The sequence below is a fragment of the Syngnathus typhle genome, linkage group LG3 (assembly GCF_033458585.1).
Source record: "Syngnathus typhle isolate RoL2023-S1 ecotype Sweden linkage group LG3, RoL_Styp_1.0, whole genome shotgun sequence".
Taxonomy (NCBI): Eukaryota; Metazoa; Chordata; class Actinopteri; order Syngnathiformes; family Syngnathidae; genus Syngnathus; species Syngnathus typhle.
Window position 1 is genome coordinate 24704905 of NC_083740.1, and position 71854 is coordinate 24776758.

Genomic DNA, 71854 nt, shown 5'->3' on the forward strand with positions numbered 1-71854 from the left:
TTTGGTTTATGTTTTATAAGCATTTTTAATTTTATTGCTTAAATCGCATTTTCTCGGCGAGCTGAGCACTTTTTCTAAATTGTGCCGCTCCCGTCACTCTGGTTAGGTTGGCATCGAAAAAAACGCTCTCGGGTGCTTTAGAGTGCCGAGTTATTCACTGCGCACGAAGAAATGACCACCTCCAACGTTTGGTTTATGTTTTATAAGCATTTTTAATTTTATTGCTTAAATCGCATTTTCTCGGCGAGCTGAGCGCTTTTTCTGAATTGTGCCGCTCCCGTCACTCTGGTTAGGTTGGCATCGAAAAAAACGCTCTCGGGTGCTTTAGAGTGCCGAGTTTATTACTGCGCATTAAGAAATGACCACCTCCAACGTTTGGTTTATGTTTTATAAGCATTTTTAATTTTATTGCTTAAATCGCATTTTCTCGGCGAGCTGAGCACTTTTTCTGAATTGTGCCGCTCCCGTCACTCTGGTTAGGTTGGCATCGAAAAAAACGCTCTCGGGTGCTTTAGAGTGCCGAGTTTATTACTGCGCATTAAGAAATGACCACCTCCAACGTTTGGTTAATGTTTTATAAGCATTTTTAATTTTATTGCTTAAATCGCATTTTCTCGGCGAGCTGAGCACTTTTTCTGAATTGTGCCGCTCCCGTCACTCTGGTTAGGTTGGCATCGAAAAAAACGCTATCGGGTGCTTTAGAGTGCCGAGTTATTCACTGCGCATGAAGAAATGACCACCTCCAACGTTTGGTTTATGTTTAATAAGCATTTTTAATTTTATTGCTTAAATCGCATTTTCTCGGCGAGCTGAGCACTTTTTCTGAATTGTGCCGCTCCCGTCACTCTGGTTAGGTTGGCATCGAAAAAAACGCTCTCGGGTGCTTTAGAGTGCCGAGTTTATTACTGCGCATTAAGAAATGACCACCTCCAACGTTTGGTTTATGTTTTATAAGCATTTTTAATTTTATTGCTTAAATCGCATTTTCTCGGCGAGCTGAGCACTTTTTCTGAATTGTGCCGCTCCCGTCACTCTGGTTAGGTTGGCATCGAAAAAAACGCTCTCGGGTGCTTTAGAGTGCCGAGTTTATTACTGCGCATTAAGAAATGACCACCTCCAACGTTTGGTTTATGTTTTATAAGCATTTTTAATTTTATTGCTTAAATCGCATTTTCTCGGCGAGCTGAGCGCTTTTTCTGAATTGTGCCGCTCCCGTCACTCTGGTTAGGTTGGCATCGAAAAAAACGCTCTCGGGTGCTTTAGAGTGCCGAGTTATTCATTGCGCATGAAGAAATGACCACCTCCAACGTTTGGTTTATGTTTAATAAGCATTTTTAATTTTATTGCTTAAATCGCATTTTCTCGGCGAGCTGAGCACTTTTTCTGAATTGTGCCGCTCCCGTCACTCTGGTTAGGTTGGCATCGAAAAAAACGCTCTCGGGTGCTTTAGAGTGCCGAGTTTATTACTGCGCATTAAGAAATGACCACCTCCAACGTTTGGTTTATGTTTTATAAGCATTTTTAATTTTATTGCTTAAATCGCATTTTCTCGGCGAGCTGAGCGCTTTTTCTGAATTGTGCCGCTCCCGTCACTCTGGTTAGGTTGGCATCGAAAAAAACGCTCTCGGGTGCTTTAGAGTGCCGAGTTATTCACTGCGCATGAAGAAATGACCACCTCCAACGTTTGGTTTATGTTTAATAAGCATTTTTAATTTTATTGCTTAAATCGCATTTTCTCGGCGAGCTGAGCACTTTTTCTGAATTGTGCCGCTCCCGTAACTCTGGTTAGGTTGGCATCGAAAAAAACGCTCTCGGGTGCTTTAGAGTGCCGAGTTTATTACTGCGCATTAAGAAATGACCACCTCCAACGTTTGGTTTATGTTTTATAAGCATTTTTAATTTTATTGCTTAAATCGCATTTTCTCGGCGAGCTGAGCACTTTTTCTGAATTGTGCCGCTCCCGTCACTCTGGTTAGGTTGGCATCGAAAAAAACGCTCTCGGGTGCTTTAGAGTGCCGAGTTTATCACTGCGCATGAAGAAATGACCACCTCCAACGTTTGGTTTATGTTTAATAAGCATTTTTAATTTTATTGCTTAAATCGCATTTTCTCGGCGAGCTGAGCACTTTTTCTGAATTGTGCCGTTCCCGTCACTGGTTAGGTTAACATCGAAAAAAACGCTCTCGGGTGCTTTAGAGTGCCGACTTTATCACTGCGCATGAAGAAATGACCACCTCCAACGTTTGGTTTATGTTTTATAAGCATTTTTAATTTTATTGCTTAAATCGCATTTTCTCGGCGAGCTGAGCACTTTTTCTGAATTGTGCCGCTCCCGTCACTCTGGTTAGGTTGGCATCGAAAAAAACGCTCACGGGTGCTTTAGAGTGCCGAGTTTATTACTGCGCATTAAGAAATGACCACCTCCAACGTTTGGTTTATGTTTTATAAGCATTTTTAATTTTATTGCTTAAATCGCATTTTCTCGGCGAGCTGAGCACTTTTTCTGAATTGTGCCGCTCCCGTCACTCTGGTTAGGTTGGCATCGAAAAAAACGCTCTCGGGTGCTTTAGAGTGCCGAGTTATTCACTGCGCATGAAGAAATGACCACCTCCAACGTTTGGTTTATGTTTTATAAGCATTTTTAATTTTATTGCTTAAATCGCATTTTCTCGGCGAGCTGAGCGCTTTTTCTGAATTGTGCCGCTCCCGTAACTCTGGTTAGGTTGGCATCGAAAAAAACGCTCTCGGGTGCTTTAGAGTGCCGAGTTTATTACTGCGCATTAAGAAATGACCACCTCCAACGTTTGGTTTATGTTTTATAAGCATTTTTAATTTTATTGCTTAAATCGCATTTTCTCGGCGAGCTGAGCACTTTTTCTGAATTGTGCCGCTCCCGTCACTCTGGTTAGGTTGGCATCGAAAAAAACGCTCTCGGGTGCTTTAGAGTGCCGACTTTATCACTGCGCATGAAAAAATGACCACCTCCAACGTTTGGTTTATGTTTTATAAGCATTTTTAATTTTATTGCTTAAATCGCATTTTCTCGGTGAGCTGAGCACTTTTTCTGAATTGTGCCGCTCCCGTCACTCTGGTTAGGTTGGCATCGAAAAAAACGCTCTCGGGTGCTTTAGAGTGCCGAGTTTATTACTGCGCATTAAGAAATGACCACCTCCAACGTTTGGTTTATGTTTTATAAGTATTTTTAATTTTATTGCTTAAATCGCATTTTCTCGGCGAGCTGAGCACTTTTTCTGAATTGTGCCGCTCCCGTCACTCTGGTTAGGTTGGCATCGAAAAAAACGCTCTCGGGTGCTTTAGAGTGCCGAGTTATTCACTGCGCATGAAGAAATGACCACCTCCAACGTTTGGTTTATGTTTTATAAGCATTTTTAATTTTATTGCTTAAATCGCATTTTCTCGGCGAGCTGAGCACTTTTTCTGAATTGTGCCGCTCCCGTCACTCTGGTTAGGTTGGCATCGAAAAAAACGCTCTCGGGTGCTTTAGAGTGCCGAGTTATTCACTGCGCATGAAGAAATGACCACCTCCAACGTTTGGTTTATGTTTTATAAGCATTTTTAATTTTATTGCTTAAATCGCATTTTCTCGGCGAGCTGAGCGCTTTTTCTGAATTGTGCCGCTCCCGTAACTCTGGTTAGGTTGGCATCGAAAAAAAACGCTCTCGGGTGCTTTAGAGTGCCGAGTTTATTACTGCGCATTAAGAAATGACCACCTCCAACGTTTGGTTTATGTTTTATAAGCATTTTTAATTTTATTGCTTAAATCGCATTTTCTCGGCGAGCTGAGCACTTTTTCTGAATTGTGCAGCTCCCGTCACTCTGGTTAGGTTGGCATCGAAAAAAACGCTCTCGGGTGCTTTAGAGTGCCGAGTTTATTACTGCGCATTAAGAAATGACCACCTCCAACGTTTGGTTTATGTTTTATAAGCATTTTTAATTTTATTGCTTAAATCGCATTTTCTCGGCGAGCTGAGCACTTTTTCTGAATTGTGCCGCTCCCGTCACTCTGGTTAGGTTGGCATCGAAAAAAACGCTATCGGGTGCTTTAGAGTGCCGAGTTATTCACTGCGCATGAAGAAATGACCACCTCCAACGTTTGGTTTATGTTTAATAAGCATTTTTAATTTTATTGCTTAAATCGCATTTTCTCGGCGAGCTGAGCACTTTTTCTGAATTGTGCCGCTCCCGTCACTCTGGTTAGGTTGGCATCGAAAAAAACGCTCTCGGGTGCTTTAGAGTGCCGAGTTTATTACTGCGCATTAAGAAAAGACCACCTCCAACGTTTGGTTTATGTTTTATAAGCATTTTTAATTTTATTGCTTAAATCGCATTTTCTCGGCGAGCTGAGCACTTTTTCTGAATTGTGCCGCTCCCGTCACTCTGGTTAGGTTGGCATCGAAAAAAACGCTCTCGGGTGCTTTAGAGTGCCGAGTTTATTACTGTGCATTAAGAAATGACCACCTCCAACGTTTGGTTTATGTTTTATAAGCATTTTTAATTTTATTGCTTAAATCGCATTTTCTCGGCGAGCTGAGCACTTTTTCTGAATTGTGCCGCTCCCGTCACTTGGCATCGAAAAAAACGCTCTCGGGTGCTTTAGAGTGCCGAGTTATTCACTGCGCATGAAGAAATGACCACCTCCAACGTTTGGTTTATGTTTTATAAGCATTTTTAATTTTATTGCTTAAATCGCATTTTCTCGGCGAGCTGAGCGCTTTTTCTGAATTGTGCCGCTCCCGTCACTCTGGTTAGGTTGGCATCGAAAAAAACGCTCTCGGGTGCTTTAGAGTGCCGAGTTTATTACTGCGCATTAAGAAATGACCACCTCCAACGTTTGGTTTATGTTTTATAAGCATTTTTAATTTTATTGCCTAAATCGCATTTTCTCGGCGAGCTGAGCACTTTTTCTGAATTGTGCCGCTCCCGTCACTCTGGTTAGGTTGGCATCGAAAAAAACGCTCTCGGGTGCTTTAGAGTGCCGAGTTTATTACTGCGCATTAAGAAATGACCACCTCCAACGTTTGGTTTATGTTTTATAAGCATTTTTAATTTTATTGCTTAAATCGCATTTTCTCGGCGAGCTGAGCACTTTTTCTAAATTGTGCCGCTCCCGTCACTCTGGTTAGGTTGGCATCGAAAAAAACGCTCTCGGGTGCTTTAGAGTGCCGAGTTATTCACTGCGCACGAAGAAATGACCACCTCCAACGTTTGGTTTATGTTTTATAAGCATTTTTAATTTTATTGCTTAAATCGCATTTTCTCGGCGAGCTGAGCGCTTTTTCTGAATTGTGCCGCTCCCGTCACTCTGGTTAGGTTGGCATCGAAAAAAACGCTCTCGGGTGCTTTAGAGTGCCGAGTTTATTACTGCGCATTAAGAAATGACCACCTCCAACGTTTGGTTTATGTTTTATAAGCATTTTTAATTTTATTGCTTAAATCGCATTTTCTCGGCGAGCTGAGCACTTTTTCTGAATTGTGCCGCTCCCGTCACTCTGGTTAGGTTGGCATCGAAAAAAACGCTCTCGGGTGCTTTAGAGTGCCGAGTTTATTACTGCGCATTAAGAAATGACCACCTCCAACGTTTGGTTAATGTTTTATAAGCATTTTTAATTTTATTGCTTAAATCGCATTTTCTCGGCGAGCTGAGCACTTTTTCTGAATTGTGCCGCTCCCGTCACTCTGGTTAGGTTGGCATCGAAAAAAACGCTATCGGGTGCTTTAGAGTGCCGAGTTATTCACTGCGCATGAAGAAATGACCACCTCCAACGTTTGGTTTATGTTTAATAAGCATTTTTAATTTTATTGCTTAAATCGCATTTTCTCGGCGAGCTGAGCACTTTTTCTGAATTGTGCCGCTCCCGTCACTCTGGTTAGGTTGGCATCGAAAAAAACGCTCTCGGGTGCTTTAGAGTGCCGAGTTTATTACTGCGCATTAAGAAATGACCACCTCCAACGTTTGGTTTATGTTTTATAAGCATTTTTAATTTTATTGCTTAAATCGCATTTTCTCGGCGAGCTGAGCACTTTTTCTGAATTGTGCCGCTCCCGTCACTCTGGTTAGGTTGGCATCGAAAAAAACGCTCTCGGGTGCTTTAGAGTGCCGAGTTTATTACTGCGCATTAAGAAATGACCACCTCCAACGTTTGGTTTATGTTTTATAAGCATTTTTAATTTTATTGCTTAAATCGCATTTTCTCGGCGAGCTGAGCGCTTTTTCTGAATTGTGCCGCTCCCGTCACTCTGGTTAGGTTGGCATCGAAAAAAACGCTCTCGGGTGCTTTAGAGTGCCGAGTTATTCATTGCGCATGAAGAAATGACCACCTCCAACGTTTGGTTTATGTTTAATAAGCATTTTTAATTTTATTGCTTAAATCGCATTTTCTCGGCGAGCTGAGCACTTTTTCTGAATTGTGCCGCTCCCGTCACTCTGGTTAGGTTGGCATCGAAAAAAACGCTCTCGGGTGCTTTAGAGTGCCGAGTTTATTACTGCGCATTAAGAAATGACCACCTCCAACGTTTGGTTTATGTTTTATAAGCATTTTTAATTTTATTGCTTAAATCGCATTTTCTCGGCGAGCTGAGCGCTTTTTCTGAATTGTGCCGCTCCCGTCACTCTGGTTAGGTTGGCATCGAAAAAAACGCTCTCGGGTGCTTTAGAGTGCCGAGTTATTCACTGCGCATGAAGAAATGACCACCTCCAACGTTTGGTTTATGTTTAATAAGCATTTTTAATTTTATTGCTTAAATCGCATTTTCTCGGCGAGCTGAGCACTTTTTCTGAATTGTGCCGCTCCCGTAACTCTGGTTAGGTTGGCATCGAAAAAAACGCTCTCGGGTGCTTTAGAGTGCCGAGTTTATTACTGCGCATTAAGAAATGACCACCTCCAACGTTTGGTTTATGTTTTATAAGCATTTTTAATTTTATTGCTTAAATCGCATTTTCTCGGCGAGCTGAGCACTTTTTCTGAATTGTGCCGCTCCCGTCACTCTGGTTAGGTTGGCATCGAAAAAAACGCTCTCGGGTGCTTTAGAGTGCCGAGTTTATCACTGCGCATGAAGAAATGACCACCTCCAACGTTTGGTTTATGTTTAATAAGCATTTTTAATTTTATTGCTTAAATCGCATTTTCTCGGCGAGCTGAGCACTTTTTCTGAATTGTGCCGTTCCCGTCACTGGTTAGGTTAACATCGAAAAAAACGCTCTCGGGTGCTTTAGAGTGCCGACTTTATCACTGCGCATGAAGAAATGACCACCTCCAACGTTTGGTTTATGTTTTATAAGCATTTTTAATTTTATTGCTTAAATCGCATTTTCTCGGCGAGCTGAGCACTTTTTCTGAATTGTGCCGCTCCCGTCACTCTGGTTAGGTTGGCATCGAAAAAAACGCTCACGGGTGCTTTAGAGTGCCGAGTTTATTACTGCGCATTAAGAAATGACCACCTCCAACGTTTGGTTTATGTTTTATAAGCATTTTTAATTTTATTGCTTAAATCGCATTTTCTCGGCGAGCTGAGCACTTTTTCTGAATTGTGCCGCTCCCGTCACTCTGGTTAGGTTGGCATCGAAAAAAACGCTCTCGGGTGCTTTAGAGTGCCGAGTTATTCACTGCGCATGAAGAAATGACCACCTCCAACGTTTGGTTTATGTTTTATAAGCATTTTTAATTTTATTGCTTAAATCGCATTTTCTCGGCGAGCTGAGCGCTTTTTCTGAATTGTGCCGCTCCCGTAACTCTGGTTAGGTTGGCATCGAAAAAAACGCTCTCGGGTGCTTTAGAGTGCCGAGTTTATTACTGCGCATTAAGAAATGACCACCTCCAACGTTTGGTTTATGTTTTATAAGCATTTTTAATTTTATTGCTTAAATCGCATTTTCTCGGCGAGCTGAGCACTTTTTCTGAATTGTGCCGCTCCCGTCACTCTGGTTAGGTTGGCATCGAAAAAAACGCTCTCGGGTGCTTTAGAGTGCCGACTTTATCACTGCGCATGAAAAAATGACCACCTCCAACGTTTGGTTTATGTTTTATAAGCATTTTTAATTTTATTGCTTAAATCGCATTTTCTCGGTGAGCTGAGCACTTTTTCTGAATTGTGCCGCTCCCGTCACTCTGGTTAGGTTGGCATCGAAAAAAACGCTCTCGGGTGCTTTAGAGTGCCGAGTTTATTACTGCGCATTAAGAAATGACCACCTCCAACGTTTGGTTTATGTTTTATAAGTATTTTTAATTTTATTGCTTAAATCGCATTTTCTCGGCGAGCTGAGCACTTTTTCTGAATTGTGCCGCTCCCGTCACTCTGGTTAGGTTGGCATCGAAAAAAACGCTATCGGGTGCTTTAGAGTGCCGAGTTATTCACTGCGCATGAAGAAATGACCACCTCCAACGTTTGGTTTATGTTTAATAAGCATTTTTAATTTTATTGCTTAAATCGCATTTTCTCGGCGAGCTGAGCACTTTTTCTGAATTGTGCCACTCCCGTCACTCTGGTTAGGTTGGCATCGAAAAAAACGCTCTCGGGTGCTTTAGAGTGCCGAGTTTATTACTGCGCATTAAGAAATGACCACCTCCAACGTTTGGTTTATGTTTTATAAGCATTTTTAATTTTATTGCTTAAATCGCATTTTCTCGGCGAGCTGAGCACTTTTTCTGAATTGTGCCGCTCCCGTCACTCTGGTTAGGTTGGCATCGAAAAAAACGCTCTCGGGTGCTTTAGAGTGCCGAGTTATTCACTGCGCACGAAGAAGTGACCACCTCCAACGTTTGGTTTATGTTTTATAAGCATTTTTAATTTTATTGCTTAAATCGCATTTTCTCGGCGAGCTGAGCGCTTTTTCTGAATTGTGCCGCTCCCGTCACTCTGGTTAGGTTGGCATCGAAAAAAACGCTCTCGGGTGCTTTAGAGTGCCGAGTTTATTACTGCGCATTAAGAAATGACCACCTCCAACGTTTGGTTTATGTTTTATAAGCATTTTTAATTTTATTGCTTAAATCGCATTTTCTCGGCGAGCTGAGCACTTTTTCTGAATTGTGCCGCTCCCGTCACTCTGGTTAGGTTGGCATCGAAAAAAACGCTCTCGGGTGCTTTAGAGTGCCGAGTTTATTACTGCGCATTAAGAAATGACCACCTCCAACGTTTGGTTTATGTTTTATAAGAATTTTTAATTTTATTGCTTAAATCGCATTTTCTCGGCGAGCTGAGCGCTTTTTCTGAATTGTGCCGCTCCCGTCACTCTGGTTAGGTTGGCATCGAAAAAAACGCTCTCGGGTGCTTTAGAGTGCCGAGTTATTCACTGCGCATGAAGAAATGACCACCTCCAACGTTTGGTTTATGTTTAATAACCATTTTTAATTTTATTGCTTAAATCGCATTTTCTCGGCGAGCTGAGCACTTTTTCTGAATTGTGCCGCTCCCGTCACTCTGGTTAGGTTGGCATCGAAAAAAACGCTCTCGGGTGCTTTAGAGTGCCGAGTTTATTACTGCGCATTAAGAAATGACCACCTCCAACGTTTGGTTTATGTTTTATAAGCATTTTTAATTTTATTGCTTAAATCGCATTTTCTCGGCGAGCTGAGCACTTTTTCTGAATTGTGCCGCTCCCGTCACTCTGGTTAGGTTGGCATCGAAAAAAACGCTCTCGGGTGCTTTAGAGTGCCGAGTTTATCACTGCGCATGAAGAAATGACCACCTCCAACGTTTGGTTTATGTTTAATAAGCATTTTTAATTTTATTGCTTAAATCGCATTTTCTCGGCGAGCTGAGCACTTTTTCTGAATTGTGCCGCTCCCGTCACTGGTTAGGTTGGCATCGAAAAAAACGCTCTCGGGTGCTTTAGAGTGCCGACTTTATCACTGCGCATGAAGAAATGACCACCTCCAACGTTTGGTTTATGTTTTATAAGCATTTTTAATTTTATTGCTTAAATCGCATTTTCTCGGCGAGCTGAGCACTTTTTCTGAATTGTGCCGCTCCCGTCACTCTGGTTAGGTTGGCATCGAAAAAAACGTCTCGGGTGCTTTAGAGTGCCGAGTTATTCACTGCGCATGAAGAAATGACCACCTCCAACGTTTGGTTTATGTTTTATAAGCATTTTTAATTTTATTGCTTAAATCGCATTTTCTCGGCGAGCTGAGCGCTTTTTCTGAATTGTGCCGCTCCCGTAACTCTGGTTAGGTTGGCATCGAAAAAAACGCTCTCGGGTGCTTTAGAGTGCCGAGTTTATTACTGCGCATTAAGAAATGACCACCTCCAACGTTTGGTTTATGTTTTATAAGCATTTTTAATTTTATTGCTTAAATCGCATTTTCTCGGCGAGCTGAGCACTTTTTCTGAATTGTGCCGCTCCCGTCACTCTGGTTAGGTTGGCATCGAAAAAAACGCTATCGGGTGCTTTAGAGTGCCGAGTTATTCACTGCGCATGAAGAAATGACCACCTCCAACGTTTGGTTTATGTTTAATAAGCATTTTTAATTTTATTGCTTAAATCGCATTTTCTCGGCGAGCTGAGCACTTTTTCTGAATTGTGCCACTCCCGTCACTCTGGTTAGGTTGGCATCGAAAAAAACGCTCTCGGGTGCTTTAGAGTGCCGAGTTTATTACTGCGCATTAAGAAATGACCACCTCCAACGTTTGGTTTATGTTTTATAAGCATTTTTAATTTTATTGCTTAAATCGCATTTTCTCGGCGAGCTGAGCACTTTTTCTGAATTGTGCCGCTCCCGTCACTCTGGTTAGGTTGGCATCGAAAAAAACGCTCTCGGGTGCTTTAGAGTGCCGAGTTTATTACTGCGCATTAAGAAATGACCACCTCCAACGTTTGGTTTATGTTTTATAAGCATTTTTAATTTTATTGCTTAAATCGCATTTTCTCGGCGAGCTGAGCACCTTTTCTGAATTGTGCCGCTCCCGTCACTTGGCATCGACAAAAACGCTCTCGGGTGCTTTAGAGTGCCGAGTTATTCACTGCGCATGAAGAAATGACCACCTCCAACGTTTGGTTTATGTTTTATAAGCATTTTTAATTTTATTGCTTAAATCGCATTTTCTCGGCGAGCTGAGCGCTTTTTCTGAATTGTGCCGCTCCCTTCACTCTGGTTAGGTTGGCATCGAAAAAAACGCTCTCGGGTGCTTTAGAGTGCCGAGTTTATTACTGCGCATTAAGAAATGACCACCTCCAACGTTTGGTTTATGTTTTATAAGCATTTTTAATTTTATTGCTTAAATCGCATTTTCTCGGCGAGCTGAGCACTTTTTCTGAATTGTGCCGCTCCCGTCACTCTGGTTAGGTTGGCATCGAAAAAAACGCTCTCGGGTGCTTTAGAGTGCCGAGTTTATCACTGCGCATGAAGAAATGACCACCTCCAACGTTTGGTTTATGTTTAATAAGCATTTTTAATTTTATTGCTTAAATCGCATTTTCTCGGCGAGCTGAGCACTTTTTCTGAATTGTGCCGCTCCCGTCACTCTGGTTAGGTTGGCATCGAAAAAAACGCTCTCGGGTGCTTTAGAGTGCCGACTTTATCACTGCGCATGAAGAAATGACCACCTCCAACGTTTGGTTTATGTTTTATAAGCATTTTTAATTTTATTGCTTAAATCGCATTTTCTCGGCGAGCTGAGCACTTTTTCTGAATTGTGCCGCTCCCGTCACTCTGGTTAGGTTGGCATCGAAAAAAACGCTCACGGGTGCTTTAGAGTGCCGAGTTTATTACTGCGCATTAAGAAATGACCACCTCCAACGTTTGGTTTATGTTTTATAAGCATTTTTAATTTTATTGCTTAAATCGCATTTTTTCGGCGAGCTGAGCACTTTTTCTGAATTGTGCCGCTCCCGTCACTCTGGTTAGGTTGGCATCGAAAAAAACGCTCTCGGGTGCTTTAGAGTGCCGAGTTATTCACTGCGCATGAAGAAATGACCACCTCCAACGTTTGGTTTATGTTTTATAAGCATTTTTAATTTTATTGCTTAAATCGCATTTTCTCGGCGAGCTGAGCACTTTTTCTGAATTGTGCCGCTCCCGTCACTCTGGTTAGGTTGGCATCGAAAAAAACGCTCTCGGGTGCTTTAGAGTGCCGAGTTTATTACTGCGCATTAAGAAATGACCACCTCCAACGTTTGGTTTATGTTTTATAAGCATTTTTAATTTTATTGCTTAAATCGCATTTTCTCGGCGAGCTGAGCACTTTTTCTGAATTGTGCCGTCCCGTCACTCTGGTTAGGTTGGCATCGAAAAAAACGCTCACGGGTGCTTTAGAGTGCCGAGTTTATTACTGCGCATTAAGAAATGACCACCTCCAACGTTTGGTTTATGTTTTATAAGCATTTTTAATTTTATTGCTTAAATCGCATTTTCTCTGCGAGCTGAGCACTTTTTCTGAATTGTGCCGCTCCCGTCACTCTGGTTAGGTTGGCATCGAAAAAAACGCTCTCGGGTGCTTTAGAGTGCCGAGTTATTCACTGCGCATGGAGAAATGACCACCTCCAACGTTTGGTTTATGTTTTATAAGCATTTTTAATTTTATTGCTTAAATCGCATTTTCTCGGCGAGCTGAGCACTTTTTTCTGAATTGTGCCGCTCCCGTCACTCTGGTTAGGTTGGCATCGAAAAAAACGCTCTCGGGTGCTTTAGAGTGCCGAGTTTATCACTGCGCATGAAGAAATGACCACCTCCAACGTTTGGTTTATGTTTTATAAGCATTTTTAATTTTATTGCTTAAATCGCATTTTCTCGGCGAGCTGAGCGCTTTTTCTGAATTGTGCCGCTCCCGTCACTCTGGTTAGGTTGGCATCGAAAAAAACGCTCTCGGGTGCTTTAGAGTGCCGAGTTTATCACTGAGCATGAAGAAATGACCACCTCCAACGTTTGGTTTATGTTTTATAAGCATTTTTAATTTTATTGCTTAAATCGCATTTTCTCGGCGAGCTGAGCGCTTTTTCTGAATTGTGCCGCTCCCGTAACTCTGGTTAGGTTGGCATCGAAAAAAACGCTCTCGGGTGCTTTAGAGTGCCGAGTTTATTACTGCGCATTAAGAAATGACCACCTCCAACGTTTGGTTTATGTTTTATAAGCATTTTTAATTTTATTGCTTAAATCGCATTTTCTCGGCGAGCTGAGCACTTTTTCTGAATTGTGCCGCTCCCGTCACTCTGGTTAGGTTGGCATCGAAAAAAACGCTCTCGGGTGCTTTAGAGTGCCGAGTTTATCACTGCGCATGAAGAAATGACCACCTCCAACGTTTGGTTTATGTTTTATAAGCATTTTTAATTTTATTGCTTAAATCGCATTTTCTCGGCGAGCTGAGCACTTTTTCTGAATTGTGCCGCTCCCGTCACTCTGGTTAGGTTGGCATCGAAAAAAACGCTCTCGGGTGCTTTAGAGTGCCGAGTTTATCACTGCGCATGAAGAAATGACCACCTCCAACGTTTGGTTTATGTTTTATAAGCATTTTTAATTTTAATGCTTAAATCGCATTTTCTCGGCGAGCTGAGCGCTTTTTCTGAATTGTGCCGCTCCCGTCACTCTGGTTAGGTTGGCATCGAAAAAAACGCTCTCGGGTGCTTTAGAGTGCCGAGTTATTCACTGCGCATGAAGAAATGACCACCTCCAACGTTTGGTTTATGTTTAATAAGCATTTTTAATTTTATTGCTTAAATCGCATTTTCTCGGCGAGCTGAGCGCTTTTTCTGAATTGTGCCGCTCCCGTCACTCTGGTTAGGTTGGCATCGAAAAAAACGCTCTCGGGTGCTTTAGAGTGCCGAGTTATTCACTGCGCATGAAGAAATGACCACCTCCAACGTTTGGTTTATGTTTAATAAGCATTTTTAATTTTATTGCTTAAATCGCATTTTCTCGGCGAGCTGAGCACTTTTTCTGAATTGTGCCGCTCCCGTCACTCTGGTTAGGTTGGCATCGAAAAAAACGCTCTCGGGTGCTTTAGAGTGCCGAGTTTATTACTGCACATTAAGAAATGACCACCTCCAACGTTTGGTTTATGTTTTATAAGCATTTTTAATTTTATTGCTTAAATCGCATTTTCTCGGCGAGCTGAGCGCTTTTTCTGAATTGTGCCGCTCCCGTCACTCTGGTTAGGTTGGCATCGAAAAAAACGCTCTCGGGTGCTTTAGAGTGCCGAGTTATTCACTGCGCATGAAGAAATGACCACCTCCAACGTTTGGTTTATGTTTAATAAGCATTTTTAATTTTATTGCTTAAATCGCATTTTCTCGGCGAGCTGAGCACTTTTTCTGAATTGTGCCGCTCCCGTCACTCTGGTTAGGTTGGCATCGAAAAAAATGCTCTCGGGTGCTTTAGAGTGCCGAGTTTATTACTGCGCATTAAGAAATGACCACCTCCAACGTTTGGTTTATGTTTTATAAGCATTTTTAATTTTATTGCTTAAATCGCATTTTCTCGGCGAGCTGAGCACTTTTTCTGAATTGTGCCGCTCCCGTCACTCTGGTTAGGTTGGCATCGAAAAAAACGCTCTCGGGTGCTTTAGAGTGCCGAGTTTATCACTGCGCATGAAGAAATGACCACCTCCAACGTTTGGTTTATGTTTAATAAGCATTTTTAATTTTATTGCTTAAATCGCATTTTCTCGGCGAGCTGAGCACTTTTTCTGATTTGTGCCGCTCCCGTCACTCTGGTTAGGTTGGCATCGAAAAAAACGCTCTTGGGTGCTTTAGAGTGCCGACTTTATCACTGCGCATGAAGAAATGACCACCTCCAACGTTTGGTTTATGTTTTATAAGCATTTTTAATTTTATTGCTTAAATCGCATTTTCTCGGCGAGCTGAGCACTTTTTCTGAATTGTGCCGCTCCCGTCACTCTGGTTAGGTTGGCATCGAAAAAAACGCTCACGGGTGCTTTAGAGTGCCGAGTTTATTACTGCGCATTAAGAAATGACCACCTCCAACGTTTGGTTTATGTTTTATAAGCATTTTTAATTTTATTGCTTAAATCGCATTTTCTCGGCGAGCTGAGCACTTTTTCTGAATTGTGCCGCTCCCGTCACTCTGGTTAGGTTGGCATCGAAAAAAACGCTCTCGGGTGCTTTAGAGTGCCGAGTTATTCACTGCGCATGAAGAAATGACCACCTCCAACGTTTGGTTTATGTTTTATAAGCATTTTTAATTTTATTGCTTAAATCGCATTTTCTCGGCGAGCTGAGCACTTTTTCTGAATTGTGCCGCTCCCGTCACTCTGGTTAGGTTGGCATCGAAAAAAACGCTCTCGGGTGCTTTAGAGTGCCGAGTTATTCACTGCGCATGAAGAAATGACCACCTCCAACGTTTGGTTTATGTTTTATAAGCATTTTTAATTTTATTGCTTAAATCGCATTTTCTCGGCGAGCTGAGCACTTTTTCTGAATTGTGCCGCTCCCGTCACTCTGGTTAGGTTGGCATCGAAAAAAACGCTCTCGGGTGCTTTAGAGTGCCGAGTTTATTACTGCGCATTAAGAAATGACCACCTCCAACGTTTGGTTTATGTTTTATAAGCATTTTTAATTTTATTGCTTAAATCGCATTTTCTCGGCGAGCTGAGCACTTTTTCTGAATTGTGCCGCTCCCGTCACTCTGGTTAGGTTGGCATCGAAAAAAACGCTATCGGGTGCTTTAGAGTGCCGAGTTATTCACTGCGCATGAAGAAATGACCACCTCCAACGTTTGGTTTATGTTTAATAAGCATTTTTAATTTTATTGCTTAAATCGCATTTTCTCGGCGAGCTGAGCACTTTTTCTGAATTGTGCCGCTCCCGTCACTCTGGTTAGGTTGGCATCGAAAAAAACGCTCTCGGGTGCTTTAGAGTGCCGAGTTTATTACTGCGCATTAAGAAATGACCACCTCCAACGTTTGGTTTATGTTTTATAAGCATTTTTAATTTTATTGCTTAAATCGCATTTTCTCGGCGAGCTGAGCGCTTTTTCTGAATTGTGCCGCTCCCGTCACTCTGGTTAGGTTGGCATCGAAAAAAACGCTCTCGGGTGCTTTAGAGTGCCGAGTTATTCACTGCGCATGAAGAAATGACCACCTCCAACGTTTGGTTTATGTTTAATAAGCATTTTTAATTTTATTGCTTAAATCGAATTTTCTCCGCGAGCTGAGCACTTTTTCTGACTTGTGCCGCTCCCGTCACTCTGGTTAGGTTGGCATCGAAAAAAACGCTCTCGGGTGCTTTAGAGTGCCGAGTTTATTACTGCGCATTAAGAAATGACCACCTCCAACGTTTGGTTTAAGTTTTATAAGCATTTTTAATTTTATTGCTTAAATCGCATTTTCTCGGCGAGCTGAGCACTTTTTCTGAATTGTGCCGCTCCCGTCACTCTGGTTAGGTTGGCATCGAAAAAAACGCTCTCGGGTGCTTTAGAGTGCCGAGTTATTCACTGCGCACGAAGAAATGACCACCTCCAACGTTTGGTTTATGTTTTATAAGCATTTTTAATTTTATTGCTTAAATCGCATTTTCTCGGCGAGCTGAGCACTTTTTCTGAATTGTGCCGCTCCCGTCACTCTGGTTAGGTTGGCATCGAAAAAAACGCTCTCGGGTGCTTTAGAGTGCCGAGTTTATTACTGCGCATTAAGAAATGACCACCTCCAACGTTTGGTTTATGTTTTATAAGCATTTTTAATTTTATTGCTAAATCGCATTTTCTCGGCGAGCTGAGCGCTTTTTCTGAATTGTGCCGCTCCCGTCACTCTGGTTAGGTTGGCATCGAAAAAAACGCTCTCGGGTGCTTTAGAGTGCCGAGTTTATCACTGCGCATGAAGAAATGACCACCTCCAACGTTTGGTTTATGTTTTATAAGCATTTTTAATTTTATTGCTTAAATCGCATTTTCTCGGCGAGCTGAGCACTTTTTCTGAATTGTGCCGCTCCCGTCACTCTGGTTAGGTTGGCATCGAAAAAAAACGCTCTCGGGTGCTTTAGAGTGCCGAGTTTATTACTGCGCATTAAGAAATGACCACCTCCAACGTTTGGTTTATGTTTTATAAGCATTTTTAATTTTCTTGCTTAAATCGCATTTTCTCGGCGAGCTGAGCACTTTTTCTGAATTGTGCCGCTCCCGTCACTCTGGTTAGGTTGGCATCGAAAAAAACGCTCTCGGGTGCTTTAGAGTGCCGAGTTTATCACTGCGCATGAAGAAATGACCACCTCCAACGTTTGGTTTATGTTTAATAAGCATTTTTAATTTTATTGCTTAAATCGCATTTTCTCGGCGAGCTGAGCACTTTTTCTGAATTGTGCCGCTCCCGTCACTCTGGTTAGGTTGGCATCGAAAAAAACGCTCTCGGGTGCTTTAGAGTGCCGACTTTATCACTGCGCATGAAGAAATGACCACCTCCAACGTTTGGTTTATGTTTTATAAGCATTTTTAATTGTATTGCTTAAATCGCATTTTCTCGGCGAGCTGAGCACTTTTTCTGAATTGTGCCGCTGCCGTCACTCTGGTTAGGTTGGCATCGAAAAAAACGCTCACGGGTGCTTTAGAGTGCCGAGTTTATAACTGCGCATTAAGAAATGACCACCTCCAACGTTTGGTTTATGTTTTATAAGCATTTTTAATTTTATTGCTTAAATCGCATTTTCTCGGCGAGCTGAGCACTTTTTCTGAATTGTGCCGCTCCCGTCACTCTGGTTAGGTTGGCATCGAAAAAAACGCTCTCGGGTGCTTTAGAGTGCCGAGTTATTCACTGCGCATGAAGAAATGACCACCTCCAACGTTTGGTTTATGTTTTATAAGCATTTTTAATTTTATTGCTTAAATCGCATTTTCTCGGCGAGCTGAGCACTTTTTCTGAATTGTGCCGCTCCCGTCACTCTGGTTAGGTTGGCATCGAAAAAAACGCTCTCGGGTGCTTTAGAGTGCCGAGTTTATCACTGCGCATGAAGAAATGACCACCTCCAACGTTTGGTTTATGTTTTATAAGCATTTTTAATTTTATTGCTTAAATCGCATTTTCTCGGCGAGCTGAGAGCTTTTTCTGAATTGTGCCGCTCCCGTCACTCTGGTTAGGTTGGCATCGAAAAAAACGCTCTCGGGTGCTTTAGAGTGCCGAGTTTATCACTGCGCATGAAGAAATGACCACCTCCAACGTTTGGTTTATGTTTTATAAGCATTTTTAATTTTATTGCTTAAATCGCATTTTCTCGGCGAGCTGAGCGCTTTTTCTGAATTGTGCCGCTCCCGTAACTCTGGTTAGGTTGGCATCGAAAAAAACGCTCTCGGGTGCTTTAGAGTGCCGAGTTTATCACTGCGCATGAAGAAATGACCACTTCCAACGTTTGGTTTATGTTTTATAAGCATTTTTAATTTTATTGCTTAAATCGCATTTTCTCGGCGAGCTGAGCACTTTTTCTGAATTGTGCCGCTCCCGTCACTCTGGTTAGGTTGGCATCGAAAAAAACGCTCTCGGGTGCTTTAGAGTGCCGAGTTTATTACTGCGCATTAAGAAATGACCACCTCCAACGTTTGATTTATGTTTTATAAGCATTTTTAATTTTATTGCTTAAATCGCATTTTCTCGGCGAGCTGAGCACTTTTTCTGAATTGTGCCGCTCCCGTCACTCTGGTTAGGTTGGCATCGAAAAAAACGCTATCGGGTGCTTTAGAGTGCCGAGTTATTCACTGCGCATGAAGAAATGACCACCTCCAACGTTTGGTTTATGTTTAATAAGCATTTTTAATTTTATTGCTTAAATCGCATTTTCTCGGCGAGCTGAGCGCTTTTTTTGAATTGTGCCGCTCCCGTCACTCTGGTTAGGTTGGCATCGAAAAAAACGCTCTCGGGTGCTTTAGAGTGCCGAGTTTATTACTGCGCATTAAGAAATGACCACCTCCAACGTTTGGTTTATGTTTTATAAGCATTTTTAATTTTATTGCTTAAATCGCATTTTCTCGGCGAGCTGAGCACTTTTTCTGAATTGTGCCGCTCCCGTCACTCTGGTTAGGTTGGCATCGAAAAAAACGCTATCGGGTGCTTTAGAGTGCAGAGTTATTCACTGCGCATGAAGAAATGACCACCTCCAACGTTTGGTTTATGTTTAATAAGCATTTTTAATTTTATTGCTTAAATCGCATTTTCTCGGCGAGCTGAGCACTTTTTCTGAATTGTGCCGCTCCCGTCACTCTGGTTAGGTTGGCATCGAAAAAAACGCTCTCGGGTGCTTTAGAGTGCCGAGTTTATTACTGCGCATTAAGAAATGACCACCTCCAACGTTTGGTTTATGTTTTATAAGCATTTTTAATTTTATTGCTTAAATCGCATTTTCTCGGCGAGCTGAGCACTTTTTCTGAATTGTGCCGCTCCCGTCACTCTGGTTAGGTTGGCATCGAAAAAAACGCTCTCGGGTGCTTTAGAGTGCCGAGTTTATTACTGCGCATTAAGAAATGACCACCTCCAACGTTTGGTTTATGTTTTATAAGCATTTTTAATTTTATTGCTTAAATCGCATTTTCTCGGCGAGCTGAGCACTTTTTCTGAATTGTGCCGCTCCCGTCACTCTGGTTAGGTTGGCATCGAAAAAAACGCTCTCGGGTGCTTTAGAGTGCCGAGTTATTCACTGCGCATGAAGAAATGACCACCTCCAACGTTTGGTTTATGTTTAATAAGCATTTTTAATTTTATTGCTTGAATCGCATTTTCTCGGCGAGCTGAGCACTTTTTCTGAATTGTGCCGCTCCCGTCACTCTGGTTAGGTTGGCATCGAAAAAAACGCTCTCGGGTGCTTTAGAGTGCCGAGTTTATCACTGCGCATGAAGAAATGACCACCTCCAACGTTTGGTTTATGTTTTATAAGCATTTTTAATTTTATTGCTTAAATCGCATTTTCTCGGCGAGCTGAGCGCTTTTTCTGAATTGTGCCGCTCCCGTCACTCTGGTTAGGTTGGCATCGAAAAAAACGCTCTCGGGTGCTTTAGAGTGCCGAGTTATTCACTGCGCATGAAGAAATGACCACCTCCAACGTTTGGTTTATGTTTAATAAGCATTTTTAATTTTATTGCTTAAATCGCATTTTCTCGGCGAGCTGAGCGCTTTTTCTGAATTGTGCCGCTCCCGTCACTCTGGTTAGGTTGGCATCGAAAAAAACGCTCTCGGGTGCTTTAGAGTGCCGAGTTATTCACTGCGCATGAAGAAATGACCACCTCCAACGTTTGGTTTATGTTTAATAAGCATTTTTAATTTTATTGCTTAAATCGCATTTTCTCGGCGAGCTGAGCACTTTTTCTGAATTGTGCCGCTCCCGTCACTCTGGTTAGGTTAGCATCGAAAAAAACGCTCTCGGGTGCTTTAGAGTGCCGAGTTTATTATTGCGCATTAAGAAATGACCACCTCCAACGTTTGGTTTATGTTTTATAAGCATTTTTAATTTTATTGCTTAAATCGCATTTTCTCGGCGAGCTGAGCACTTTTTCTGAATTGTGCCGCTCCCGTCACTCTGGTTAGGTTGGCATCGAAAAAAACGCTCTCGGGTGCTTTAGAGTGCCGAGTTATTCACTGCGCACGAAGAAATGACCACCTCCAACGTTTGGTTTATGTTTTATAAGGATTTTTAATTTTATTGCTTAAATCGCATTTTCTCGGCGAGCTGACCGCTTTTTCTGAATTGTGCCGCTCCCGTCACTCTGGTTAGGTTGGCATCGAAAAAAACGCTCTCGGGTGTTTTAGAGTGCCGAGTTTATTACTGCGCATTAAGAAATGACCACCTCCAACGTTTGGTTTATGTTCTATAAGCATTTTTAATTTTATTGCTTAAATCGCATTTTCTCGGCGAGCTGAGCGCTTTTTCTGAATTGTGCCGCTCCCGTCACTCTGGTTAGGTTGGCATCGAAAAAAACGCTCTCGGGTGCTTTAGAGTGCCGCGTTTATCACTGCGCATGAAGAAATGACCACCTCCAACGTTTGGTTTATGTTTTATAAGCATTTTTAATTTTATTGCTTAAATCGCATTTTCTCGGCGAGCTGAGCGCTTTTTCTGAATTGTGCCGCTCCCGTAACTCTGGTTAGGTTGGCATCGAAAAAAACGCTCTCGGGTGCTTTAGAGTGCCGAGTTTATCACTGCGCATGAAGAAATGACCACTTCCAACGTTTGGTTTATGTTTTATAAGCATTTTTAATTTTATTGCTTAAATCGCATTTTCTCGGCGAGCTGAGCGCTTTTTCTGAATTGTGCCGCTCCCGTCACTCTGGTTAGGTTGGCATCGAAAAAAACGCTCTCGGGTGCTTTAGAGTGCCGAGTTATTCACTGCGCATGAAGAAATGACCACCTCCAACGTTTGGTTTATGTTTAATAAGCATTTTTAATTTTATTGCTTAAATCGCATTTTCTCGGCGAGCTGAGCGCTTTTTCTGAATTGTGCCGCTCCCGTCACTCTGGTTAGGTTGGCATCGAAAAAAACGCTCTCGGGTGCTTTAGAGTGCCGAGTTATTCACTGCGCATGAAGAAATGACCACCTCCAACGTTTGGTTTATGTTTAATAAGCATTTTTAATTTTATTGCTTAAATCGCATTTTCTCGGCGAGCTGAGCACTTTTTCTGAATTGTGCCGCTCCCGTCACTCTGGTTAGGTTGGCATCGAAAAAAACGCTCTCGGGTGCTTTAGAGTGCCGAGTTTATTACTGCGCATTAAGAAATGACCACCTCCAACGTTTGGTTTATGTTTTATAAGCATTTTTAATTTTATTGCTTAAATTGCATTTTCTCGGCGAGCAGAGCACTTTTTCTGAATTGTGCCGCTCCCGTCACTCTGGTTAGGTTGGCATCGAAAAAAACGCTCTCGGGTGCTTTAGAGTGCCGAGTTATTCACTGCGCACGAAGAAATGACCACCTCCAACGTTTGGTTTATGTTTTATAAGCATTTTTAATTTTATTGCTTAAATCGCATTTTCTCGGCGAGCTGAGCGCTTTTTCTGAATTGTGCCGCTCCCGTCACTCTGGTTAGGTTGGCATCGAAAAAAACGCTCTCGGGTGCTTTAGAGTGCCGAGTTTATTACTGCGCATTAAGAAATGACCACCTCCAACGTTTGGTTTATGTTTTATAAGCATTTTTAATTTTATTGCTTAAATCGCATTTTCTCGGCGAGCTGAGCACTTTTTCTGAATTGTGCCGCTCCCGTCACTCTGGGTTAGGTTGGCATCGAAAAAAACGCTCTCGGGTGCTTTAGAGTGCCGAGTTTATTACTGCGCATTAAGAAATGACCACCTCCAACGTTTGGTTTATGTTTTATAAGCATTTTTAATTTTATTGCTTAAATCGCATTTTCTCGGCGAGCTGAGCACTTTTTCTGAATTGTGCCGCTCCCGTCACTCTGGTTAGGTTGGCATCGAAAAAAACGCTATCGGGTGCTTTAGAGTGCCGAGTTATTCACTGCGCATGAAGAAATGACCACCTCCAACGTTTGGTTTATGTTTAATAAGCATTTTTAATTTTATTGCTTAAATCGCATTTTCTCGGCGAGCTGAGCACTTTTTCTGAATTGTGCCGCTCCCGTCACTCTGGTTAGGTTGGCATCGAAAAAAACGCTCTCGGGTGCTTTAGAGTGCCGAGTTTATTACTGCGCATTAAGAAATGACCACCTCCAACGTTTGGTTTATGTTTTATAAGCATTTTTAATTTTATTGCTTAAATCGCATTTTCTCGGCGAGCTGAGCACTTTTTCTGAATTGTGCCGCTCCCGTCACTCTGGTTGGCATCGAAAAAAACGCTCTCGGGTGCTTTAGAGTGCCGAGTTTATTACTGCGCATTAAGAAATGACCACCTCCAACGTTTGGTTTATGTTTTATAAGCATTTTTAATTTTATTGCTTAAATCGCATTTTCTCGGCGAGCTGAGCACTTTTTCTGAATTGTGCCGCTCCCGTCACTCTGGTTAGGTTGGCATCGAAAAAAACGCTCTCGGGTGCTTTAGAGTGCCGAGTTATTCACTGCGCATGAAGAAATGACCACCTCCAACGTTTGGTTTATGTTTAATAAGCATTTTTAATTTTATTGCTTGAATCGCATTTTCTCGGCGAGCTGAGCACTTTTTCTGAATTGTGCCGCTCCCGTCACTCTGGTTAGGTTGGCATCGAAAAAAACGCTCTCGGGTGCTTTAGAGTGCCGAGTTTATCACTGCGCATGAAGAAATGACCACCTCCAACGTTTGGTTTATGTTTTATAAGCATTTTTAATTTTATTGCTTAAATCGCATTTTCTCGGCGAGCTGAGCGCTTTTTCTGAATTGTGCCGCTCCCGTCACTCTGGTTATATGTTGGCATCGAAAAAAACGCTCTCGGGTGCTTTAGAGTGCCGAGTTTATCACTGCGCATGAAGAAATGACCACCTCCAACGTTTGGTTTATGTTTTGTAAGCATTTTTAATTTTATTGCTTAAATCGCATTTTCTCGGCGAGCTGAGCACTTTTTCTGAATTGTGCCGCTCCCGTCACTCTGGTTAGGTTGGCATCGAAAAAAACGCTCTCGGGTGCTTTAGAGTGCCGAGTTATTCACTGCGCATGAAGAAATGACCACCTCCAACGTTTGGTTTATGTTTAATAAGCATTTTTAATTTTATTGCTTAAATCGCATTTTCTCGGCGAGCTGAGCGCTTTTTCTGAATTGTGCCGCTCCCGTCACTCTGGTTAGGTTGGCATCGAAAAAAACGCTCTCGGGTGCTTTAGAGTGCCGAGTTTATTACTGCGCATTAAGAAATGACCACCTCCAACGTTTGGTTTATGTTTTATAAGCATTTTTAATTTTATTGCTTAAATCGCATTTTCTCGGCGAGCTGAGCACTTTTTCTGAATTGTGCCGCTCCCGTCACTCTGGTTAGGTTGGCATCGAAAAAAACGCTCTCGGGTGCTTTAGAGTGCCGAGTTTATTACTGCGCATTAAGAAATGACCACCTCCAACGTTTGGTTTATGTTTTATAAGCATTTTTAATTTTATTGCTTAAATCGCATTTTCTCGGCGAGCTGAGCACTTTTTCTGAATTGTGCCGCTCCCGTCACTCTGGTTAGGTTGGCATCGAAAAAAACGCTCTCGGGTGCTTTAGAGTGCCGAGTTATTCACTGCGCATGAAGAAATTACCACCTCCAACGTTTGGTTTATGTTTAATAAGCATTTTTAATTTTATTGCTTGAATCGCATTTTCTCGGCGAGCTGAGCAGTTTTTCTGAATTGTGCCGCTCCCGTCACTCTGGTTAGGTTGGCATCGAAAAAAACGCTCTCGGGTGCTTTAGAGTGCCGAGTTTATCACTGCGCATGAAGAAATGACCACCTCCAACGTTTGGTTTATGTTTTATAAGCATTTTTAATTTTATTGCTTAAATCGCATTTTCTCGGCGAGCTGAGCGCTTTTTCTGAATTGTGCCGCTCCCGTCACTCTGGTTAAGTTGGCATCGAAAAAAACGCTCTCGGGTGCTTTAGAGTGCCGAGTTTATCACTGCGCATGAAGAAATGACCACCTCCAACGTTTGGTTTATGTTTTATAAGCATTTTTAAATTTATTGCTTAAATCGCATTTTCTCGGCGAGCTGAGCGCTTTTTCTGAATTGTGCCGCTCCCGTCACTCTGGTTAGGTTGGCATCGAAAAAAACGCTCTCGGGTGCTTTAGAGTGCCGAGTTATTCACTGCGCATGAAGAAATGACCACCTCCAACGTTTGGTTTATGTTTTATAAGCATTTTTAATTTTATTGCTTAAATCGCATTTTCTCGGCGAGCTGAGCGCTTTTTCTGAATTGTGCCGCTCCCGTAACTCTGGTTAGGTTGGCATCGAAAAAAACGCTTTCGGGTGCTTTAGAGTGCCGAGTTTATTACTGCGCATTAAGAAATGACCACCTCCAACGTTTGGTTTATGTTTTATAAGCATTTTTAATTTTATTGCTTAAATCGCATTTTCTCGGCGAGCTGAGCACTTTTTCTGAATTGTGCCGCTCCCGTCACTCTGGTTAGGTTGGCATCGAAAAAAACGCTCTCGGGTGCTTTAGAGTGCCGAGTTTATTACTGCGCATTAAGAAATGTCCACCTCCAACGTTTGGTTTATGTTTTATAAGCATTTTTAATTTTATTGCTTAAATCGCATTTTCTCGGCGAGCTGAGCACTTTTTCTGAATTGTGCCGCTCCCGTCACTCTGGTTAGGTTGGCATCGAAAAAAACGCTATCGGGTGCTTTAGAGTGCCGAGTTATTCACTGCGCATGAAGAAATGACCACCTCCAACGTTTGGTTTATGTTTAATAAGCATTTTTAATTTTATTGCTTAAATCGCATTTTCTCGGCGAGCTGAGCACTTTTTCTGAATTGTGCCGCTCCCGTCACTCTGGTTAGGTTGGCATCGAAAAAAACGCTCTCGGGTGCTTTAGAGTGCCGAGTTTATTACTGCGCATTAAGAAATGACCACCTCCAACGTTTGGTTTATGTTTTATAAGCATTTTTAATTTTATTGCTTAAATCGCATTTTCTCGGCGAGCTGAGCACTTTTTCTGAATTGTGCTGCTCCCGTCACTCTGGTTAGGTTGGCATCGAAAAAAACGCTCTCGGGTGCTTTAGAGTGCCGAGTTTATTACTGCGCATTAAGAAATGACCACCTCCAACGTTTGGTTTATGTTTTATAAGCATTTTTAATTTTATTGCTTAAATCGCATTTTCTCGGCGAGCTGAGCACTTTTTCTGAATTGTGCCGCTCCCGTCACTCTGGTTAGGTTGGCATCGAAAAAAACGCTCTCGGGTGCTTTAGAGTGCCGAGTTTATCACTGCGCATGAAGAAATGACCACCTCCAACGTTTGGTTTATGTTTAATAAGCATTTTTAATTTTATTGCTTAAATCGCATTTTCTCGGCGAGCTGAGCACTTTTTCTGAATTGTGCCGCTCCCGTCACTCTGGTTAGGTTGGCATCGAAAAAAACGCTCTCGGGTGCTTTAGAGTGCCGACTTTATCACTGCGCATTAAGAAATGACCACCTCCAACGTTTGGTTTATGTTTTATAAGCATTTTTAGTTTTATTGCTTAAATCGCATTTTCTCGGCGAGCTGAGCACTTTTTCTGAATTGTGCCGCTCCCGTCACTCTGGTTAGGTTGGCATCGAAAAAAACGCTCACGGGTGCTTTAGAGTGCCGAGTTTATTACTGCGCATTAAGAAATGACCACCTCCAACGTTTGGTTTATGTTTTATAAGCATTTTTAATTTTATTGCTTAAATCGCATTTTCTCGGCGAGCTGAGCACTTTTTCTGAATTGTGCCGCTCCCGTCACTCTGGTTAGGTTGGCATCGAAAAAAACGCTCTCGGGTGCTTTAGAGTGCCGAGTTATTCACTGCGCATGAAGAAATGACCACCTCCAACGTTTGGTTTATGTTTTATAAGCATTTTTAATTTTATTGCTTAAATCGCATTTTCTCGGCGAGCTGAGCGCTTTTTCTGAATTGTGCCGCTCCCGTAACTCTGGTTAGGTTGGCATCGAAAAAAACGCTCTCGGGTGCTTTAGAGTGCCGAGTTTATTACTGCGCATTAAGAAATGACCACCTCCAACGTTTGGTTTATGGTTAATAAGCATTTTTAATTTTATTGCTTAAATCGCATTTTCTCGGCGAGCTGAGCGCTTTTTCTGAATTGTGCCGCTCCCGTAACTCTGGTTAGGTTGGCATCGAAAAAAACGCTCTCGGGTGCTTTAGAGTGCCGAGTTTATTACTGCGCATTAAGAAATGACCACCTCCAACGTTTGGTTTATGTTTAATAAGCATTTTTAATTTTATTGCTTAAATCGCATTTTCTCGGCGAGCTGAGCACTTTTTCTGAATTGTGCCGCTCCCGTCACTCTGGTTAGGTTGGCATCGAAAAAAACGCTCTCGGGTGCTTTAGAGTGCCGAGTTTATCACTGCGCATGAAGAAATGACCACCTCCAACGTTTGGTTTATGTTTTATAAGCATTTTTAATTTTATTGCTTAAATCGCATTTTCTCGGCGAGCTGAGCGCTTTTTCTGAATTGTGCCGCTCCCGTCACTCTGGTTAGGTTGGCATCGAAAAAAACGCTCTCGGGTGCTTTAGAGTGCCGAGTTATTCACTGCGCATGAAGAAATGACCACCTCCAACGTTTGGTTTATGTTTAATAAGCATTTTTAATTTTATTGCTTAAATCGCATTTTCTCGGCGAGCTGAGCGCTTTTTCTGAATTGTGCCGCTCCCGTCACTCTGGTTAGGTTGGCATCGAAAAAAACGCTCTCGGGTGCTTTAGAGTGCCGAGTTATTCACTGCGCATGAAGAAATGACCACCTCCACCGTTTGGTTTATGTTTAATAAGCATTTTTAATTTTATTGCTTAAATCGCATTTTCTCGGCGAGCTGAGCACTTTTTCTGAATTGTGCCGCTCCCGTCACTCTGGTTAGGTTGGCATCGAAAAAAACGCTCTCGGGTGCTTTAGAGTGCCGAGTTTATCACTGCGCATGAAGAAATGACCACCTCCAACGTTTGGTTTATGTTTAATAAGCATTTTTAATTTTATTGCTTAAATCGCATTTTCTCGGCGAGCTGAGCACTTTTTCTGAATTGTGCCGCTCCCGTCACTCTGGTTAGGTTGGCATCGAAAAAAACGCTCTCGGGTGCTTTAGAGTGCCGACTTTATCACTGCGCATGAAGAAATGACCACCTCCAACGTTTGGTTTATGTTTTATAAGCATTTTTAATTTTATTGCTTAAATCGCATTTTCTCGGCGAGCTGAGCACTTTTTCTGAATTGTTCCGCTCCCGTCACTCTGGTTAGGTTGGCATCGAAAAAAACGCTCACGGGTGCTTTAGAGTGCCGAGTTTATTACTGCGCATTAAGAAATGACCACCTCCAACGTTTGGTTTATGTTTTATAAGCATTTTTAATTTTATTGCTTAAATCGCATTTTCTCGGCGAGCTGAGCACTTTTTCTGAATTGTGCCGCTCCCGTCACTCTGGTTAGGTTGGCATCGAAAAAAACGCTCTCGGGTTGTGGTGAATTCTCTTCGATGGTCAGCTGGTCTTCCAAACAAGATGGTGAAAAAGTGGCTGGCTTGGGGAAGGAAAACTTCAGTCACACATGGCTGATTGGGGAAAGATTTTATTCAACCGATGTCAGAGAGAAGTGTCTCGCGCCCTAGCCAAGATGTCGAGTCCCTTTGTCTACTCTCGTCCTAAACCTTATACTCTTGCGCTTCCCTCCACGCGGGAGCGCGCAGATGGGGCTGTTGGCTGACCTATGACCCCGCCGTTGCCCCCCCTCTCTACATCCTGTGTATCTTATCAGTTTGTTAATGGAAGCCAGATGTGTCCGGCGCCAATGAGTCTACCTTCCTGGCCCAAGCCTCAAACAATCCCACAGACCCTGACCCGAACATGCCCCTGGTCATACTTAGGCTTACTAGTGAGATGAACATTGCATGATATCATAATAATAATACACTACATAATCCCCCCTGCCGGGGTACCACAAGTGCCCCGGCAACAACTCAACACGAAAAGACATCGGTACATCCAAAAACCTTCCCCCAACCATTTTATGGTTTTCGTCTACAATTTGGACCTATTTGTCTCATCCTAAACCATGCTCAAGGCATGCTACTTAAGGTTACATTAACTAGGAAAGCTCAACCTAATTTAATAGCAAATTCCTCCCTGACAGCAATCTGAGGCCTCTCAGGAACCACATTTGACCAAGATCGAATCCCCCAACCCCATTAACTGATTGACGCCGTCCGCACACCCCCCTTAGGTAATATATCACCAGCGCCACCAATTTGGAGAGGAAAAGTTTGCTGTGGCCCGTTAGAAGCCCCAAAAAGTTGCCGGACCGCCGTCGAAAAAACCCCGCCAATCTAATGACGAGGAAAAAGAGGGAGGCCCATTCTACGCCCCCGGAGGCGCCTCTCACCTGGCGAGAGTCAGGTGAAGGGAGCTCCGGCACACACCACATTTCACAAAGCGTAGCATGAGCCCTAAACACAGCAACAAGCAGAACCATGACCCTCAAATACAGATCGCTCAACATGCAACGTCGTATCGTAAACATGCCACGGGGCAAGCAAATGAGGTCACATAATAAAGTAAACCACATGGCAAAAACAACGAGGTAACACAGTGAGGTATATAAAAACGAATCGTCAAAGCATGCAAGAACATTAAACCCGTTGTTGCGCTGCCCCCCTCGCATGCACAAGTGCGTGCAGATATGAAATCCAGTCCCCTGATCCGTCAGTGGAAAATAGCACTAGTAGTAGACGGCACCGTCCCGGGCCGGCTGTCCGTTCAGTGTCCTCCTGTTGCTTATGATGGCCGTTGAATCCCGTGCAAGGCCCCGGTCAGCAGCCAGGCGACCTATGACAAGCTAAAGCTACTGTCTGTATCGAGTGACTTTAACAGTGCGAACATGTGGAGTCATAATGTCAAAGGTAGCAGCCCAGGCCGGACGTCCTTCCGGCCCCGACGGCCACCGCTGGCAGGGCAACACAACCCGATAGCTCCAGTGTTTCCAGCCCCCTCAAATAATTATTTGGCGGTGATGGGGCAACGAGGAAAAAGCTGTGTCAATCGTCTCATCAAAATCTCATCAGAACGCCCGAGGGCTCCCGACACCTACCCCTCGTTTCCAGAGGCCCACGCGGTCCCTGAAACAAACAAACAAACAAACAAACAAACAAACAAACAAGCAAACAAACAAGCAAACACTCCAGGACTCATTCCCCTCATTTCTCGTCGTGCCGACAGCGTTGCTAGATCCCCCCAGTCACAATGTAAATTCTACCTGTTCCTGGTAGCCTTTCCTGTCGCAGGTGTCACTGTCTCAATCACACTGTCATCTTTCTGAAGTCCCGTCAGTCATGTCACTTCAGCCGCTCTTTTTCCCGTCCAAATACTATTTGTCACCCCCAAATTCCTTCTTCAGTCTAAAGATGTGTAGCATTCTCAAACCGGTACCCCTCACAATACTGTAGTTTCCTACCTTTATGTATCCGTGCCTTATGTTTGAGCCACCTCACTGTTCAGACCAGTCATCATTCTGAAACAACGCTCACGTAATCTTTCCAAAACGGTACAGCCACTCAAATCCTCTCCGTATTCGTTATGCAAACTACTCGTCCTAAAATGTATAATTAAACATTTGCCCTGTAATAGCAGCTTTAATGCAGTCACGCGTTCAGAAATTTCCCCCTTCCTTGTCTCTGGCCCCGTCTTCCTCACATTCAATAACCTTCCAAACTTTCGTTGTGTATTGTGCCACTGTCCATTCCCAAATCACTGTATGATTTGTCCTTCGCACTTTGTCATTGAAAAACCTTAAACCTTATTGTCACTAAATTGTTACCACGCTTCGCATCCATTCCAGGCTGTTGTCTCCCGTTAACTCCCTTTCTTTCAAGATGCTTCTTCTGCTCCTTCCATCACTGCTAGTTGAATTCTGGCGTGTCCTGTTAAAGCTTAAAAACAAGTGAATTTGGAAAAAAACTTTGTATATCACAATTACACATTGAAACCTACTCACCCCTTTCTGTTCTACCACTCCCCCCTTTTGACACATTCACTTAATGTGTCATTACGTATCAAAAGGAACCAGCAAAGCGTCCCCTCTCATCACCACACTCATTGTAGCCAGGCCCACGGAACCTCTAGCTTCCATCTGGGCCCCGGGACCGTCACCCCAAGTCTCTGAAACTTGACTGTCCACCACACACTCGGCAACACACACAAAAATCAGCGCACTCTTGTCAGTGAGCTTATAGCCCTGCTGACAGCGGACATTTGTACACACAAAAACAGACATCAAGTATCAAAACAAAAACAGTCATAAAATGAATCCTGGCGCTCGGGGATCCTGTCCTGAAAACCATGTAATCAACAAGTTCATTATAAAAACCAAAAGGGCAAGGGTTAACATACTCTCGTAAATTCAACACAAACGTTCCACGAACGCAATTGACAACCTGCAAGAACGAAAACAAGTTACGCAAGCAGCGCGCAATCCGCTCCTTGGCTGGCGGCCGTTGCTGCTGCTGCAAAAAATCAAGTCACACAGAAAAACAAAGCAGAGCTCGCTCATGTCGCAAGCAAGCCCAAGCGTCAAACATTTGGTCACTGTCCACCTAGTCCGTCACCCCGTCGGGTGAGCACAAGGTCGTCACACGTCAAATCGTCCAAAGTCTTGATGTTCAATACTAGTTCCGTCTTGTCTGACCATATCACAGAAACGGGCCTTCTCCATCGAACCGTTTGGTTGTCGATGGTGCCCCTGATTGATCATTGAACCATGGTTGCGATCGGAACTCATCACTTACCAGTTCCAGTCCCTCCGATCTGCACCACCCCTTCAGGTGAGAGGAATTTTATCCTCAATGGCAAACACATCATCCAACTTCAGACCTCTCTGGCCAATCATACTGCGCACACACAGCCGTAGATGATCACATGCGCACTCACCCATCCACACACTCACAGACACACTCATCCGTCTCTATCACTCAGCTCTCCCCCCAAACCAAGCAAAGTTAGTATGTTAGTGTGTAGGCAAATATTGACTCCTAATAGTGACTCTTCACATTCGGACATACTCGTCAACATGACCTATTGTAAAATCTCCAATTCAATTTTCCATAAACTCGCCCATCAGATTCATCGCAAATTGTCATATATGTCTATCTGAGGGACTAACTGTGGGACCCGCGTTTTGAGGGAGCCTCCATGCCCTCGTATTGGTCCTACAAACTCGATCTCTATTACTTATGTTAATTAAATTCAATAAAGATGGGTCAGACTATTCTCTCTGGCTTTTTACGTCATCATTTGGCTCTCCCCCTTTTTCCCCGTTGTCTTGCTCAAAACTGTTTCTCAGTCTGCTTCTCTTTATTGCCCCTCTTGGCGAGTCTCATTCCCCCCTTTTTCTTTTCTTCCTCTTCCTAAAACTCCTGCCTGTCACACCATCCAACACCTCTCCCTACTTCCTTGTGGTCGCCTATCACCACTCCTCACTCGCGCGGTCTGCCCCCCTTCTGCAAAGCTGCAGCTCCACACAGGGAGCGCCGAGCCTTCTCCCTCGAATGAGCAGTTTTTAATGTAACCTACGTCATTGCTGTCCAGATCTTCTATCCTCAATCTCTCCTGCTGTCAATCCCTGTTAAAATGGCAAATTCCTACTTGCTCCAATCCGACCTTTGACAACGGAGTTTTCCCTTATCAGACCTTCGAATATCTACGTCCTCCTATTATCTTCGCCTCCACCTCTTAGTAGTTCTTTTGACAGAATCTCCTATTGGTAACCCTACAGCGGACTGTTTATCATATAATCCCTTACTCCGCTCTCCTGCTTCTACATTGCCGTGTGGGTGCAGTTGAATTTGAGCCCTATCTCAGTCATTATCTTGTTACCTGTGGCCTTGTGCGACTCCTATGCATGAATGTGTGAAAGTCAAAAATTTAACGGATCCAACTTTCTGACTACCCAACCTCCACTATGGTGCAACAAACTTCTATCGTATTGAGTAGGTACATCGAGCGTCCTAGCTTCTTCTTGGCTGAATCCACTTTAGTCTAGATCAGGGGTCACCAAACTACGGCCCGCGGGCCGGATACGGCCCGCGGGACCGTTTAATCCGGCCCGCCAACCCTGAATAAATTGTATTATTAAACTTTTTTTTTTTTTTTTTGCTCATTTTGCCTGCAATGACTGCGTTTCCCCAGTAGATGGGGAAGCGCTCGCCTGCGCATTTACTACCGGAAGCCGTGTCAGAAAGCTCGGTGCACACTCACAAGTGCGTGTACGGACATGGCGCACTCGCGCTCTATTTGTATCAGTCCCGAATTTAGAGCGTGGGCTGTGACGACAGCATTCTTGTAATTTGCGCGCTGAGCTTTCAGATGCAGTTTTGCGCTAAAGCCACCCACAAACCTTCCCCTGGAATCCTTCCGTTAAAATGTCGCCCAAGTAAAGCAGGGTGAACAGTGCCGAGCGTTTAAAAGAGTTGCCAATTTGGCTCGACGTACGCGACGTGACGTTCAGCCACATGAACGTCAACATCTACCCGTCACAGATCGAGGTAAACGGACCAACACCTCGGATCTCGCCTAAGAATTGCCACAACAAATTTTACTCCAGACTATGACGCACTATCAAACTTTAACAAAAAAGACAGCAGTATCTACAAGCCTACTGGAACCTACAAAAGGATTATAAGGAAGGAACACAAGAACTTTAAGAGACTGCTCATATGTGTCAGAGAGGTTCTGCTCTGACAACTGAGCTGAACTTTTATCTGTTAAGATTGTGCATGGCACAACAGAAAGTTAATGTTCCATGGTTTTTTTTCTATGAAGAACCCAGAGAGAGTTATTTAGTTATTTATTTCCTGTTTTTTCTGTGAAGAACTCAGAGAGGGTTTAGTTATTATTTATTTCATTAATAGTGTTATTATTTGTTTCCTGACTTTTTTTCTGTAAAGAACCTGGAAAGGGTTATTAAATAACCGTTATTTGGTTATGTGTGGCTTTCTGGAAAACAATAATTTTTTTAAGCTCCCCTACGATCGTCACACTTTTTCTGTTACAAACTGCCACCGGCCCGCCATCAGAGAAGGGAAAGGTTATGTGGCCCTCACAGGAAAAAGTTTGGGGACCCCTGGTCTAGATGTCCCATTCTAAAATTTATCTAACTCGATTTCTACTTCTCATGTCTGGTGAGCCAAAACATCAGATCTCGCTCTTGTTTCTCACCGTTTTAGCCCATTTGTTTTATTCAAATCTGTTCAATCTCTGACCATGATGCTTCTCTCTGTAGCTCAACGCATTATTCAATCCTTTATCAAATCTCCTCAGTTCTGTCAAACCCAGTGCACAATGAAGCTCCTGTCCACTCTAACCCAAGCCCCACGAGGTCTTAGCACCGCCAGGAGTGCGATTTGGCCGTCGGACATTTCAAGTCCATATCTTCTGCCGCACCTCACCCTCTCAAGATGGTGTCCTTTTGTTGTTGCTTCAGAGCCAACACATCCATCACTCTCGAATGAGTCCATTGTTCAAATGTCCATTTTTCCTTCAACATTGTGAGTTCCTCCACTTCTCACTGTCTTTTCTCGTCTCCGAGGATGTTGTCTATCCTCCGGAGTGTACATGCCCCCTCCAAGCACAACAACAGTCTTACTTTGTCCTTGCCAAAGGTCAAAGGTGCCTCAAAGCCAGGCACCGTCTTGTAGTCGTCCGCGGCTGCAGGCGGAGTCTCGGGGTCGAGTTTTCAGGGATCCTGGCACTGAGAGAGACAGACTGGGACACCAAACTTGTAAGGCTATCTCCAAATGTAGCTGCTGCCCTCCATTCACTAGTAACGTTTGTTTACCAAAAGTCGAATTCTCCTAGTAACAGCAATGTCGTCTTTATATTGTAAGTCCTGCAACTCATCCTATTGTCGAGCTACGTTTTGTCTATAGTTCCAATTTAATGGGACAGTACATTGTGTCTTCAGTATCATTATTCAAAATTAACTCCGAGGTCTGCGTCCCACAACTAGCCCTGATCTATGTCTTGATCTCTCACGCGTTATTACCTGTGTCATGCTTGCTCAAAAATGCGACTTAGAATATGTGCTGTGAATTTCCAATCTCCTCGATCAAAGTGGATCCCGCTTCTCAGCTCTCCTCTCTCATGCTCCTGTTAGCCTGCAATTGTTCAAATCAAAAATGTTATTGTCTTTTAACTGTCTTTCTGTTGAACCTCTAAATCCCTCGTGTTGCTAACCTATCTACTCCAGGAAATGATTTAAAGGGTGTTAAAGAAAGGACCAATAGATTACTCCCAATATCTCCTCATTATTTACGAGTTAGCCCCCCCTTTCTTCTCTCACTCCCTCTTTCTATCTGTCTCTGGCCGCATTTGTGGCGTCCTGACGTAAATTAGTGAAGAATTTGGGGGCAGCGCTCCACGAAGCTTTTCCTCAGACGACCTGGGAGTTCTGTCCGTGTCTCTTTGTCCTCTGGGAGGAGACGTGCGCGTGCACCGTCTCGTATTTGTTATGCAAACAGGAGAAATAGCAATCTCGTTCAAGTTAACGTAATCACTCACTTTCTCATTAGTTGTCAGATGGACTAGGGGCGCTGGCCGCCCTCAACAGGCTCCCTCTTAATTTACGAGCGAACCCCCCTTTCTTCACTTTCTCCCCCCACCTATCGGTCTTGGGCCGAATGTGTAGCGTCCTGCCATAGATCACTGCTGCCACGGCCCAACTCTTTTCTTAAGACACACAGGTACACAAACATTAGTATTTTAGTGAGTATTGCAAGCATGTCTCTCTCTTGCCTATTTGCAAACTGTTCAACATTAGTGCCAGTGAAGTTTCAGTTTCAATCATGCACGTTCATTGTTAATCATGCACCCTTTGCTCATCCACATTTGATCTCCCCTCGTCATGTCTCAGTTCTCATCGACATTGACCTCTACCGGGGGGACCCAGCCTCGCCTTTGCGGGCTCCTCGGCACAGCGCCCTCGGACAAGGGGGGGTCAGCGTACCAATGTTGACTCCACGGGCTGGCCAGGCCCGCGCGTCTCGCCGGCCCCCACCTTTGCCGTCAGAGCACCATTCCGCGCCTTGGAGTACCCAGGGCCCCCTCCTCTCTTCTCTCACTGCCGTCTCCCATGCGTGTGCACATAAACGCACACACACCGAGCGCGCACACAACCGCACATGCACACACCCATCCGCGCGCACGCACACCCCATACACCAAGCGCGCACACCGCTTAGACGAACGACGACAACTGACAGAAACTTTACAGACATTACGCACAACATAGAACACAGGCAAAGGGATTCGAATCCATCTCTCATGTAGCTTCTCACTAACCGCTTCCATGCGGTTTGGTCATTTTGTGTCTTCTTACCGTGCGCAGGTGCACGTACAAACATGCCCTTTGTACTTCTTGTCTTTGTTTCCCCTAAGAGCGCTTTGCATTTCCCCTTATACTGCAGATTTTTAACTTCAGTGTGCACACAAATTACTTTTTTTTTTTTTTTTTTTTTTTTTTTACATGGTATACCAAGATTAACCCCCCTGAGGCCTCTTTTTCCACGTTTTCCAATTTCTATCGGCTGCGCACTCCTCCGCTCTGCCAATTGCGGTCTGCTGCAAGCCGTAAATTTTATCAGACTTTGACAGGAGTGTGCGCTATTACAGTGCGCCTCGCCAATCGGAATCGGACCGTGGCGACTTGGGTACAACCGCAGCGCACCAGTTCGCCCCGGTAAGTTGCCCGAAGAGTATCTCTCTAAGCGGCTAACGCACCAGCTGTCAGCCGGGGGAACCTTGCAACCCGCACAAACTCCTAATCTGATCAGTGCTCAAATAACGTGGTCTGCGCGCATCATCCTTCTCGGCACCCTGGTCCCAGACCCAGCCGGTAAATTTCCCACATTCGTTCACACAGTTACGGATGCCAAGGCTGCGCACTCCTCCGCTTTGCCAATTGCGGTCTGCAGCAAGCCTCCCTTTTTCGTGCGACCTATATATAGAGACAAATGCCCCCACCGGACATCTCGACCACATTGAGTGTGATCTCAACTACATTGAGTGTGATCTCAACGTCCCAGCACGACCCCGGAAATTATGCCTCCGGTGGCTTGGTGGTGCCCGTCTCTTGTCGCACACAGTGTTCAATCGTACCTGTGTTTCCGCCTCAATCACACAGCTAAAATTTCCATCCTCCATCGGATCTGTAGCCAAAACAAAGTCCACGTTTTATGGGACTTTCTATTATTCTTCTCTCGTGACAGCCGATCAGCGATGTCCCAGACATCCTGTCCTGTTTCACGTGCCCTCTCTCGGAGCATTTTCTTTCTCATTCATCATTCACACCAGACATGTCACTCACACTGTTGTGCACATTCCCCATTAAGTTTTATGCTATTTTCCCATTTTTATTTGCCTTTTTTCTTTTTTTCTATTTTTTTTTTTTTTTTGTACATTTTCATTTTTCTATTGGGGCTATACTCCCCCCTTTCAAAATCCACATCTCGTCGACATCCAGCTAGGGGAGACAAATCCCCCCCCCCTTTTTGCCAGCCACTGGCACACCAGGCCCGTTAACTGTCCCGCTTAGGAGCCACTCCATCCCCCCCCACACCAGGCACGAGCACATTGCGATACTGTGAGTGAAAGCTTCTCACCTCAAACTCAGCCTGCCGGCCGGACGCTCAATGCTCGCACCCAGGCGGGCGAGGGCTCCCCGAAGGACAAGAGAACTGTTCGTGACGCCAAAATTGTGGTGAATTCTCTTCGATGGTCAGCTGGTCTTCCAAACAAGATGGTGAAAAAGTGGCTGGCTTGGGGAAGGAAAACTTCAGTCACACATGGCTGATTGGGGAAAGATTTTATTCAACCGATGTCAGAGAGAAGTGTCTCGCGCCCTAGCCAAGATGTCGAGTCCCTTTGTCTACTCTCGTCCTAAACCTTATACTCTTGCGCTTCCCTCCACGCGGGAGCGCGCAGATGGGGCTGTTGGCTGACCTATGACCCCGCCGTTGCCCCCCCTCTCTACATCCTGTGTATCTTATCAGTTTGTTAATGGAAGCCAGATGTGTCCGGCGCCAATGAGTCTACCTTCCTGGCCCAAGCCTCAAACAATCCCACAGACCCTGACCCGAACATGCCCCTGGTCATACTTAGGCTTACTAGTGAGATGAACATTGCATGATATCATAATAATAATACACTACAGGGTGCTTTAGAGTGCCGAGTTATTCACTGCGCATGAAGAAATGACCACCTCCAACGTTTGGTTTATGTTTTATAAGCATTTTTAATTTTATTGCTTAAATCGCATTTTCTCGGCGAGCTGAGCGCTTTTTCTGAATTGTGCCGCTCCCGTAACTCTGGTTAGGTTGGCATCGAAAAAAAACGCTCTCGGGTGCTTTAGAGTGCCGAGTTTATTACTGCGCATTAAGAAATGACCACCTCGAACGTTTGGTTTATGTTTTATAAGCATTTTTAATTTTATTGCTTAAATCGCATTTTCTCGGCGAGCTGAGCACTTTTTCTGAATTGTGCAGCTCCCGTCACTCTGGTTAGGTTGGCATCAAAAAAAACGCTCTCGGGTGCTTTAGAGTGCCGAGTTTATTACTGCGCATTAAGAAATGACCACCTCCAACGTTTGGTTTATGTTTTATAAGCATTTTTAATTTTATTGCTTAAATCGCATTTTCTCGGCGAGCTGAACACTTTCTGAATTGTGCCGCTCCCGTCACTCTGGTTAGGTTGGCATCGAAAAAAACGCTATCGGGTGCTTTAGAGTGCCGAGTTATTCGCTGCGCATGAAGAAATGACCACCTCCAACGTTTGGTTTATGTTTTATAAGCATTTTTAATTTTATTGCTTAAATCGCATTTTCTCGGCGAGCTGAGCACTTTTTCTGAATTGTGCCGCTCCCGTCACTCTGGTTAGGTTGGCATCGAAAAAAACGCTCTCGGGTGCTTTAGAGTGCCGAGTTATTCACTGCGCATGAAGAAATGACCACCTCCAACGTTTGGTTTATGTTTTATAAGCATTTTTAATTTTATTGCTTAAATCGCATTTTCTCGGCGAGCTGAGCGCTTTTTCTGAATTGTGCCGCTCCCGTAACTCTGGTTAGGTTGGCATCGAAAAAAAACGCTCTCGGGTGCTTTAGAGTGCCGAGTTTATTACTGCGCATTAAGAAATGACCACCTCCAACGTTTGGTTTATGTTTTATAAGCATTTTTAATTTTATTGCTTAAATCGCATTTTCTCGGCGAGCTGAGCACTTTTTCTGAATTGTGCAGCTCCCGTCACTCTGGTTAGGTTGGCATCGAAAAAAACGCTCTCGGGTGCTTTAGAGTGCCGAGTTTATTACTGCGCATTAAGAAATGACCACCTCCAACGTTTGGTTTATGTTTTATAAGCATTTTTAATTTTATTGCTTAAATCGCATTTTCTCGGCGAGCTGAGCACTTTTTCTGAATTGTGCCGCTCCCGTCACTCTGGTTAGGTTGGCATCGAAAAAAACGCTATCGGGTGCTTTAGAGTGCCGAGTTATTCACTGCGCATGAAGAAATGACCACCTCCAACGTTTGGTTTATGTTTAATAAGCATTTTTAATTTTATTGCTTAAATCGCATTTTCTCGGCGAGCTGAGCACTTTTTCTGAATTGTGCCGCTCCCGTCACTCTGGTTAGGTTGGCATCGAAAAAAACGCTCTCGGGTGCTTTAGAGTGCCGAGTTTATTACTGCGCATTAAGAAATGACCACCTCCAACGTTTGGTTTATGTTTTATAAGCATTTTTAATTTTATTGCTTAAATCGCATTTTCTCGGCGAGCTGAGCACTTTTTCTGAATTGTGCCGCTCCCGTCACTCTGGTTAGGTTGGCATCGAAAAAAACGCTCTCGGGTGCTTTAGAGTGCCGAGTTTATTACTGCGCATTAAGAAATGACCACCTCCAACGTTTGGTTTATGTTTTATAAGCATTTTTAATTTTATTGCTTAAATCGCATTTTCTCGGCGAGCTGAGCACTTTTTCTGAATTGTGCCGCTCCCGTCACTTGGCATCGAAAAAAAAGCTCTCGGGTGCTTTAGAGTGCCGAGTTATTCACTGCGCATGAAGAAATGACCACCTCCAACGTTTGGTTTATGTTTTATAAGCATTTTTAATTTTATTGCTTAAATCGCATTTTCTCGGCGAGCTGAGCGCTTTTTCTGAATTGTGCCGCTCCCGTCACTCTGGTTAGGTTGGCATCGAAAAAAACGCTCTCGGGTGCTTTAGAGTGCCGAGTTTATTACTGCGCATTAAGAAATGACCACCTCCAACGTTTGGTTTATGTTTTATAAGCATTTTTAATTTTATTGCCTAAATCGCATTTTCTCGGCGAGCTGAGCACTTTTTCTGAATTGTGCCGCTCCCGTCACTCTGGTTAGGTTGGCATCGAAAAAAACGCTCTCGGGTGCTTTAGAGTGCCGAGTTTATTACTGCGCATTAAGAAATGACCACCTCCAACGTTTGGTTTATGTTTTATAAGCATTTTTAATTTTATTGCTTAAATCGCATTTTCTCGGCGAGCTGAGCACTTTTTCTAAATTGTGCCGCTCCCGTCACTCTGGTTAGGTTGGCATCGAAAAAAACGCTCTCGGGTGCTTTAGAGTGCCGAGTTATTCACTGCGCACGAAGAAATGACCACCTCCAACGTTTGGTTTATGTTTTATAAGCATTTTTAATTTTATTGCTTAAATCGCATTTTCTCGGCGAGCTGAGCGCTTTTTCTGAATTGTGCCGCTCCCGTCACTCTGGTTAGGTTGGCATCGAAAAAAACGCTCTCGGGTGCTTTAGAGTGCCGAGTTTATTACTGCGCATTAAGAAATGACCACCTCCAACGTTTGGTTTATGTTTTATAAGCATTTTTAATTTTATTGCTTAAATCGCATTTTCTCGGCGAGCTGAGCACTTTTTCTGAATTGTGCCGCTCCCGTCACTCTGGTTAGGTTGGCATCGAAAAAAACGCTCTCGGGTGCTTTAGAGTGCCGAGTTTATTACTGCGCATTAAGAAATGACCACCTCCAACGTTTGGTTAATGTTTTATAAGCATTTTTAATTTTATTGCTTAAATCGCATTTTCTCGGCGAGCTGAGCACTTTTTCTGAATTGTGCCGCTCCCGTCACTCTGGTTAGGTTGGCATCGAAAAAAACGCTATCGGGTGCTTTAGAGTGCCGAGTTATTCACTGCGCATGAAGAAATGACCACCTCCAACGTTTGGTTTATGTTTAATAAGCATTTTTAATTTTATTGCTTAAATCGCATTTTCTCGGCGAGCTGAGCACTTTTTCTGAATTGTGCCGCTCCCGTCACTCTGGTTAGGTTGGCATCGAAAAAAACGCTCTCGGGTGCTTTAGAGTGCCGAGTTTATTACTGCGCATTAAGAAATGACCACCTCCAACGTTTGGTTTATGTTTTATAAGCATTTTTAATTTTATTGCTTAAATCGCATTTTCTCGGCGAGCTGAGCACTTTTTCTGAATTGTGCCGCTCCCGTCACTCTGGTTAGGTTGGCATCGAAAAAAACGCTCTCGGGTGCTTTAGAGTGCCGAGTTTATTACTGCGCATTAAGAAATGACCACCTCCAACGTTTGGTTTATGTTTTATAAGCATTTTTAATTTTATTGCTTAAATCGCATTTTCTCGGCGAGCTGAGCGCTTTTTCTGAATTGTGCCGCTCCCGTCACTCTGGTTAGGTTGGCATCGAAAAAAACGCTCTCGGGTGCTTTAGAGTGCCGAGTTATTCATTGCGCATGAAGAAATGACCACCTCCAACGTTTGGTTTATGTTTAATAAGCATTTTTAATTTTATTGCTTAAATCGCATTTTCTCGGCGAGCTGAGCACTTTTTCTGAATTGTGCCGCTCCCGTCACTCTGGTTAGGTTGGCATCGAAAAAAACGCTCTCGGGTGCTTTAGAGTGCCGAGTTTATTACTGCGCATTAAGAAATGACCACCTCCAACGTTTGGTTTATGTTTTATAAGCATTTTTAATTTTATTGCTTAAATCGCATTTTCTCGGCGAGCTGAGCGCTTTTTCTGAATTGTGCCGCTCCCGTCACTCTGGTTAGGTTGGCATCGAAAAAAACGCTCTCGGGTGCTTTAGAGTGCCGAGTTATTCACTGCGCATGAAGAAATGACCACCTCCAACGTTTGGTTTATGTTTAATAAGCATTTTTAATTTTATTGCTTAAATCGCATTTTCTCGGCGAGCTGAGCACTTTTTCTGAATTGTGCCGCTCCCGTAACTCTGGTTAGGTTGGCATCGAAAAAAACGCTCTCGGGTGCTTTAGAGTGCCGAGTTTATTACTGCGCATTAAGAAATGACCACCTCCAACGTTTGGTTTATGTTTTATAAGCATTTTTAATTTTATTGCTTAAATCGCATTTTCTCGGCGAGCTGAGCACTTTTTCTGAATTGTGCCGCTCCCGTCACTCTGGTTAGGTTGGCATCGAAAAAAACGCTCTCGGGTGCTTTAGAGTGCCGAGTTTATCACTGCGCATGAAGAAATGACCACCTCCAACGTTTGGTTTATGTTTAATAAGCATTTTTAATTTTATTGCTTAAATCGCATTTTCTCGGCGAGCTGAGCACTTTTTCTGAATTGTGCCGCTCCCGTCACTGGTTAGGTTAACATCGAAAAAAACGCTCTCGGGTGCTTTAGAGTGCCGACTTTATCACTGCGCATGAAGAAATGACCACCTCCAACGTTTGGTTTATGTTTTATAAGCATTTTTAATTTTATTGCTTAAATCGCATTTTCTCGGCGAGCTGAGCACTTTTTCTGAATTGTGCCGCTCCCGTCACTCTGGTTAGGTTGGCATCGAAAAAAACGCTCACGGGTGCTTTAGAGTGCCGAGTTTATTACTGCGCATTAAGAAATGACCACCTCCAACGTTTGGTTTATGTTTTATAAGCATTTTTAATTTTATTGCTTAAATCGCATTTTCTCGGCGAGCTGAGCACTTTTTCTGAATTGTGCCGCTCCCGTCACTCTGGTTAGGTTGGCATCGAAAAAAACGCTCTCGGGTGCTTTAGAGTGCCGAGTTATTCACTGCGCATGAAGAAATGACCACCTCCAACGTTTGGTTTATGTTTTATAAGCATTTTTAATTTTATTGCTTAAATCGCATTTTCTCGGCGAGCTGAGCGCTTTTTCTGAATTGTGCCGCTCCCGTAACTCTGGTTAGGTTGGCATCGAAAAAAACGCTCTCGGGTGCTTTAGAGTGCCGAGTTTATTACTGCGCATTAAGAAATGACCACCTCCAACGTTTGGTTTATGTTTTATAAGCATTTTTAATTTTATTGCTTAAATCGCATTTTCTCGGCGAGCTGAGCACTTTTTCTGAATTGTGCCGCTCCCGTCACTCTGGTTAGGTTGGCATCGAAAAAAACGCTCTCGGGTGCTTTAGAGTGCCGACTTTATCACTGCGCATGAAGAAATGACCACCTCCAACGTTTGGTTTATGTTTTATAAGCATTTTTAATTTTATTGCTTAAATCGCATTTTCTCGGCGAGCTGAGCACTTTTTCTGAATTGTGCCGCTCCCGTCACTCTGGTTAGGTTGGCATCGAAAAAAACGCTCTCGGGTGCTTTAGAGTGCCGAGTTTATTACTGCGCATTAAGAAATGACCACCTCCAACGTTTGGTTTATGTTTTATAAGTATTTTTAATTTTATTGCTTAAATCGCATTTTCTCGGCGAGCTGAGCACTTTTTCTGAATTGTGCCGCTCCCGTCACTCTGGTTAGGTTGGCATCGAAAAAAACGCTATCGGGTGCTTTAGAGTGCCGAGTTATTCACTGCGCATGAAGAAATGACCACCTCCAACGTTTGGTTTATGTTTAATAAGCATTTTTAATTTTATTGCTTAAATCGCATTTTCTCGGCGAGCTGAGCACTTTTTCTGAATTGTGCCACTCCCGTCACTCTGGTTAGGTTGGCATCGAAAAAAACGCTCTCGGGTGCTTTAGAGTGCCGAGTTTATTACTGCGCATTAAGAAATGACCACCTCCAACGTTTGGTTTATGTTTTATAAGCATTTTTAATTTTATTGCTTAAATCGCATTTTCTCGGCGAGCTGAGCACTTTTTCTGAATTGTGCCGCTCCCGTCACTCTGGTTAGGTTGGCATCGAAAAAAACGCTCTCGGGTGCTTTAGAGTGCCGAGTTATTCACTGCGCACGAAGAAGTGACCACCTCCAACGTTTGGTTTATGTTTTATAAGCATTTTTAATTTTATTGCTTAAATCGCATTTTCTCGGCGAGCTGAGCGCTTTTTCTGAATTGTGCCGCTCCCGTCACTCTGGTTAGGTTGGCATCGAAAAAAACGCTCTCGGGTGCTTTAGAGTGCCGAGTTTATTACTGCGCATTAAGAAATGACCACCTCCAACGTTTGGTTTATGTTTTATAAGCATTTTTAATTTTATTGCTTAAATCGCATTTTCTCGGCGAGCTGAGCACTTTTTCTGAATTGTGCCGCTCCCGTCACTCTGGTTAGGTTGGCATCGAAAAAAACGCTCTCGGGTGCTTTAGAGTGCCGAGTTTATTACTGCGCATTAAGAAATGACCACCTCCAACGTTTGGTTTATGTTTTATAAGAATTTTTAATTTTATTGCTTAAATCGCATTTTCTCGGCGAGCTGAGCGCTTTTTCTGAATTGTGCCGCTCCCGTCACTCTGGTTAGGTTGGCATCGAAAAAAACGCTCTCGGGTGCTTTAGAGTGCCGAGTTATTCACTGCGCATGAAGAAATGACCACCTCCAACGTTTGGTTTATGTTTAATAACCATTTTTAATTTTATTGCTTAAATCGCATTTTCTCGGCGAGCTGAGCACTTTTTCTGAATTGTGCCGCTCCCGTCACTCTGGTTAGGTTGGCATCGAAAAAAACGCTCTCGGGTGCTTTAGAGTGCCGAGTTTATTACTGCGCATTAAGAAATGACCACCTCCAACGTTTGGTTTATGTTTTATAAGCATTTTTAATTTTATTGCTTAAATCGCATTTTCTCGGCGAGCTGAGCACTTTTTCTGAATTGTGCCGCTCCCGTCACTCTGGTTAGGTTGGCATCGAAAAAAACGCTCTCGGGTGCTTTAGAGTGCCGAGTTTATCACTGCGCATGAAGAAATGACCACCTCCAACGTTTGGTTTATGTTTAATAAGCATTTTTAATTTTATTGCTTAAATCGCATTTTCTCGGCGAGCTGAGCACTTTTTCTGAATTGTGCCGCTCCCGTCACTGGTTAGGTTGGCATCGAAAAAAACGCTCTCGGGTGCTTTAGAGTGCCGACTTTATCACTGCGCATGAAGAAATGACCACCTCCAACGTTTGGTTTATGTTTTATAAGCATTTTTAATTTTATTGCTTAAATCGCATTTTCTCGGCGAGCTGAGCACTTTTTCTGAATTGTGCCGCTCCCGTCACTCTGGTTAGGTTGGCATCGAAAAAAACGTCTCGGGTGCTTTAGAGTGCCGAGTTATTCACTGCGCATGAAGAAATGACCACCTCCAACGTTTGGTTTATGTTTTATAAGCATTTTTAATTTTATTGCTTAAATCGCATTTTCTCGGCGAGCTGAGCGCTTTTTCTGAATTGTGCCGCTCCCGTAACTCTGGTTAGGTTGGCATCGAAAAAAACGCTCTCGGGTGCTTTAGAGTGCCGAGTTTATTACTGCGCATTAAGAAATGACCACCTCCAACGTTTGGTTTATGTTTTATAAGCATTTTTAATTTTATTGCTTAAATCGCATTTTCTCGGCGAGCTGAGCACTTTTTCTGAATTGTGCCGCTCCCGTCACTCTGGTTAGGTTGGCATCGAAAAAAACGCTATCGGGTGCTTTAGAGTGCCGAGTTATTCACTGCGCATGAAGAAATGACCACCTCCAACGTTTGGTTTATGTTTAATAAGCATTTTTAATTTTATTGCTTAAATCGCATTTTCTCGGCGAGCTGAGCACTTTTTCTGAATTGTGCCACTCCCGTCACTCTGGTTAGGTTGGCATCGAAAAAAACGCTCTCGGGTGCTTTAGAGTGCCGAGTTTATTACTGCGCATTAAGAAATGACCACCTCCAACGTTTGGTTTATGTTTTATAAGCATTTTTAATTTTATTGCTTAAATCGCATTTTCTCGGCGAGCTGAGCACTTTTTCTGAATTGTGCCGCTCCCGTCACTCTGGTTAGGTTGGCATCGAAAAAAACGCTCTCGGGTGCTTTAGAGTGCCGAGTTTATTACTGCGCATTAAGAAATGACCACCTCCAACGTTTGGTTTATGTTTTATAAGCATTTTTAATTTTATTGCTTAAATCGCATTTTCTCGGCGAGCTGAGCACCTTTTCTGAATTGTGCCGCTCCCGTCACTTGGCATCGACAAAAACGCTCTCGGGTGCTTTAGAGTGCCGAGTTATTCACTGCGCATGAAGAAATGACCACCTCCAACGTTTGGTTTATGTTTTATAAGCATTTTTAATTTTATTGCTTAAATCGCATTTTCTCGGCGAGCTGAGCGCTTTTTCTGAATTGTGCCGCTCCCGTCACTCTGGTTAGGTTGGCATCGAAAAAAACGCTCTCGGGTGCTTTAGAGTGCCGAGTTTATTACTGCGCATTAAGAAATGACCACCTCCAACGTTTGGTTTATGTTTTATAAGCATTTTTAATTTTATTGCTTAAATCGCATTTTCTCGGCGAGCTGAGCACTTTTTCTGAATTGTGCCGCTCCCGTCACTCTGGTTAGGTTGGCATCGAAAAAAACGCTCTCGGGTGCTTTAGAGTGCCGAGTTTATCACTGCGCATGAAGAAATGACCACCTCCAACGTTTGGTTTATGTTTAATAAGCATTTTTAATTTTATTGCTTAAATCGCATTTTCTCGGCGAGCTGAGCACTTTTTCTGAATTGTGCCGCTCCCGTCACTCTGGTTAGGTTGGCATCGAAAAAAACGCTCTCGGGTGCTTTAGAGTGCCGACTTTATCACTGCGCATGAAGAAATGACCACCTCCAACGTTTGGTTTATGTTTTATAAGCATTTTTAATTTTATTGCTTAAATCGCATTTTCTCGGCGAGCTGAGCACTTTTTCTGAATTGTGCCGCTCCCGTCACTCTGGTTAGGTTGGCATCGAAAAAAACGCTCACGGGTGCTTTAGAGTGCCGAGTTTATTACTGCGCATTAAGAAATGACCACCTCCAACGTTTGGTTTATGTTTTATAAGCATTTTTAATTTTATTGCTTAAATCGCATTTTTTCGGCGAGCTGAGCACTTTTTCTGAATTGTGCCGCTCCCGTCACTCTGGTTAGGTTGGCATCGAAAAAAACGCTCTCGGGTGCTTTAGAGTGCCGAGTTATTCACTGCGCATGAAGAAATGACCACCTCCAACGTTTGGTTTATGTTTTATAAGCATTTTTAATTTTATTGCTTAAATCGCATTTTCTCGGCGAGCTGAGCACTTTTTCTGAATTGTGCCGCTCCCGTCACTCTGGTTAGGTTGGCATCGAAAAAAACGCTCTCGGGTGCTTTAGAGTGCCGAGTTTATTACTGCGCATTAAGAAATGACCACCTCCAACGTTTGGTTTATGTTTTATAAGCATTTTTAATTTTATTGCTTAAATCGCATTTTCTCGGCGAGCTGAGCACTTTTTCTGAATTGTGCCGTCCCGTCACTCTGGTTAGGTTGGCATCGAAAAAAACGCTCACGGGTGCTTTAGAGTGCCGAGTTTATTACTGCGCATTAAGAAATGACCACCTCCAACGTTTGGTTTATGTTTTATAAGCATTTTTAATTTTATTGCTTAAATCGCATTTTCTCGGCGAGCTGAGCACTTTTTCTGAATTGTGCCGCTCCCGTCACTCTGGTTAGGTTGGCATCGAAAAAAACGCTCTCGGGTGCTTTAGAGTGCCGAGTTATTCACTGCGCATGGAGAAATGACCACCTCCAACGTTTGGTTTATGTTTTATAAGCATTTTTAATTTTATTGCTTAAATCGCATTTTCTCGGCGAGCTGAGCACTTTTTTCTGAATTGTGCCGCTCCCGTCACTCTGGTTAGGTTGGCATCGAAAAAAACGCTCTCGGGTGCTTTAGAGTGCCGAGTTTATCACTGCGCATGAAGAAATGACCACCTCCAACGTTTGGTTTATGTTTTATAAGCATTTTTAATTTTATTGCTTAAATCGCATTTTCTCGGCGAGCTGAGCGCTTTTTCTGAATTGTGCCGCTCCCGTCACTCTGGTTAGGTTGGCATCGAAAAAAACGCTCTCGGGTGCTTTAGAGTGCCGAGTTTATCACTGAGCATGAAGAAATGACCACCTCCAACGTTTGGTTTATGTTTTATAAGCATTTTTAATTTTATTGCTTAAATCGCATTTTCTCGGCGAGCTGAGCGCTTTTTCTGAATTGTGCCGCTCCCGTAACTCTGGTTAGGTTGGCATCGAAAAAAACGCTCTCGGGTGCTTTAGAGTGCCGAGTTTATTACTGCGCATTAAGAAATGACCACCTCCAACGTTTGGTTTATGTTTTATAAGCATTTTTAATTTTATTGCTTAAATCGCATTTTCTCGGCGAGCTGAGCACTTTTTCTGAATTGTGCCGCTCCCGTCACTCTGGTTAGGTTGGCATCGAAAAAAACGCTCACGGGTGCTTTAGAGTGCCGAGTTTATTACTTCGTATTAAGAAATGACCACCTCCAACGTTTGGTTTATGTTTTATAAGCATTTTTAATTTTATTGCTTAAATCGCATTTTCTCGGCGAGCTGAGCACTTTTTCTGAATTGTGCCGCTCCCGTCACTCTGGTTAGGTTGGCATCGAAAAAAACGCTCTCGGGTGCTTTAGAGTGCCGAGTTATTCACTGCGCATGAAGAAATGACCACCTCCAACGTTTGGTTTATGTTTTATAAGCATTTTTAATTTTATTGCTTAAATCGCATTTTCTCGGCGAGCTGAGCACTTTTTCTGAATTGTGCCGCTCCGGTCACTCTGGTTAGGTTGGCATCGAAAAAAACGCTCTCGGGTGCTTTAGAGTGCCGAGTTTATCACTGCGCATGAAGAAATGACCACCTCCAACGTTTGGTTTATGTTTTATAAGCATTTTTAATTTTATTGCTTAAATCGCATTTTCTCGGCGAGCTGAGCACTTTTTCTGAATTGTGCCGCTCCCGTCACTCTGGTTAGGTTGGCATCGAAAAAAACGCTCTCGGGTGCTTTAGAGTGCCGAGTTTATCACTGCGCATGAAGAAATGACCACCTCCAACGTTTGGTTTATGTTTTATAAGCATTTTTAATTTTAATGCTTAAATCGCATTTTCTCGGCGAGCTGAGCGCTTTTTCTGAATTGTGCCGCTCCCGTCACTCTGGTTAGGTTGGCATCGAAAAAAACGCTCTCGGGTGCTTTAGAGTGCCGAGTTATTCACTGCGCATGAAGAAATGACCACCTCCAACGTTTGGTTTATGTTTAATAAGCATTTTTAATTTTATTGCTTAAATCGCATTTTCTCGGCGAGCTGAGCGCTTTTTCTGAATTGTGCCGCTCCCGTCACTCTGGTTAGGTTGGCATCGAAAAAAACGCTCTCGGGTGCTTTAGAGTGCCGAGTTATTCACTGCGCATGAAGAAATGACCACCTCCAACGTTTGGTTTATGTTTAATAAGCATTTTTAATTTTATTGCTTAAATCGCATTTTCTCGGCGAGCTGAGCACTTTTTCTGAATTGTGCCGCTCCCGTCACTCTGGTTAGGTTGGCATCGAAAAAAACGCTCTCGGGTGCTTTAGAGTGCCGAGTTTATTACTGCACATTAAGAAATGACCACCTCCAACGTTTGGTTTATGTTTTATAAGCATTTTTAATTTTATTGCTTAAATCGCATTTTCTCGGCGAGCTGAGCGCTTTTTCTGAATTGTGCCGCTCCCGTCACTCTGGTTAGGTTGGCATCGAAAAAAACGCTCTCGGGTGCTTTAGAGTGCCGAGTTATTCACTGCGCATGAAGAAATGACCACCTCCAACGTTTGGTTTATGTTTAATAAGCATTTTTAATTTTATTGCTTAAATCGCATTTTCTCGGCGAGCTGAGCACTTTTTCTGAATTGTGCCGCTCCCGTCACTCTGGTTAGGTTGGCATCGAAAAAAATGCTCTCGGGTGCTTTAGAGTGCCGAGTTTATTACTGCGCATTAAGAAATGACCACCTCCAACGTTTGGTTTATGTTTTATAAGCATTTTTAATTTTATTGCTTAAATCGCATTTTCTCGGCGAGCTGAGCACTTTTTCTGAATTGTGCCGCTCCCGTCACTCTGGTTAGGTTGGCATCGAAAAAAACGCTCTCGGGTGCTTTAGAGTGCCGAGTTTATCACTGCGCATGAAGAAATGACCACCTCCAACGTTTGGTTTATGTTTAATAAGCATTTTTAATTTTATTGCTTAAATCGCATTTTCTCGGCGAGCTGAGCACTTTTTCTGATTTGTGCCGCTCCCGTCACTCTGGTTAGGTTGGCATCGAAAAAAACGCTCTTGGGTGCTTTAGAGTGCCGACTTTATCACTGCGCATGAAGAAATGACCACCTCCAACGTTTGGTTTATGTTTTATAAGCATTTTTAATTTTATTGCTTAAATCGCATTTTCTCGGCGAGCTGAGCACTTTTTCTGAATTGTGCCGCTCCCGTCACTCTGGTTAGGTTGGCATCGAAAAAAACGCTCACGGGTGCTTTAGAGTGCCGAGTTTATTACCGCGCATTAAGAAATGACCACCTCCAACGTTTGGTTTATGTTTTATAAGCATTTTTAATTTTATTGCTTAAATCGCATTTTCTCGGCGAGCTGAGCACTTTTTCTGAATTGTGCCGCTCCCGTCACTCTGGTTAGGTTGGCATCGAAAAAAACGCTCTCGGGTGCTTTAGAGTGCCGAGTTATTCACTGCGCATGAAGAAATGACCACCTCCAACGTTTGGTTTATGTTTTATAAGCATTTTTAATTTTATTGCTTAAATCGCATTTTCTCGGCGAGCTGAGCACTTTTTCTGAATTGTGCCGCTCCCGTCACTCTGGTTAGGTTGGCATCGAAAAAAACGCTCTCGGGTGCTTTAGAGTGCCGAGTTATTCACTGCGCATGAAGAAATGACCACCTCCAACGTTTGGTTTATGTTTTATAAGCATTTTTAATTTTATTGCTTAAATCGCATTTTCTCGGCGAGCTGAGCACTTTTTCTGAATTGTGCCGCTCCCGTCACTCTGGTTAGGTTGGCATCGAAAAAAACGCTCTCGGGTGCTTTAGAGTGCCGAGTTTATTACTGCGCATTAAGAAATGACCACCTCCAACGTTTGGTTTATGTTTTATAAGCATTTTTAATTTTATTGCTTAAATCGCATTTTCTCGGCGAGCTGAGCACTTTTTCTGAATTGTGCCGCTCCCGTCACTCTGGTTAGGTTGGCATCGAAAAAAACGCTATCGGGTGCTTTAGAGTGCCGAGTTATTCACTGCGCATGAAGAAATGACCACCTCCAACGTTTGGTTTATGTTTAATAAGCATTTTTAATTTTATTGCTTAAATCGCATTTTCTCGGCGAGCTGAGCACTTTTTCTGAATTGTGCCGCTCCCGTCACTCTGGTTAGGTTGGCATCGAAAAAAACGCTCTCGGGTGCTTTAGAGTGCCGAGTTTATTACTGCGCATTAAGAAATGACCACCTCCAACGTTTGGTTTATGTTTTATAAGCATTTTTAATTTTATTGCTTAAATCGCATTTTCTCGGCGAGCTGAGCGCTTTTTCTGAATTGTGCCGCTCCCGTCACTCTGGTTAGGTTGGCATCGAAAAAAACGCTCTCGGGTGCTTTAGAGTGCCGAGTTATTCACTGCGCATGAAGAAATGACCACCTCCAACGTTTGGTTTATGTTTAATAAGCATTTTTAATTTTATTGCTTAAATCGAATTTTCTCCGCGAGCTGAGCACTTTTTCTGACTTGTGCCGCTCCCGTCACTCTGGTTAGGTTGGCATCGAAAAAAACGCTCTCGGGTGCTTTAGAGTGCCGAGTTTATTACTGCGCATTAAGAAATGACCACCTCCAACGTTTGGTTTAAGTTTTATAAGCATTTTTAATTTTATTGCTTAAATCGCATTTTCTCGGCGAGCTGAGCACTTTTTCTGAATTGTGCCGCTCCCGTCACTCTGGTTAGGTTGGCATCGAAAAAAACGCTCTCGGGTGCTTTAGAGTGCCGAGTTATTCACTGCGCACGAAGAAATGACCACCTCCAACGTTTGGTTTATGTTTTATAAGCATTTTTAATTTTATTGCTTAAATCGCATTTTCTCGGCGAGCTGAGCACTTTTTCTGAATTGTGCCGCTCCCGTCACTCTGGTTAGGTTGGCATCGAAAAAAACGCTCTCGGGTGCTTTAGAGTGCCGAGTTTATTACTGCGCATTAAGAAATGACCACCTCCAACGTTTGGTTTATGTTTTATAAGCATTTTTAATTTTATTGCTAAATCACATTTTCTCGGCGAGCTGAGCGCTTTTTCTGAATTGTGCCGCTCCCGTCACTCTGGTTAGGTTGGCATCGAAAAAAACGCTCTCGGGTGCTTTAGAGTGCCGAGTTTATCACTGCGCATGAAGAAATGACCACCTCCAACGTTTGGTTTATGTTTTATAAGCATTTTTAATTTTATTGCTTAAATCGCATTTTCTCGGCGAGCTGAGCACTTTTTCTGAATTGTGCCGCTCCCGTCACTCTGGTTAGGTTGGCATCGAAAAAAAACGCTCTCGGGTGCTTTAGAGTGCCGAGTTTATTACTGCGCATTAAGAAATGACCACCTCCAACGTTTGGTTTATGTTTTATAAGCATTTTTAATTTTCTTGCTTAAATCGCATTTTCTCGGCGAGCTGAGCACTTTTTCTGAATTGTGCCGCTCCCGTCACTCTGGTTAGGTTGGCATCGAAAAAAACGCTCTCGGGTGCTTTAGAGTGCCGAGTTTATCACTGCGCATGAAGAAATGACCACCTCCAACGTTTGGTTTATGTTTAATAAGCATTTTTAATTTTATTGCTTAAATCGCATTTTCTCGGCGAGCTGAGCACTTTTTCTGAATTGTGCCGCTCCCGTCACTCTGGTTAGGTTGGCATCGAAAAAAACGCTCTCGGGTGCTTTAGAGTGCCGACTTTATCACTGCGCATGAAGAAATGACCACCTCCAACGTTTGGTTTATGTTTTATAAGCATTTTTAATTTTATTGCTTAAATCGCATTTTCTCGGCGAGCTGAGCACTTTTTCTGAATTGTGCCGCTGCCGTCACTCTGGTTAGGTTGGCATCGAAAAAAACGCTCACGGGTGCTTTAGAGTGCCGAGTTTATAACTGCGCATTAAGAAATGACCACCTCCAACGTTTGGTTTATGTTTTATAAGCATTTTTAATTTTATTGCTTAAATCGCATTTTCTCGGCGAGCTGAGCACTTTTTCTGAATTGTGCCGCTCCCGTCACTCTGGTTAGGTTGGCATCGAAAAAAACGCTCTCGGGTGCTTTAGAGTGCCGAGTTATTCACTGCGCATGAAGAAATGACCACCTCCAACGTTTGGTTTATGTTTTATAAGCATTTTTAATTTTATTGCTTAAATCGCATTTTCTCGGCGAGCTGAGCACTTTTTCTGAATTGTGCCGCTCCCGTCACTCTGGTTAGGTTGGCATCGAAAAAAACGCTCTCGGGTGCTTTAGAGTGCCGAGTTTATCACTGCGCATGAAGAAATGACCACCTCCAACGTTTGGTTTATGTTTTATAAGCATTTTTAATTTTATTGCTTAAATCGCATTTTCTCGGCGAGCTGAGAGCTTTTTCTGAATTGTGCCGCTCCCGTCACTCTGGTTAGGTTGGCATCGAAAAAAACGCTCTCGGGTGCTTTAGAGTGCCGAGTTTATCACTGCGCATGAAGAAATGACCACCTCCAACGTTTGGTTTATGTTTTATAAGCATTTTTAATTTTATTGCTTAAATCGCATTTTCTCGGCGAGCTGAGCGCTTTTTCTGAATTGTGCCGCTCCCGTAACTCTGGTTAGGTTGGCATCGAAAAAAACGCTCTCGGGTGCTTTAGAGTGCCGAGTTTATCACTGCGCATGAAGAAATGACCACTTCCAACGTTTGGTTTATGTTTTATAAGCATTTTTAATTTTATTGCTTAAATCGCATTTTCTCGGCGAGCTGAGCACTTTTTCTGAATTGTGCCGCTCCCGTCACTCTGGTTAGGTTGGCATCGAAAAAAACGCTCTCGGGTGCTTTAGAGTGCCGAGTTTATTACTGCGCATTAAGAAATGACCACCTCCAACGTTTGGTTTATGTTTTGTGGTGAATGGTCTTTGTTGTTTCGCTGGTCTCCAAAAAACACTCAGTGGACAATGGCTGTCCCGGCCAAGCACTCCAGTGACACACGGCTGATTGGGAAAAGATTTTATTCAACCGATGTCAAAGTGATGTCTCTCCAAAAGTTTGAGTGGCCCCAAAAGCAAAGATGGTTCAGCTCTCGACGGCACAGATGTTCGCCCCAAAAAAGCTCCCCCCTCTGGCAGACAAGCCTATCTTATACCTGCCCGAACCGTTGATGTCATGACTTGGGGTGCAGCTGCTGTTCGTATTTTAGTCTACTCGTTGCTCCCAAATGTCCTAAGAAGGACATGTAGAAGACGCTTTCCCCTGCATAACAACAGCTGCTCCCTTCTATATTCTAAGTTGCTATACCTTGCAGAAACTGAGGCATCTCTGGCCAGCCAAAATAGCTTATGGTCTCCTCACTGCAGCTAAGTCACCATTTAAGGTGACATACGGCGACGCCTAGAATCTAAAATTTACCTCATTCCCCCCTCCGGGACGTTATAAATGTCCCGAAAACGGTCCGAAAAAGAAAGATGACATCGGTAAACATCCAAAAATCTTCACCCAACCAAATTTTACAGTCACGTCTACAATACGGCCTAGAAATTCGCAGCCTAAATCACGCTCAAGACATGCTACGTAAGGTTACATTGTCTAGGAAAGCTCAAACTCTTTAGGTATCCAACTGCTCCCTGACAGCAACCTGGGGCCTCACAGGAACCACAAATAAGGAAAATCGAAATCCACCTCCTCCAAATGACGATAACCACCCCCCTTAGGTAATACCGTAACACCATCGATAATTTGGGAAGTAATGAATTTGGCGTGGTCCGTTAGAAACCCCAAAAAGCTGTCGGCCCTCCCTCGAGAGAAAAAACCTGCCTGTCTAATGACAAGGAAAAAGAGGGAGGCCCTTTCTAACAACCCCAGTGATTCCCTCCACCTGGCGTCAGCCAGGTAACAAGGAGTCCTGGCACACATCACAAAACAGTATGAGCTCACAGAACAGTAAGAAAAAGAAATGACACGTTCAACGACTGCCAAACGGTCAAGTCGCATCGTCACCTAATCAACATGCCATGATTTAACAAGATGAGGTATAAAAAACGGAATATAAAAAAAAACGAGGTATACAACAAAGAGGTATCAAAACATGCTTATTGACTCAAAACCCCGAACTGTAGCCCCCCTTCTCATGTGTGAGTGCGTGCTGAGGCAGAGTCCAGTCCACCGAATCTTCCCATGGTGGGTCGTGCCAGGTACCCCTGCCCAGGGCCTGCTGTCCATACAAAGTCCTTATGTCCAGTTCACTGTCCATAGAGTCCCTTGCACGGCCCCGGTCCACATCCAGGGGTTCTGCAACGAATGAGAACTTCTGCCAGTATCGAGTGATGGCAATGGCACGAAACACAAAGCACACATGCAACTTTGACATAACGAAGGTGTTAAAGTCTGTCTAGGGCCGGGCAACACTGTACGGTGGACCACATCACACTGGAATCATGCAACACAGCAAAAGAAAATTGAAAATCGGAATACCAAGACATTGGTGCTGTGTTCTTGTTCCCTACACCTGGTTTTCCGCTCTCATCACTGTCCTATCCCCGGTTCTTTATTTCATTATTATTATCATTATTTCTTTTTCTTTTCTTTTTTTTTTTTTCCTTTTTCCTCATCGCCACTCTGTTAATTTTAGTCCGAGTACCTATCATTTATTAGCATCCCATCCGCGCATTTCAGATCTGCATCGCGGTCGAACGGGAGTAACGGCATCTGGGTCTGGTCCCTCGGCATTACCACACCTATCCACCGTAAAATCATGGCCTTCGCGCAAGTCATTATCACAGTGCAAAAACAAAACATTACACACAGCGATATCCCGAGTGCCCCCAGCACCTGCGCCACTATCGTTCCCACAGGTCCCAGTCTATCCTGAATCCAGCTCGTCGCTGACCAACCAGCGCCCTCGGACGGCCCAAAAGAATCCCGAATGACTCTAAGCGCGTCGATGATACTGGTGATGTTGTCAGTGTTATCTGGGATCAAAGTGTAGCAAGCGTCGTCTGTCAAATTTAGGGCTACGCACAACCCCCCTTGCCTTGCCAAGATATAATCCAAAGCCATGTCGTGTTTAAGCAGAGTCAGCCGATGGCTCTTTTGGGTAAGCGACAACTGTCTGAAGCCCTTGATCGTCTCATTCGCGAACCCCTGAAGGGTATACGTGATGTTATCAATGTGATCTGCCAAAAATGTGACCCCATACCAGGGAAAAATCCCAAGGCCCCATTTTTCTCCCAAGCTAATTCTCCAATGATACGCGTCGGTGGTATGAAACGCCGCCATCTCCCTCTTAGCCCTACTAGGGACCTCCCTAAAAGCCTTCTCCTCAGGCTTGTGGCCCTTTCTAATCGCCAATACCTCGAACGGAAGCTTCAGGGTGGCAGAATAGCAGCAACCCATCCATCCATACGGCAAAAACAAATAAGCTCTAGTTCCACAAACCCACCAGATGTCTCTAAGATTCCCTACAGTCGTGTTCCCAGGCACCGTGCGATTCGCCACCATCACAGTAATCGCCTGATAGGAGTCTGGTAGAGCAAAGGTCACCGGATGGACGGCTCCCCTCTGCCCCCATGCTTCTCCTGGGAATTGCATGGAGTAATAGTCGCAGTCTGCCACCCCCATAGGCACCCCCGGCCCTCCATGTGTCACATTAGAGCAAAAACAGGTGGGCACCTTTACAGATGGCACATCTATGGATTCTGGCACAGCGACTTGGATGTCCTCATGCACGGCGAGCAAATCCAAGTAGGGAAGTTCGCTTATCCAGGCGCACTCCCCTGTGGGCTTGAAAATCTTCCTGACCTGCGCGTCGGTTTCAGGTGCCTTCCACGACTGTTCGTATACCAACCAAAGCAATAATCTAAGCTGGCAATTGTCGGATACCGGCACCGGTATGGTCTGGAACACGGCCTTAAGCGTACTTGGTGATTTCACTCTTACTAAACACGGCCCACTCACCGCCTTAGACGATTTAATCGAATGCACCATCAGTTGATACCACATGTTCCTTCCTGCCCATTCATCAACCCCAGGTAATGCCGAGGCATCGAACCCATAAGCCTTCCATGCAGCCTCCCGCCTTGCCATGGCATGCAAATGGGCTTGCACCTCTGCCGGGGACCAGTTTGATTCTGCCAGTGCTTCGTTGACATTTTCCGGAACGTCAGGCGTCGGCTCTACAGCCTCTATCTCCGACATGAGCGTCCCTGAAGCGGCAGACTGTGTTTCAAAGCTGTCACCAATTGTCGTCACGGGTAAGGCGACATTATTCATGGTGACTGCTTCTTCATCTTTGACACATTCCGCGCCGGGGCTGTATGGATGCTGTTTCGCAATTTCTTTTTTCTCCATCAACGTCACGAAATTAATGCTGTCCACCGTCTTATGACCGCCCGTGCGGTCTGCTTTTCTCGCCCCCCGTTTGAGACAGGTACACGTATAGTACCCAAAATCATCTATGCCAATTTTTGTCAGAAGCAGAGCACAATCTCCTAGCACCTCAAACCGCCTATATGTATTTAATAACAGCACATTGTCCGTATGTGTTCGCCCGGCCAGGGCAAGTATGTTACCGGTGTTGTCTTCCCATTCGGCGGTGCGTCTGCACAGGGACCCTTCTTCCTTTCTGCAATTGCATGGCAGTATTGCAGCCCCCCCCAACACTCCCTCAACATTGCTCAATGTACCGCTCCGGCCGGACTCTGTGGCGGACTGGGCGTCCGCCGCTGGGTCCTGCTGGGTGGCGTTGTTCTCTGGGGGCACTACCTCTGGCGGTAGTTGGCTCAGTGTTGTTGTGCTGAGGGTCGTCATCTGCGCCTGGGGAGGGTGCGTCGTCACGATTGATATCGTTGAACTGTTGGTTTCCTCTGTCGTCGGCTGTGCTGCCCGCGATGTCCTCAGGGACAGGTTCAGCAGACACATTATCCACCACAGCTTGATCATGCCCATCTTTGTCCCGATTCGGGCCCTCTGGCGATTCTTGTTCTGGCAGTGGTTCTGCAGTTTCGCAGTCGCGCCTCCCTCTTTGGGGATCTTCATCTTTGGGCACCTTGACGCAGTGTGTCAAATGGTACCAAGTTGGTGACCCTTGTACTTGCACCGCAGTTCCGGTACAGCGGACAACTTCGAATGGCCCTTGCCGCCTTTCGTTGAACCACTTGCGCCGGAACACTTTCACATACACCTTGTCTCCTGGCTGAACAGTGTCTTTAGTATTTGCCTCGAGTCTCTCTTGTGCCTCCTCTTGTTTCTGCCTGTCAACAACATAGGTGGAAATATTCCTATGTATCGTGGTTAAGTGTTTGACATAGGCTTTCATTTCGTCCTCCAAAATTGACAGGCTTGGGCCTTTCCCACTGGTTCGCAAACATGGTGAAGGCATGCGTCTACCGGTTGCCAATTCGTGTGGGGTCAAATGCAAATCGCGTAGTTGACTCGACCTGCAGACCATCAGTGCCAGTGGTAAGGCAGCTATCCAATTCAAGCCTGTATGTTGACAAATTTTGGAAATTCTATTTTTTAAAACGCCGTTCATTTTTTCACAAATGCCTTGGCTTTGTGGATGATATACTGCGCCAAGCCGCTGTTTAATTCCCAATTTTTGAAATATGATTTTGACCGTTTTATCCACAAACTCTCTCCCGTTATCTGAAGAAATCCTATCCGGCAGACCCCATCTGCTGATGACTTCTCGGCACAGAAACTTGGCCACAGACTGAGCATCTTTTCGTTTAGTTGGACAGGCCTCCGGCCATCTTGAGAATCGGTCTACGACCACCAACATGTATCTTTTCCCTTCAACAGGTTGTATCATGTCGACGAAATCTATCACTAGTTCTCTCATGGGGCCATTAGGAGTCGGGATGTAACCCGTGGGGGTGGCTACCCCTCTCCTCACATTGTTTTTCAAACAAATTACACATCTTCCAATGACCTGGTCGATTTGTTCGAGTAGATATGGCGCCCAAAACCCATATTCTGCGGTTATTTTTCGCTTCACCTCCCCCCTTGACACATGGGCTAACCCATGTGCCTCCTGGATTAACAGTCCCAACAAATCTGGCGGCGCCACTATCAGACCCTCGTGATTTCTCCAAACGCCGGTAGAGTCCTGACTCGCCCCCCTCTGCGCCCAAAGATGTTTGTCCATCGGATTAACTGCCGTTTTGCATCAACAGCACATCCCTGAGCGTGACCCTGTCCTCGAGGTCAACCTCATGCGTTACTAACAAAACTCTTCCCTTCTGGCTTCCCTTCGTGACAGCCCTGGCTGCCTCGTCTGCCATCTTGTTTCCCTGCGTGACCCTGGACGCATCGGACTTGTGGGCCGCACACTTCGCGATGGCTATTTCACTGGGCTTCATCATAGCCATCAGCAGTCTCATTATCTGCGCATGATGCTGGATGGGGGAACCGTCAGTTTTCTTGAAGCCCCGATTCCTCCACACAGCACCAAACAGGTGGCACACACTATGCGCGTATGCGGAATCTGTATAGATCGTCACTCTTTTCCCTTCCGCGAGCAAGCACGCTTCCGTTAACCCCACCAGTTCAGCAAGCTGGGCCGAGGCTGGTTGTGGTACCACTTCGGCTTTGATTGTCACAAACTCAGGACCTTGCGCTTGTACCACTGCATAGCCAGCGCACAAATTTTCCCCGACTCGATAACAAGAACCGTCCGTCCAGAGTTCGAGATCCGCCTCGCCCAAGGGGATGGCTTGCAAATCAGACCGTAATCTCGAGTATTTTTCTGACTCATGTAAGCAATCGTGAGGGTCTCCGTCCTCTGAAGTTGGCAAAAATTCAGCTGGGTTTACAGTAGTACACCTTGCTAGAGTGACATCCTCTTGCTCGAAAAGTCTGTAATAGTCCCGGAGCCGGGGCTCTGTCAAGGTGTACTTGCCATGGTTCAACAGAGTCCGAAGACTATGGTGAGTCAGAATGGTCACAGGATAGCCCATGGTTATGGCAGAGGCTTTGTCGTACATCAAATAGACTCCCACCATCGCTCTATAGCAAGGCGGCAGTCCCATCTCCACCTCGGAATAGGATGTTGAATAATAGGCCACAGGTTGGGGTCCAGACCCGGTGCCTGTAGGCTGACAAAGAATCGCACATGCAAACTTTCCCCCTGCTGAGATTGACGTGAATAACACGAAATTTTTGGAATAGTCTGGTAAAGCCAATGCCGGGGCCTCTTGCAACCTTGCCTTGGTTGTTTCAAACGCCACAAGGCCATCCTGTGTCCAATCCAGTGTTGCGTGGAGGTCATTATTGCCTGTGTCTTTGACCATAGCCCTTAGCGGCCCTACCAATTTGGCGTATTCTTCGACCCAGGAGGCCGAATAGCCCGCTATTCCCAGAAATGTTAACATTTGCCTGACGGTTCTGGGTTTCGGAGCCGTCCGTATCGCCTCCAAATGGCCATCTGAGATACGTCTCTGTCCATATGATATTTTCTGACCCAAATAGTCAACTTGTTTTTTACAGTATTGCAATTTCTTTTGGGACACTTTATGACCATTTTCTGCCAAAATTTGCAACAGTTTGATCGAGTCTTTGTGACACGTTTCAACATCTACGGCACAGACAATAATATCGTCCACATATTGAATAACAGTGCTCTGCACCTGTCGTTCCAGCCCTTCGAGGTCATCTTTTAACACTTTGTTAAACACATGAGGGCTATGTTTATAGCCCATAGGAAGTCTCTGATATTGATAAAACTGCCCCTTGAACGTAAACCCGAACAGTCCTTGTGATTCACAGCTGAGTGGGACACTGAAAAAGGCGCCACAAAGGTCCACCACTGAGAAGCACTCAGCATCCGGCGGTATCTGTGCCAGCAGGGTGTGCGGATCCGGCACATCGGCTACATTGTCAATTACCACCTCGTTCACTGCTCGAAGATCGTGTACCAGCCGATGGGTGTTGTCAGGTTTTTTCAAGGGCAATATTGGCGTATTACTAAGAGGGGTCTGCGTTATTCTTAACACATTTGCCACGAGCAGCCCTTCAATCTGTGTCTCGATCCCTTGAACTGCTTCCTCTTTCAGTGGATACTGTGTTTTCCACGGCGGCCTACAGCCTGGCCGAAGATCCACTTTTACCGGTTGCGCTGATTTTACAAGTCCAATATCTGTACTATGGCGCGACCACAGGTAGTCAGGGACCTGCCGTAACATGTCCTCTTTGAGTTGATCAGTCGCCATACTGAGGATGGAGTCGTGCGACAGCTGCACCGTTTGTGGTTGTCCGTGTCCGTGCGCTGAGATCATGATCTTCATATACTGCTTATCAGCGCTCACCCACAGCGCAACGTTTCCTTCCAGCGGGGAAAACTTGCGCCTCTCCGCCTCCACCATCATCTCCCCCACATGTTGCTGCTCACAGTCCTCTGCCACCAACAAGGTCACATGTGGGATGCTATTTTTGACCTTGAATTCCTTGTTGATGTATATGTCTCTCTGTATCTTCATGGCCACTCCCTGTGGTCCCAGGACGATACAAGTCCCATTCAATTGCACTCCCTGGGGTTGCCGACGTAACCACTCTTCTGCCTGGGCCTGCGTTAGGTCTTTGTGGTATTGTAATGTACAGTGAAACGGGTACTCGGGGGTCCTTGCTCCTGGTTTATTGGAGTGGATAAACTTTTCCCAGTTCTTGTATGGTTCCAACAGGTCGTCGCTGATCTTACCCACCCAAAATACAGTGGGCGTTGACTTCCTGGACTCTGACAGCATCATCACCTGATGGCACGCTTGGTATGGGATTTCAATCTCACATCCATCGGGGGAACACTTTATGGTGCAGTTTAATCCACACAAAGCATCTCTGCCAAGGAGGGCAATAGGTGTACGGTCTGACACCAGGACTGGTATTCTTATCGTGTGGTCTTGCCAGCAGAGCTTTACTGGTCTTGTGGAAGGGATCAGCTGTTTAATACCCTCGAACCCTATTGTCCGCACGAAATGACCGGACATGGGGAGATGTGTAGCGTCTTCGGGCCGGATACAAGTGAAAGCTGCTCCGCTGTCAACCATAGCTGTTAATGGTTGATCATTTACTTTCACTGTTATTATTGGCTCCTGTTCCGGACCTGACACTACCAGCTGACATCCCCCCTTAGGGCACTCTGGGCACCCCTAAAATCCGGGCTCCGGGCCCCCAAAGGGGTGTACCGGGCCTTGGGGCATTTGGACTCGTTGTTTGACGCCCCCTCTGAAGCCACCTCCAGGGGAGCTGTTGTTGGGTCTGTCGCAGTGGCGAGCCATGTGGCCTGGTCTCCCGCAATTGTAACACACAGTAGGTCTTTGTTGTAGGCCCCCCGGGAGATTCGGCCGTCCTGCCCATCCTCTGTCTCCACGGGCTTTGGCTCCCCAGAGATGGGTCTGTCTATTTCCCCATTGAGGGGCTGGACTGAAGGGCGCTGCCATAGCTGACTGCGGCGGTTGTCCAGGCGGGGGCGTGGGCTGTAATATGATTTGTTGTGGTGGAGCTTGCACCACGACTGTCTGCTTCTTCTCCTTCTTATTGTCCGCGAGTTGCACCTGGTTCAGCCTCCTCACCACTTCTTGGTCTTGTTCCTTTTGGGCCATCTCCTTCTTGCGGAACCAATCAACTTGATGAGCTATGTGATCGGTGTAGACAGTAGTCGTCATGTTTCCCAGTCCCACTACTTCAGCCAGTTTACTCCTCACTTGCAGGGGCAGGCCCTTCTGGATCTTATCCCGCAAGATAGATTTTTCCATTTGGGTTGTGTCCGGGTCGTTTCCAGTAATGTGTCTCCAAGTTTGATGCGCTCTTGCCACGTATGAGCGTGCATTCTCCATCGGTCCCAGGGGTTCGATCACAATGTTATCGGGGTTTGCATTGGTCGGATAAGCTGCCCTCAGTGCTCCCCACATCTGGCCTCGGACTGCTGCAAACAGGTCGGAGTCATTCGCTGATGTTGTGGTAAATCGATGTAGCCCTGCTTTTCCCAAAAGGTCTTTCATGGTATGAACTCCTACCACATTAGCCAGAAGCCTCTTGATGTCGCCTACCGCAAACTGCGTCCCCACCATGCACTCCTCCAACTTGGATATCCAAGGGTGTGCTCCATCCTGAATGGTGGGCAGCTTCTCAAGGATGGCTGACATGTCGGAATTCTGCCATGGCTTGTATTCCAGCTGTTGTCCTCTTACCAACACTGGCAGAATTGTATGTGCTCCCCTTAATTTTCGCCCATGCCTTAAAGGATTCGCCGGCAGCTTGGATGCTTCTTTCTTCAGCTCGCGTTCAGCAACTTCTAATCTTTGCAATTCTTCTTCCAGCTCCTCTTGCTCCCCGGGCTCCCCACACCAATCCAATTCCTCCAGGCATTGCTTTTTCTTGGTCTTAATGCTTATTAAAGCCGTTCGTCTCCAATCCTCTATAGCCATGGGGGTGGAGCATGAGGTGGGCGTTGGGACCTTGCCGCCCCACTCGTCATCACTACTGTCGCTCCCACTGTCGGTACTGCTAAAATATGTTTTTGTCCTAATCTTTTTCCCTGGAGTGCGTCCTTTTTCCTCCGCTCGTTTTAAGATGCTTTTAATTATGGGGGCGTAACCCCCAGCTGCTCCTTCAGCGTCACTCTGGCTGTCATACCGCGCCTCCTTTCTGGTGTAGTCAGAGGTGCCTTGCTTCGCAAATCGTGTTTTATTTCTTTTGTGGGTAGGGCTGGGGTGCATGATGATGGTTGTCTTCGCTCTTCCTGTTTCGACAATGTCTTTATCCTCCGTCTCCAGCTGGTAACTTCCTTCTTGGTTGATTATCGGGAGTTGTGGATAGACATTACCGTTGTTTTCACTCGCATCATACGGTGGGGGATTCTTAACAGGGGACACATGTGAAAAAGGCGTGTTTGCTTTTTCCATTAATTTCCTAGCTTCCTCCACATTTTTCAGCATTTCAGCTGTCATTTTCTCTTTTTTCTGTTTGAACTCTCGGTTCAATTTGAGTCCTTCTTCGTCAAATATTTTCAACAATCCCAATTCCCATTCTCTTTTTTCCTTCCTTTTTTCTCCTATTTTTCCTTTTTTATTTCCTGCCTTGTATGCTGATACAAGTATTCGTATAGTCTCGATTACTTCCCTGTTAAAAGTCCCTTCCACCGGCCAAGGCCTTTCAATATCCGGCCATCTCTTATTCCATCTCTTAGATATTTCTTTGACCCCCTTGATAAGCGGGTTGTTTCTCAACACCACCTCTATGGGGGTAGTCATCATTGGGCTTGCAAAGCTCCTTTCTCCCATCTTTTTTTTTTTTTTTTTTTTTGATTCAATGTCAATTAAACAATTGAGATAAGATTTTGCCAACTTCAGATGCGACCCTTAGGACCGTATTGTCATGCGCTTTCTTGATATTTAATTCGGTGTACTTGCACGCACTATTCCTGTACCAGCACTCGACTTATGTTTGAGATGATGATTTGTCTGAAAAACAGTTATTCACAATCTTTATGATGATCAGTCTGTTGTCAGTCTGCTATGCAATCCTTTGATTGCGGGTGAGAGTGAACTGCAAGAGTTTGTGGATAAATCACACTGGCCTTAAGAATTTTGGATGCGGCGCTCCACGAGGCTCTTCTCCAGAAGACCGGTAAGTTCAGTCTGTGTCTCTTTGTCCTCCTGGAGAAAACGGATGTATCTGCCGTCTCAGGTTTTTTATGCAAACAGAAAATCAGAAGTATTGAGGAGAGTTCCAACGAAACAGAGCAGTATCACTAATTTGTTTTAAATTTGTCCTCCTTCACAACTTAAATTAACAAGTTGGGCTCTTCTTCAGTTCCACCTTGCCATTCCTCTCAGAATGCTAAAGGTGGCGCCAGCTGGCCTTAATGGGGTCCCCCATTATTTACGAGGGGGCTACCCTCTTCAGCCACAACTTGTTGTCTCCACTTGCATGCACATCTATATTAGTGTCGTATTGGGTAACACACGCATGCTCCTATTTCTCCAGTTGGTCATGCATTCTTTTGCCCCTTCAGCATTCCGTCTTCCACCATTCTATCATAGTTTCTCTCGTTGCTGGCAGGGCAGGCCCCCTTAATTGGGCATAACTTCGGCCCTGCGCCCCGCCTCGGCATCACCGCGCGGGGAGGGGCCAGCCTTAAACACAGTGGGCAGATACAGGTTGGCCACTCCCTGCCCTACCCACCGCCAGATCTCCCCCCGCGCGCGGGCACCGCAGGCGTGCACGCGCCCCAGAGCAACGAGAGCGCACTCTACTATCCGTTATTTTTGGTGGTTTTCCAAACACTCAAACTCTCCCCCATGCGCGCTCATGAGCACATTCACACACACACACACACACGTACTTACGGACACGCGCGCACCCACACAAACACGCACGCACACACCCCTACACACACACTTACTGGGCCCAACAAGTACACGCCTCACGCGTCCATTCATTCGGAAGCTCAAACAGACAACATTAAGCTGACAGAGTTCACAAAATTTACACACGGACACAAAAGACATACAACGGGATTCGAATCCATTCCACATTTTGCTTCTTTCCAACTGCTGTTGAGCAGTTTGGTCATTTTAACTGTCATCAGAGCAGATGCACTGACAAATACGCACGTCTTACTTAACTTTTGTGTCGTTTCGTTTCGTTCCTAATAGCGCTGTATATCTCCCCTTTATTCTGCAGAATTTAACTTAAGTGTGCACACAAATTACTTTACCAATTATATCAATATTAAAACCCCAGAGGCCTCTTTTCCACGTTTTCCATTTTCACACAGCAGCCGCACAAAACCTTCGTCCAATAGCGGTTTTGTCGCCGGCTCAAATTTATCAAACTTTGACAGACGTGCATGCTATTACAGTGCGCCTCGACAAATCGGGATCGGACCGTTGCCGCGATAACGCACCAGCTACCTCGGTATTCAAAAATGACAGCCCACCGAGTTTACTCTGCCATTTTCTTGCACCAGCGTTTAAATCGAGGAGCCTTGTAACCCCCACACACTTCTAATTCGATCAGTGTCCAAACGACGTGGCTCACGCGCACTTTATTTTCCTCGGTACCCTTAAAATCTGACCGGATCTCGGCACCCATAACTGGGTCTGACCGGACCACTTCGGCACCCTTAAAAAAAAAAAAGGGTCTGACCGGGTCACTTCCACATTCATGCTCACAGTTACGGATGCCAAGGCTGCGCACTTTTCCTATTTGCCAAACGCGGTCAGCGCAAGCCTCCCTTTTATGTCGGACTTTTGACGGAGACTTCCACGTCCGCCGAACAGCTTGGCAACCGCACTTGGCCCGTACAGCCATTAGGTGCGACTGCAGTGTCCCGGCTTGTCCCAGGAATTTTAACCGTCTGGGGGCTAAGCGGGTGGCTATCTCTTGTCGCAACAGTGTTCAATCGTATCTGTGTTTTCGCCTCATTCACACAGCTAAAATTTCTATCCTCCATCGGATCTGTCGCCAAACTAAAGTCCACGTTTTATGGGACTTTCTACCATTCTTTTATTGTGACGGTCAACAGCGATGTCCCTGACAACCTGTCCCGTCACGAGCCACACTACTTCGGGCTTTTTTTCTTTTTCATCATTCATCATTCTCACCAGACATGTCACTCACTCCACTGTGCACATTCCCCATTAAGTTCTAAGTTACTGTTCACTTTTTATTTCTTATTTTTTATTTATTTTCTATTTTTATTTTATTTTTTCTTTGCTGCTTCTATTTGGGGCCACTCCCCCTTTGAAAGTCGAATTATGACGACTTTTTGACTGGGAGAGACAACTTACTCCCGAGACAGCTCATGGCCACATCAGATTCGGTTGTAACTGCCCCCCTCAAGGGGCCGACCCCCCACCTGTCCAAGAACCGAGCATATCGCGGCAACTGCGGGCGAAGCATCTCACCTTAATGACAGCCGCTGGTCGACCGCTGGATTCTCGCTCAGGAAGCGGGCGCGAATTCCCCGGGGGAACACGAATCCTGTTCGTGACGCCAAAAATGTGGTGAATGGTCTTTGTTGTTTCGCTGGTCTCCAAAAAACACTCAGTGGACAATGGCTGTCCCGGCCAAGCACTCCAGTGACACACGGCTGATTGGGAAAAGATTTTATTCAACCGATGTCAAAGTGATGTCTCTCCAAAAGTTTGAGTGGCCCCAAAAGCAAAGATGGTTCAGCTCTCGACGGCACAGATGTTCGCCCCAAAAAAGCTCCCCCCTCTGGCAGACAAGCCTATCTTATACCTGCCCGAACCGTTGATGTCATGACTTGGGGTGCAGCTGCTGTTCGTATTTTAGTCTACTCGTTGCTCCCAAATGTCCTAAGAAGGACATGTAGAAGACGCTTTCCCCTGCATAACAACAGCTGCTCCCTTCTATATTCTAAGTTGCTATACCTTGCAGAAACTGAGGCATCTCTGGCCAGCCAAAATAGCTTATGGTCTCCTCACTGCAGCTAAGTCACCATTTAAGGTGACATACGGCGACGCCTAGAATCTAAAATTTACCTCAGTTTTATAAGCATTTTTAATTTTATTGCTTAAATCGCATTTTCTCGGCGAGCTGAGCACTTTTTCTGAATTGTGCCGCTCCCGTCACTCTGGTTAGGTTGGCATCGAAAAATACGCTCTCGCGTGCTTTACACTGTGTTCCAAATTATTATGCAAATTGTATTTATGTGTCATAAAGATTACATTTTTTGTTTTTCAATTAAACTCATGGATGGTATTACGTGTCAGGGCTCTTTGGATCACTGAGATCAATCTCAGACACCGGGGATCATTACCGGCCAGTTGAGCCCAAATTAAGGAAAAACTACTTAAGAATGGTGTTCCACATTATTAAGCAGATAATTTGAAGTTCGCTTTGAGCAGTGGCGGACGCCAACCCACGACCGGTGGGAGAGCTCGGAGGGCGGATGGGCTTTCAAGGAAGCCCCCCAGGCCGGTCCCACTCGCACTTAGAATTTTTTTTTTTTTTGGCTTCCATAATGTACCGGGCGCGGACGCGAAACCCACGCCGGGCAGGAGAGCTCGAAAGGCGGCTAAGCATTCAAGGAAGCACCGTCTGGAGCTTCAGAGCCGTTCCGCCTGACTTTTAACGTAGAGTACCGGGCGCAAACCACTAACTCAAGCCCGGCATGGCAGCTCGAAAGGCGGCTAAGCATTCAAGGAAGCACCGTCTGGAGCTTCAGAGCCGTTCCGCCTGACTTTTAACGTAGAGTACCGGGCGCAAACCACTAACTCAAGCCCGGCATGGCAGCTCGAAAGGCGGCTAAGCATTCAAGGAAGCACCGTCTGGAGCTTCAGAGCCGTTCCGCCTGACTTTTAACGTAGAGTACCGGGCGCAAACCACTAACTCAAGCCCGGCATGGCAGCTCGAAAGGCGGCTAAGCATTCAAGGAAGCACCGTCTGGAGCTTCAGAGCCGTTCCGCCTGACTTTTAACGTAGAGTACCGGGCGCAAACCACTAACTCAAGCCCGGCATGGCAGCTCGAAAGGCGGCTAAGCATTCAAGGAAGCACCGTCTGGAGCTTCAGAGCCGTTCCGCCTGACTTTTAACGTAGAGTACCGGGCGCAAACCACTAACTCAAGCCCGGCATGGCAGCTCGAAAGGCGGCTAAGCATTCAAGGAAGCACCGTCTGGAGCTTCAGAGCCGTTCCGCCTGACTTTTAACGTAGAGTACCGGGCGCAAACCACTAACTCAAGCCCGGCATGGCAGCTCGAAAGGCGGCTAAGCATTCAAGGAAGCACCGTCTGGAGCTTCAGAGCCGTTCCGCCTGACTTTTAACGTAGAGTACCGGGCGCAAACCACTAACTCAAGCCCGGCATGGCAGCTCGAAAGGCGGCTAAGCATTCAAGGAAGCACCGTCTGGAGCTTCAGAGCCGTTCCGCCTGACTTTTAACGTAGAGTACCGGGCGCAAACCACTAACTCAAGCCCGGCATGGCAGCTCGAAAGGCGGCTAAGCATTCAAGGAAGCACCGTCTGGAGCTTCAGAGCCGTTCCGCCTGACTTTTAACGTAGAGTACCGGGCGCAAACCACTAACTCAAGCCCGGCATGGCAGCTCGAAAGGCGGCTAAGCATTCAAGGAAGCACCGTCTGGAGCTTCAGAGCCGTTCCGCCTGACTTTTAACGTAGAGTACCGGGCGCAAACCACTAACTCAAGCCCGGCATGGCAGCTCGAAAGGCGGCTAAGCATTCAAGGAAGCACCGTCTGGAGCTTCAGAGCCGTTCCGCCTGACTTTTAACGTAGAGTACCGGGCGCAAACCACTAACTCAAGCCCGGCATGGCAGCTCGAAAGGCGGCTAAGCATTCAAGGAAGCACCGTCTGGAGCTTCAGAGCCGTTCCGCCTGACTTTTAACGTAGAGTACCGGGCGCAAACCACTAACTCAAGCCCGGCATGGCAGCTCGAAAGGCGGCTAAGCATTCAAGGAAGCACCGTCTGGAGCTTCAGAGCCGTTCCGCCTGACTTTTAACGTAGAGTACCGGGCGCAAACCACTAACTCAAGCCCGGCATGGCAGCTCGAAAGGCGGCTAAGCATTCAAGGAAGCACCGTCTGGAGCTTCAGAGCCGTTCCGCCTGACTTTTAACGTAGAGTACCGGGCGCAAACCACTAACTCAAGCCCGGCATGGCAGCTCGAAAGGCGGCTAAGCATTCAAGGAAGCACCGTCTGGAGCTTCAGAGCCGTTCCGCCTGACTTTTAACGTAGAGTACCGGGCGCAAACCACTAACTCAAGCCCGGCATGGCAGCTCGAAAGGCGGCTAAGCATTCAAGGAAGCACCGTCTGGAGCTTCAGAGCCGTTCCGCCTGACTTTTAACGTAGAGTACCGGGCGCAAACCACTAACTCAAGCCCGGCATGGCAGCTCGAAAGGCGGCTAAGCATTCAAGGAAGCACCGTCTGGAGCTTCAGAGCCGTTCCGCCTGACTTTTAACGTAGAGTACCGGGCGCAAACCACTAACTCAAGCCCGGCATGGCAGCTCGAAAGGCGGCTAAGCATTCAAGGAAGCACCGTCTGGAGCTTCAGAGCCGTTCCGCCTGACTTTTAACGTAGAGTACCGGGCGCAAACCACTAACTCAAGCCCGGCATGGCAGCTCGAAAGGCGGCTAAGCATTCAAGGAAGCACCGTCTGGAGCTTCAGAGCCGTTCCGCCTGACTTTTAACGTAGAGTACCGGGCGCAAACCACTAACTCAAGCCCGGCATGGCAGCTCGAAAGGCGGCTAAGCATTCAAGGAAGCACCGTCTGGAGCTTCAGAGCCGTTCCGCCTGACTTTTAACGTAGAGTACCGGGCGCAAACCACTAACTCAAGCCCGGCATGGCAGCTCGAAAGGCGGCTAAGCATTCAAGGAAGCACCGTCTGGAGCTTCAGAGCCGTTCCGCCTGACTTTTAACGTAGAGTACCGGGCGCAAACCACTAACTCAAGCCCGGCATGGCAGCTCGAAAGGCGGCTAAGCATTCAAGGAAGCACCGTCTGGAGCTTCAGAGCCGTTCCGCCTGACTTTTAACGTAGAGTACCGGGCGCAAACCACTAACTCAAGCCCGGCATGGCAGCTCGAAAGGCGGCTAAGCATTCAAGGAAGCACCGTCTGGAGCTTCAGAGCCGTTCCGCCTGACCTTTAACGTAGAGTACCGGGCGCAAACCACTAACTCAAGCCCGGCATGGCAGCTCGAAAGGCGGCTAAGCATTCAAGGAAGCACCGTCTGGAGCTTCAGAGCCGTTCCGCCTGACTTTTAACGTAGAGTACCGGGCGCAAACCACTAACTCAAGCCCGGCATGGCAGCTCGAAAGGCGGCTAAGCATTCAAGGAAGCACCGTCTGGAGCTTCAGAGCCGTTCCGCCTGACTTTTAACGTAGAGTACCGGGCGCAAACCACTAACTCAAGCCCGGCATGGCAGCTCGAAAGGCGGCTAAGCATTCAAGGAAGCACCGTCTGGAGCTTCAGAGCCGTTCCGCCTGACTTTTAACGTAGAGTACCGGGCGCAAACCACTAACTCAAGCCCGGCATGGCAGCTCGAAAGGCGGCTAAGCATTCAAGGAAGCACCGTCTGGAGCTTCAGAGCCGTTCCGCCTGACTTTTAACGTAGAGTACCGGGCGCAAACCACTAACTCAAGCCCGGCATGGCAGCTCGAAAGGCGGCTAAGCATTCAAGGAAGCACCGTCTGGAGCTTCAGAGCCGTTCCGCCTGACTTTTAACGTAGAGTACCGGGCGCAAACCACTAACTCAAGCCCGGCATGGCAGCTCGAAAGGCGGCTAAGCATTCAAGGAAGCACCGTCTGGAGCTTCAGAGCCGTTCCGCCTGACTTTTAACGTAGAGTACCGGGCGCAAACCACTAACTCAAGCCCGGCATGGCAGCTCGAAAGGCGGCTAAGCATTCAAGGAAGCACCGTCTGGAGCTTCAGAGCCGTTCCGCCTGACTTTTAACGTAGAGTACCGGGCGCAAACCACTAACTCAAGCCCGGCATGGCAGCTCGAAAGGCGGCTAAGCATTCAAGGAAGCACCGTCTGGAGCTTCAGAGCCGTTCCGCCTGACTTTTAACGTAGAGTACCGGGCGCAAACCACTAACTCAAGCCCGGCATGGCAGCTCGAAAGGCGGCTAAGCATTCAAGGAAGCACCGTCTGGAGCTTCAGAGCCGTTCCGCCTGACTTTTAACGTAGAGTACCGGGCGCAAACCACTAACTCAAGCCCGGCATGGCAGCTCGAAAGGCGGCTAAGCATTCAAGGAAGCACCGTCTGGAGCTTCAGAGCCGTTCCGCCTGACTTTTAACGTAGAGTACCGGGCGCAAACCACTAACTCAAGCCCGGCATGGCAGCTCGAAAGGCGGCTAAGCATTCAAGGAAGCACCGTCTGGAGCTTCAGAGCCGTTCCGCCTGACTTTTAACGTAGAGTACCGGGCGCAAACCACTAACTCAAGCC

The 71854-nt window shown here is 45.2% G+C and overlaps 1 long non-coding RNA gene across 1 annotated transcript; it reads right to left on the reverse strand.

Moving 5' to 3' along the window:
* Window positions 1-28063: 28063 nt before the first annotated feature.
* Window positions 28064-37698, reverse strand: LOC133151764 (uncharacterized). Its single transcript, XR_009713983.1, has 2 exons — window positions 30498-37698; window positions 28064-30432 (listed from the first exon to the last, which is right to left on the reverse strand). It is a non-coding gene; the product is annotated as an uncharacterized LOC133151764 (long non-coding RNA).
* Between the last annotated feature and the right edge of the window lie 34156 nt (window positions 37699-71854).